The sequence below is a fragment of the Artibeus jamaicensis genome, unplaced genomic scaffold (genome assembly GCF_021234435.1).
Source record: "Artibeus jamaicensis isolate MK-2021 breed Jamaican fruit bat unplaced genomic scaffold, CSHL_Jam_final contig_399, whole genome shotgun sequence".
NCBI lineage: Eukaryota > Metazoa > Chordata > Mammalia > Chiroptera > Phyllostomidae > Artibeus > Artibeus jamaicensis.
In genome coordinates, this window is record NW_026521816.1 from 1,412,991 (window position 1) to 1,476,747 (window position 63,757).

Genomic DNA, 63,757 nt, shown 5'->3' on the forward strand with positions numbered 1-63,757 from the left:
GGCCATTGACTGATCCCATGGCTAATGGAAGTCCGTATCTGGGGATAATTTCTCTCAGTAAGAGTTTGCACACAGTGGAGGCGGTTTCCCCTTTTGTGGGGAAAGCCTCCACCCATCCTGAATAGGTGTCTACTAGTACTAAGAGATACTTATACCCAGATTTTCCTCTTACCATTTCTGTAAAATCTATTTCCCATAGCTCACCTGGGCTTTTTCCTCTATATCTAACTAAGGGGGGAATTTCTTGTTCTGTGCATTGACCTTAGCACAGATCTGACACCTAGTAGTAACTGAATGAACGATTTCTCTTATCTTTGATCCTGAGTAATATTTTCTTATCAATTGTTCTAATCGAGTCTGACCTAAATGGGTGCTAGAATGGAGATCTTGTACTACGGCCCGTAGTACCCCTAGAGGTAGATGGATCTTGGAGTCAGGTAATATTATCCATCCAGCAGAGTCCTTAACCCCTCCAGCTTGAAGGCCTGCTTGCTCCTCGTCAGGGGTGTATCTGGGTTTGGATGGTAGCTCTGGCTTGGGCACTATTGGAAGTACCTTCTCTGTCTGGACGGCAGCTTCCCGAGCTGCCACATCAGCTAGGTTGTTTCCCCGAATGATGGAGGACTTACCTTTCTGATGCCCTTTGCAGTGGATAATTGCTACCTTGCTAGGTAGCCAAATGGAGTCTAGCAAGTCCAGGATCTCTTGTTTATTCTTAATTTCTTTACCTCCAGAAGTGAGGAGGCCCCTCTCCTTGTAGATGGCTCCGTGGACGTGTGCGGTGGCGAAGGCATACCGGCTGTCTGTATAGATGTTGACCGTTTTCCCTTTTGCCAGTCTGAGGGCCTCAGTGAGGCCAATTAGCTCTGCTCGCTGAGCTGATGTCCCTGCCGGCAAAGCCTTTTGCCAGACTATTTCTCCCTTGGTGGTTACTACGGCCCCTGCTAACCTCTCACCATTTAGGACATAGCTGCTTCCATCGGTAAAGAGGACTAAGTCAGGCTTTTCATAGGCCTGGTCACGCAGGTCGGGGCGAGCCAGTTATAGTCTCTAATACCTGAGAACAGTTATGGACAATCGAGGAGTCGGGTACAGGTAGCAGGGTTGCCGGGTTTAAGGCAGTCGTCTTTAGGAACTGGACAGCTGGAGGATTCAGCAGTTGGGCCTGATATTGAGTTAGCCTCGCATTAGAGAGCCACCTATCTGGGGGAGCCCGCAAAATTTGTTCTAAATAATACTCTCCAATAACTTGGATATCTTGCCCTAAAGTCAATTTGGTAGCTTCCTTGACTAGCAAGGAGGTGGCTGCTAGTGCCCGCAGGCATGCCGGCCAGCCGGAGGCTACAGGGTCTAATTTCCTGGAGAGGTAGGCCACGGGTCTTCTCCAGGGGCCTAATTCTTGACTTAGTACTCCTAGGGCTACCCCCTTCTTCTCAGCTATAAAGAGCTGGAATGGCTTAGTGGCGTCTGGGAGAGCAAGAGCGGGGGCAGTAGTTAAGGCCTCCTTTAAGGCCTGGAAGGCCTGTCTTTCCTTGTTAGTCCAAGTAACCGTCTCCTCGCTCCCTCTCGTTATTTCGTGGAGGGGTCTGGCTAGTTCTGCGAATCCTAGGATCCAGAGCCAACAGTATCCTACTGCCCCTAGGAATTCCCGTACTTGCCTTTTCGATGTGGGCTCGGGGATCTGGAGGACTGTTTGGATGCGTTGATCAGAGAGAGCCCTCTGACCTTTATGCAAGTTATACCCTAGGTAACTTATGGTTTGTTGAACAATTTGGGCCTTTTTGGCAGAGACGCAATACCCCATTCCTTCTAGTTCCTGTAGTAGCTCCTTGGTAGCGGCACGGCATTCCTGGTGGTCTGTTGTGGCAATCAGGAGGTCATCTACACTGCAGGAGTACGATGGTAGGATGGCTGGCATGGAAGGGCTGCAAGTCTCGGCCTAGGGCTTCACTAAAAAGGGTAGGTGAGTTTTTGAACCCTTGTGGTAGACGCGTCCAGGTATACTGGCCTAATAGGCCGTTTTCCGGGTCTTTCCACTCAAAGGCAAACATATCCTGACTCTGCGGGGCTAAGGGAATGCAGAAAAAGGCATCCTTTAAGTCTAGTACGGAGTAAAAAGTGTACGTTGGAGGCAACGAACTGAGTAAGGTGTAAGGGTTAGGCACAGTCGGGTGGATAGTTTCTACCCGCGAGTTTACTTCCCTCAGGTCCTGGACAGGGCGGTAATCCTGGGTCCCCGGCTTCTGGACGGGCAGCAAGGGAGTGTTCCACGTAGACTGGCATTCTTGCAGGATGCCCGCCGACAGGAGGCGCTTCAGGTGCTGAACAATACCCTGCTTAGCGCGCGCTGGCACCGGGTATTGTCGGACCCGAATGGGGGGTAGCTGTGGCCTTCAGCTGGACTACTACTGGTGGCTGATGAACAGCTAGTCCCCGGGGGATTAGTCTCCGCCCAGACCCCCGGAACCTCAGCTAGTAAGTCCTCAGGGACCCCGCCCTCTGCCTTACCTTCCTGGAGGGCGGCAAGTAGGTATTCTTCCGACAAGGGCACAGTGACTTCTAGCCTCATTCCTTCTTGAGAGGCCTCATTACTCTCCTGCTCCGAATCTCGCCTAAAGGTGATGGTGGCCTGTAGCTTCTGCAACAAGTCTCTCCCGAGCAGCGGATACGGACAGTCTGGAATTACTAGGAATGACTGTGTGATGGTGCCCAACCCTAAATCGGTTACTCGAGCTGTGGTCCAGGGTATGCCTCCTCCTTGCCTGTTGCCCCTACAATTTTTGTAGTTGCCTTCTGGAGTTGTCCTTTGGGTTGCTTTAAAACTGAAAATGTGGCTCCCGTGTCTATTAGGAAATTGACAGGTTTCCCTTCGACCTGTAGGGTGACCATGGGCTCCTGGGAGCCAACTGGGATGGAGCCCCGGCCCCGTCAGTCTAGAGTCTAGAGAAGGACAGGAGCCCCCGTCCTTTGCTGAGCTACCTTGGCTTGCAACTCTGGGCACTCACGCTTCCAACGTCCATTCTTGCAGAAAGTGCACTGGTTCTTGCCTATTGGCGCCCGTCGCTGTCCTAGTCCTGACTCCGTTTTCCCTCCACCCTTCGGGGCTGGGTTCTGGGCAGCAATTAAGATCTTGGCTACTTCCTTTGCCCTACCAATCTCAGGATCATCCCTATTGATGAAAACCTTTTGTGCTATCTCTAATAATTTGCTAATATTCTCCCCTTCGAATCCTTCTATTTTCTGTGACTTCTTCCTAATATCTGAAGCTGCCTGAGTTACAAAGGCTATATTGAGTAGTCTCCTGTTCTCGGGTGCCTGAGGGTCTAGTGGGGTATAAACCCTGTAGGCTTCAATAAGCCTCTCTAGGAAGGCGGCTGGCGATTCCTCCCTACCTTGGATTACTTCACTAACTTTACTAAAATTAGTAGGCTTCTTAGCTGCTGCCTTGAGCCCCTGTAGTAGAGCCCGGCGATACTGGAGTAGCGCCCCCCTTCCCCCGCTCGAATTAGGATCCCAATCTGGGGGTTGACCGGGAAGGACATCCTCTACCTCCCTCCTCCCTTCTGCGGTACCCCTCTCTTCTCCCGTCACAGCCTTGGCTGCTTCTCTCATAATTCGGTCCCTTTCCTCAGAGGTGAAAAGGGTCTGGAGTATCTGCTGGCAGTCATCCCAGGTTGGCTGGTGGGTCCTGAAAATGGTTTCTAAAAGGGAAATGAGGCCTTGGGGTTTTTCAGAAAAAGGAGGATTCTGGAGTTTCCAATTATACAGGTCACTGGTTGAAAAAGGAACATAGACTAGTCGAGGTGGTGCCTGTGCTGGTGCATCTGGGCCAGGCGGCACCTCACGGAGAGGCAGGATGGCGGCGCCTCCCTGCTGAGGCAACCCATGTGGTGTCCCGCCCCTGGTATGGGGCGGGCTCCTGAGGTCACCTCCCGTGGTGGAATCTGGTTGCGGAGGATTGTAGGGTGGCGCCGCAGTAGGCTCGATCAGGGGGTCCTCCGGGGCTTCAGAGGGAACTGGGTATAAACGAGGCTTTTCCTTAGCTGAACCCGGGACCGGGGCTCCCTGTGAACCCGGGACCGGGGTTCCTGTCCCCTCGGGCGGCAGGCTCTACTACCCCCCCTCGCTGCAACACAGACACTGCGCTGCATCCTCCTCCGGTCAGGCTGGCATGGCCGGATGTAACCTGGACACTCGGTGGCTATGTCCACCCAAACGTCGATGTATACCATCTGGTCCGGATGAGGTACCTGGTATACTACTCTCTGTACTGCATATAAGATGGGAAGATCGAAGGTCCCCTCAGTGGGCCACCCTACGTTGAAGGTGGGCCACTCTAGTTCACTGAAGGTTCGCAGTACCTCAGGGTCGGGCGGCGGGCCCCCATAACCCCGGGCGCGCTTCTGAAAATCAGAAAAATTATTTAGGAGGCATTCAAGCGCGGTCTTGGGCGTAGATTCTCCCTGTCCCATCTTGGAATTGCGGCGGGAGACCTCGGTGATCTCCCAGAGTCCTAGGGCTACTAAAAGAGTTGTTAAGCCTAGAGGGAACACATATAATTTTAGACACAATTTCTGGACAAACAACAAAAGGCGCCCACACAGACACAAATCCTTTCACGCAACCACAATATCGCTGCGCAACGCGGCGCGAAAACCGAAACCAATTGCGACCCAGTCGCGGGAGCCCAGCTCCGATTCCCGAGAGCATCCTCTCCTTGGGAATCCCCGGGGGGCTGCCGGTAGCGTCCACCTACCCCCTCGGGGCTCAAGAGGTCTAGACCGTTTCCAAGATCGGGGTACCCCAGTTCTGCCGAAACTTACCGGGCCTGGCGGTTGATGGTCTTCCAAGTGTATGTAGATCCCGGACGAGCCCCCAAATGTTGTAGACGATGGGCGGGTAAATACACACTCTCGGAGTCTGGAACCGAATTGATAAAAATTTTAATGGCCAAAGATTTTCCTGCGCAGGGGCGAACTTCCCCAACTGTGACCAGAGTCACGTAGCTACTCAGAGCTACAAAATGGAAGTCGTGCCTGGCTTACAGACTACTGGGTATTTATATGTTCTAGCAAGCAAGCAAAGGCATACAGAAGCAGAGGTGGCGCTTTGCTATTGGCTTATTTAAAAACGGCCAGGGTCCCTGATTGGTGGGTGCTGCTGCTGGCGGGCACTTTCTGGCGGCTGGGTTAGTTACCTTATTTGGCTGGAATTTTAAACCCAATTGTTCCTGGATGTTTGTTCATTACCCTGTTCCAGGAACTGCAGATTTAGGGTTGGGTAATGCCCTAGCTGTAATTTTCCTAGCTGGGTATAACACATAGAATTCCATTGTGTTACTGTACGGTAGTTTAAAGATCCAGTCATTTACCAATGGGCACCTAGGCTGCTTTCAACACTTGGCTATTGCAAATTGTACTGCTATGGACATTGGGGTGCACAGGTTCCTTTGAATTAGTGTTTCAGGATTCTTAGTGTATAATCCCAGGAGTGGAATACTGGGTCAAAAGGCAGTTCCATTTTTAGCTTTTTGAGGAAATTCCATACTGTTTTCCACAGTGGCTGTACCAGTCTGCAGATTCACAAACAGTGTACTAAAGTTCCCTTTTCTCCACAACCTCACCAGCAATTGTTGTTTGTTGATTTGTTTATGGTGGCCATTCCAACTGGTGTGAAGTGATATCTCACTGTGGTTTTAATTTGCAACTCTCTGATAGCTGGTGATGCTGAGCATCCTTTCATATGTCTCTGGCCCTCTGTATGTCCTTGCAGAAGTGTCAGTTTAGGTTCTTTGCCCATTTTTTAATTGGATTGTTTGTCTTCCTGGTGTGGAGTCCTGTGAGTTCTTTGTATATACTGGAGATCAAACCCTTGTCCAAGATATCTTTGGCAAATATATTTTCTCATACTGTTGGTTCCTTTTTCATTTTGCTAATGTTTCCTTTAGCCATGCAGAAGCTATTTATTTTGATGAAGTCCCATTTGTTTATTCTTTCCTTCATGTCCCTTGCTCTAGGGGACATATTGGTGAAAATATTGCTTAGCGGATTATCTGAAATTTTCCTGCCTATGTTCTCCTCTAGGACTTGTATGGTATCATGACTTTTATATAAGTCTTTTATCCTACTTGAGTTTATTTTGGTGTATGGTGTAAGTTGTTGGTCTAGTTTCATATTTTTGATGTATCTGCCCAGATGTTCCAACACCATTTGTTGAAGAGGCTATTTTGATTCCATTTTATGTTTCTTCCCCTTTTGTCAAATATTAATTTACCATAGAGTCTTGGGTTTATTTCTGGGCTCTCTATTCTGTTCCATTGATCTATGTGTCTGTTCTTATGCCAGTACCAGACTATTTTGATTACTGTGCCCTTGTAAAACAGTTTGATGTCAGGTATGGTAACACCACCTACTTTATTCTTCTTTCTCCAAATTGCTGTACCTATTCCAGGTCATTTATGGTTCCATATAAAGTTTTCGAAGTCTTCTATATCTGTAAAATATGTCATTGTTTTTTTTTTAAAATAAGGATTGAACCTACAAATTGCTTTGGGTAGTATAGGCATTTTGGTGATGTTAATTCTTTTAATCCGTGAACATGGTATATGCTTCTATTTATTTGTGTCTTCCTTAATTTCTTTCTGCAGTGTTGTGTAGTTTTCTGCATACAGGTCTTTTACCTCATTGGTTAGGTTTATTCCTAGGTATTTTATTTTTCTTGTTGCTACAGCAAATGGGATCCCCCCCCCAATTTCTGTTTCTGATATTTCATTGTTGGTGTACAAAATGTCTTCAATTTCTGAATATTGACTTTGTATCCCAGTCTTTTGCCAAATTCACTTATTAGATCAAGTAGTTTTCTTGTGGAGTCTGTAGGGTTTTCTGTGTACACTATCATGTCATCTGCAAACAATGACAGTTTTGTTTCCTCCTTTCCAATTTGGATGGCTTTTATTTCTTATTCTTGTCTGATTGATGTATCTAGGACTTCCAATATTACGTTGAATAGAAGTGGTGAAAGCAGACGTCCTTGTATCATTCCTGATCTTAGTGGGAAAGCTTTTAGTTTTTTCCCATTGAGTATGATATTGGCTGTAGGTCTCTCATATATGGACTTTATTATGTTGAGGTATCCTCCCTCTATTCCCATTTGGCTGAGTGTTTTTATTAAAAATGGGTGCTGTACCTTATCAAATGCTTTTTCTGCATCTATTCATATGATCATGTGATTTTTGTCTTTGCTTTTGTTTATGTGATGTATTATGTTTATTGACTTATGAATATTGTACCTCCCTTGCATCCCTAGGATGAATCCCACTTGATCATGGTGGATTATCTTTTTAATGTATTGCTGGATGTGGTTTTCCAAGATTTTGTTGAGGATTTTAGCATCTATGTTCATCAGTGATATTCGCTAGTAATATTCTTTCTTTGTTATGTCTTTATCTGGTTTTGGGATTAGGATGATACTGGCTTCATAGAAAAAGTTTGAGAGTCTTTCACTCTTTGATATTTTGGTAAAGTCTGTGAAGGATGGGGCTTAGCTCTTCCTTAAATGCCTTGTAAAATTGTTTGGTGAAACTCCAGTCCAAGGCTTTTCTGTGTCAGGAGGTTTTTTGGTTGTTGTTATTTTAATTGTTGTTCAAGTATAGTTTTCTGTTTTTTAATTCTATTACAGCCCACCTCCTAGCCCTCCCTACCTCCCTCCCATTTCCACTCACCCCCTACTTTTTGTTCATGTGTCCTTTATACTTGTTCCTGTAAACCCTTCCCCTGTTCCCCTGAAATTGCCTCCCTTCTCCCCTCTGGTCACTGTCAGCTTGTTCTCTATTTTGGTGTCTTTGCTTATATTTTGCTAGTTTGTTTGTTTTGTTGTTTAGATTCCTGTTAAAGGTGAGATAATATGGTATTTGTCTTTTACCACCTGACTTATTTCGCTTAGCATAATGATTTCCAGTTCCATCCATGCTGTTGCAAAGAGTAGGAGCTCCTTCATTCTTTCTGCTGCATAGAATTCCATTGTGTAAATGTACCATAGTTTTTTGATACATTCATATACTGATGGGTATCTAGGTTGCTTTCAACACTTGGCTATTGTAAATTGTGCTGCTATGAACATGGGGGTGCATAGGTTCTTTTGGATTGGTGTTTCAGTGTTCTTAGGATATAATCCTAGCAGTGGAATTGCTGGATCAAAAGGCAGATCCATTTTTAGTTTTCTGAGGAAATTCCATACTGTTTTCCATAGTGGTTGTACCAGTCTGCATTCCCACCAACAGTGCCGTAGGGTTCCCTTTTCTCTACTACCTCTCCTACACTTGTTGTTTTGTTTATGATGGCCATTCTGACCAGTGTGAAGTGGTATTTCATTGTGCATAGTAATTTCTGAACAATCTTTTGTATTTCTGTGGTGTCAGTTGTAATTTCTTCTTTTTTTCTGAATGTGTTTATCTGGGTCTTCTTTCTATTTTTCTTGATGACTCTGCTTAAAGTTTTGTCAATTTTGTTTATCTTTTCCAAGAATCAACTCCTGGATTTATTGACCCTTAGAATTGTTTCTTTGGTTTCTATGTTGTTTAATTCTGCTCTGATCTTGGTTATTTCCTTCCTTCTACTTGCTCTGGGCTGTCTTTGTTGTTGTTCCTCAGCAACAGGTGTATGGTTAGGTGTATGGTTAGGTGTATGGCTAGGAAGTTTATTTGAAATGTTTCTATCTTTTTTTAGGTAGGCCTGTATCAATATGAAATTCCCTCTCAGGACTGCCTTCACTGCATTCCGTAAGTTTTGGATTGTTGTAAGCTCATTTTCATTTATTTCCAAAAAGTTTTAGATTTCCTCCTTCATTTCACTCTTAACCCATTCATTGTTTAATAGCCTGCTATTCAATCTCCTTGAGTTTGAGTGTTTTGGAATCTTTTCTTTGAGGTTGGTTTCTAGTTTTAGTCCCTTGTAGTCAGAGAAAATGCTTGATATGATTTCAATTTTCTTGAATTTGTCGAGGCTTGTTTTGTGACCTATCATGTGGTCTATGTTTGAAAATGTTCCAGGTGCATTTGAAAAGTATGTGTGTTTTGCTTCTTTGGGATGAAAGGCTCTATGTATATCAGTTAAATCTATTTGATCTAGGGCATTGGTCAATGCCCCAATACCTTTGTTTAAATTTTGTTTGGAAGATCTGTCTATTTTTGACAGAGTGTTGTTAAAATCCCCCAGTATAATTGTCTTGCTTTCAATATCTTTCTGGAAGTCCTCTAAGATTTTCTTTATGTATTTGGGTGATCCTATGTTGGGATCCTATATATTTATAATGTTTATATCTTCTTAATGCATTTCTCCCTTGAATATTATGAAGTGACTTTCTGGGTTTCTTTTTATGGCCCTTTTTTTGAAGTTCATTTTATCTGATAATAGTATTGCTACCCTGGCTTTTCTTTCCTGTCCATTTGCTTGGAATATTTTTCCCCCAGCCCTTCACTTTCAGTGTGTGTAGGTCTTTTGTTCTCAGGTGGGTCTCTTGTAGGCAGCATATATGTGGGTCATGTTTTCTTATCCATTCAGCTATTCTGTGACTTTTGATTGGAGCATTTAATCCATTTATATTTAAGGCTATTATTGTTAGGTGTTATTGATTGCCATTTTTTCATACTTGTGTTTCTCTCTCTCTTACTGTTTTCCTTCCTGTTTTTAAAGCAGAGCCTTTAGCATCTCTTGCAGAGCTGGTTTGGAGGAGGTATATTCTGTGAGGATTCTTTTGTCCAGGAAGCTCTTCATTTTAATTGAGAGCCTTGCTGGATAGAGTATTCTCAGTTGCTGACCCTTGGTTTTCATTACTTGGAATATTTCTTGCCCTTCCCTTCTGGCTTGGAGCATTTCCATTGAGAAGTCAGCTACTAGTGTTATCAGGGCTCCTTTGTATGTTACGTCTTGTTTTCCCTTGCTGCTTTTAAGATTCTCTGTTTGTCAGAATTTTGCCATTTTAATTATGATGTGTCTTGAGGTGGGCCTCTTTCAGTTCCTCTTGATTGGGACTCTTTGTGTTTCCTGGGTCTGTGTGACTTTTTCTCTCATCAAATTAGGGAAGTTTTCCACTACTACTTTTTTAAACCGTTTTTCTATCCCTTGCTCTTCTTCTCCTTCTGGTATCCCTATTACACAGATATTATTCTGTTTCATGTTGTCCTGCATTTTCCTTGGCCCCTCTTCATTCTTTTTCAGTGTTTTTTTCTTTTTCTTCCTCTTTTTGGAAGTTTTTTTGTGGTTTGTCTTCCAATCCACTGATGTCATCCTTTGCTTCATAGAACCTGCTTCTGATTCCTTCCACTGTGTTCTTTAATTCAGAAATTGTATTCTTCATATTTTATGATCCTTTTTAATTGTTTCTATGTCCTTTTTATGCTGATATAATTTGCTGTAAGTTCCTTGTAATTTCCCTGTAGTTCGTGCTGAATTCATTGAGCTTCCTTATAACCATTGTTTTGAAATAATGTCTAATAGTTGACTTGCCTCTATTTCATTTAGCATTCTTTTTGAAGATTCATCCTTTCCTTTAGATTGTTTTTTTTCCTTTGTCTTACCATTGTTTGTGAGACTCCTCTTGTATGCTTCTATTTCTTAAATTCATCTGTTTTGACTTTCTGACTTTGTGGTGTGAACTTTTATGTTGAGAGGTCTGTGAGATGCAGTGGTGCAATCTCCTTCATCACCTGAACTTGATGTTCTTGGAATGTCATTTATGCCTTTATTGCTGCTTTTCTGGATGTAATTGAGTTTTGATTGTTGTTGGGTCATTCTTTCATGGGTTCTTCCCTGCCACTGGTTGACTGAAGGTCACTCCACCCACAACTTTTTGTGTGCCGTTTGTTGTTCAGGTGCTGCCTGAACAAAACCATGGAGCCCATGAAACAAACCCACACCCATAAATATAACTTCTCCCCACAATCCCACTATCAATAACTGATGAACCAGTATTAATCGAGATTTAATGAGAGTAAGGCTATTATAAGAGAAGAGAGTGAATATGAAATGACCTACTAAAGGAGAAATGGTTTGAAAGGGTAGAGGGAGGAACACTGATAAGAGTTGGGAATTGGAGCAATGGAAAGACAAAAGGTAAAGTTTCCTTCATGAATAAAGAGAGGTAATGAAGAGTGTGGAATGGAGTATGAGAAGGGAAGCATATATTAGGTTTAAACAGAAATTAAAATGGTATAAAATAAAATAAAGTGAGAGAGAGAAAGAAAAATATTAATTAATTAAATAATAATTAAAATATAGGATCCAAATTGGAGGAAAAGATCCACCAGAGTACTATCAACAACAAATGAGTTAAAATTAATATAGGTGGTATGGAAATGAGAGGGAAAAAAGAAACAAAGAAAATCCTAAGAGATGTTTAGAGGATTAGGAAGTGATTTTGTAATGATAGAGGGAGAGGAAATACTAAGAATGAGGGACAAAAACTAGACTAAGTGAGGGAAAAAGTAAATATTGTGATGTAAAGGAAAAGAAAAAAGGGAATAAAGAAAAATAAAAGGGCAGGATGAAAGAGAAATAGAAGAAAGACAAAAAAACGAAAAGAAAAAAAAGGCTAAGACAACATAACTAAAATTTGAGTAAAAAAAAAGAGTAGAAGAAGAGTCTAGTAAAATTTGTTATCTGATATACAGATTAGTGAAGCTCTAGAGATTCCCTTGAAAAAACAATGCAACAACAACTACTCTGCCCACAACCAACTAGCAATGTTTGTTACGGGTGTAGAGAGAACACAAATATTTTAATAGCTGGGCAAAAAATGTGAAATGACCCTTGACAAGAGAATTCATTTTGAGTGTCTAGGCAGGGAAGAAATAGTAAGAGCGTGGAATGGAAACAAGTTGTAGCTAGAGATAAAACCAAATTTGAAATGAGAATATTGTGAGGAAAGAGGAGGTAAGATGAACTAAGAGAAGGTAGGTGGAAAATATGTGAATTAAAATACACTGTAGTATAAAATCTAGTGACATTATATACAAATTCACTGAAGAAGAAATTGTTATAAAGCTGTGCAGGAAAAAAAGTATCTCAAATCACGAAGGAGACCACAATGGCTTTCATATTGGTAGTCTCTTGTATTTTCCACTGTTTTTTTTTTCCTTCCTGAATCTGCCTCTGGTGATGTCAGATGTTGACCCCATCTGACCTTAGGCAGCCAGTTGGATACTTCCCATCATCTACTACTATCACTGGTTGTCTCCTTCAATTGTTAATATGGACCCTCTGCACTCAGCAGTCAGGTTTAAGCACTGTAGGATGGGGCCAAACCCTCCTGAGGTGGGGGCTATTGTTTTCCCTCAGGTAGCTGCTGCTCAGAGGGGAGTGGTCTGCCTGAACAGGATGATTGCTGTGTATGGGTGTTGACTCAGCACCAGATCCTGGTGGCTACTTTCTCAGTTTTCTCCCCAAAGCATCCATCCCCAGTTACTCTTCCAGTCTCTCTAGTCCACTCCACCCCGCCTTCGCCAGTGATGTACTGTCTCTGGCTGTCTCCTTTCATTGTTTATATGGTCTCTGGGACTCAGCAGTCAGGCTTAAGCACCAAAAGGCCAGGGCAGAGGTCCTCCTGGGGTTGAGGCTATTGTTTCCCCTCAAGAGGGGAGTGGTCTGCCTGAGCACAAAAGCTGCTGCTGTCTGGGGGATGACTCAGCACCTGGATCCCAGTGGCTACTCTCTCAGTTCTCTCCTCAAAGCCTCTGTACCAGTCTGTCCTCAAGCTTCTGTAGTCCATGCTGTCCCTGCCTTTGCCTGAGCCCCAGGTGAGTGGCTGCAAACGAAAATTTGTGTGTTGGCCCTTTAAATGCCCTTGCATCTCCAATCATTTGTCTTTGGCAGAAAGCAACCCTGCTGCTTTTTCCACTGGTTGTTATCTCTGTACATTTTGGGCTCTGGTGTTGTAGGCTGGGAATCTTAGCTTAGGGTTTAGACCCCAATCTTCTTTGGGGGTTCAACCAGTTACTTAATTATCCTGCTAGTGCTGCCTCCTGTGGGCACCCAGCCAGCCCTCTCAATCTCCACTGCACTCCTTACCAGACCAGTTGGGCCAAAGCTGGTTCTGTATGTCTGAAGTTACATGCTTCTCTCTGGCTATTGCTTAGTTGTTTGTTACAGGTAGTTTCTCCACAACTGAGCTGTAATTCCAGATTGGTCCTGGGAAGAGGTCAGTGTGACTGCCATTCACTCCTCTGCCATTTTTTTCTCTTTAGCCACTGAGTTTTGGCTGGTTTGTTATGCAGCTATGGATAACCATGACATTTAATTTTTTTCTCTAACCTCTGTACAGCCACTCTGGGATTATAACCCTCTCATAGGGAGTGAGAAAAAGGGACACATGTCAGACAGGTATGTCAAGTACGAGATTCACAATCATCTCCAGGAAAATTTGAGTTCAGGGTAATTATCTCCTACTGGGAACTTTTGCTTTACTGACCTGCTAGAGAAGATTTTAAAAGAGGGCCAGTGTAGGTGGTAGAGAAGTTCTGAGGGATATGGTAGAGGTGCCTTTGGCACAGGGGCTTCAGGGAGGCCCAGCATTGAAAGGGATATTCTCAGTGTGGACTAAGTTGTTCCTAGCCACAACAGCTTTCCACGGCATAAGTGTCCCAAAGCAACCCCTAAATGTTCCAAGGTATACGAAGCCTTTATGTGGGCACTGTCAGAATTCTCAGTATGCGAGCCTAGGGTTCTGTGTTTACTTAGCCACCTCTTCTCTTTGCTGACCATCCTCAGGATGAGCACCTGGGGCCTTAGAGACTAATGTATGCAAACGCCTAAGAGGACACAGCAGTTCTGTCTTTCTCCCTCTGTGCTCTGGTCTGTTTGGCATTGTAGTTGTGTAGCTGAAGCTTGATGGTCTGATATTACGACCTATTTCTAGGCTGTACAAAAACCGAATGGTTATCAAATCAGAAGTTTCCTCGTGCCAGGTCACAGGAAGGTTACTTCAGCAACTGTGACCAACTTTCTTGGCTTTGATGATATGGTTGCAAATGCTTAGCAGTAGTTTCTCTGGAAAAAGAAAAAAAGCCCTGACTGATAGCAAATGCCAATTTCTGATGTGTAAATACTTCCATCATGGCTGATTTCAGGTTGCCATGGTGATGTCATTGAGTTGGGAAGAAATGTGCATGTGGCTCTCCTGAGCTGGTAGGTGATAGTAGGTGGCTGCGGCCTGGGACAAAACAATGGCAAATGAGAACAGTGTGGAGTACATGTGTGTTTCTGTGCTATGTATTATCTGAGTAAAGGCACCAGCACTCAAAGGGAAGATTCTTCCTCCTTGGAAATCCACTCCCCTTTTTGGGTGTAAAAGAGCCTTTCTTTTATGCATTGGTAGTAAGAGTAGATGATTTGTTTAACTTTTGTGCTTATGTGATAGTATGACAGATTGGACATACCAATATTTAAAGATTAAAAAAAAACAATTTTTATTGTATTAAAATATACTTAAGCTAAAACTTGTCATTTTAGCCATTTTAAGTGTACATTTCAGTGGCACTAACATTTCCAGTGCTGTGCATCACCATTTCCAGAACATTTTTATCACCCCAAACTTAAATCCTGTACCCATTTAGAAGTTTTGTTCATTCTCTTCTTCACCTAGCCCTTGCTAAACTTTATTTTACTGGTGTTGTGGACTATTCTGCCTGGTTCTAGGAATTGTAACTCTCTACCTGCTGTGGCTAAGGATGAGTGAGCAATGACCTCTGGAATGCAAGTTTCAGGAGACAAAGCTTGTCTCTGGTAGCAAATGCTGCCTCAGTTTCCTCCCTGCCCCAAAGCATGGTCTGTGTTGTTGATGGGTAAGTCTCCTCATAGCGGGGAGCAACCTAAGCCAGACATGATCACTTGGGAGGCCTTCATGGAAGGACTCAGAGGGCTGCAACAAAGAGCAAGCAATAGACCCATGCCCCTCAGCTATGTGACATAGCCCGAGTCCCCATGTCCTCTGGGAGAAGCACTTCCTGGCTCTAATCCTCTTAAGCCTGAATACCTGTTGGGGAGGGATGCAGCTCCTTGCCTTGCTAGAGCATGTCCTGGGGAAAAATCTGGCATCACAATGACTTCCTGAAAAACCTGTGAAATCTGCTCTGCTAAGAGTGCTTTCATTCATATGTTAAGGGTTCAAGCAGGAAACTCTAAAATTCTGTTCCTGACAGACTCTCACTTGGACTAAGCCCTCATATTTCTTTGAAATGTTGTCTTCTGTTTGATCTTTGCCACCCTGTATTCCTGTGTATTACAACCCAATAAAAGCCTTTGAAGGAAGGTGCTCAACGCCTTTTTCCCCTGAGAAATTGTCCACTCATCAAGGCTTGTTTCCTCTGGGAAACTGGCCACTTATCCTCCCCAAGCAGATCACATCATGTCTCTGTCATGTTTACTCTCATCTGTAGCACATAGGGGGACTTTTGAGGAAAGTCGCCCCCACATACTGTATCTATGAATTTAACTACATGTCATAAGTAATATCATATGCTACATATTACATGTAGCATATGTTGGAATTTTCTTCCTTTTTAAAGCTGAATGATATTCCATTGTCTGTATATATCACATCTTGCATATCCATTCATCCATTGATGGACACATGGGTTCCCCCCTTTTGGCTACTATGAATAAAGCTGCTGTGAACACTGGGTGTGTAAATATCTGTTTTAGTTCCTGCTTTTAGTTCTTCCCTTACCTAGAAGTAGTATTTCAATATTTTTAATTTACCTGATCCAGTAAATACAAAGTGGGAAACTACTGGTCTTATCTAAGTTCTTCATTTTGTTTATGGGAGTTGAGACTAGAGAGGCTACATGCTATTTTCCAAGTTTCCCAGCTGGTGAGTGGCATGGTAGGTTCTAGAATGCCATCTCAGGGATCAGGGTTGTCTGGAGTAATTGAATAATTGGAACAGGACATGTGAGGCTATCTAGAGCTCAGAACAAATGGTCTGAACAGGCAGTGGCAGGCTTTATTTCCTTGACACCTGCAGGCATGGGCAGGTGTAGACTATGGGCTATGTCCCAGCTCAGAGCAGGACCAGGGCTGGGCCTGCACACCATGGGAGCTGAGGTCTGGTGGGCTTCTTGGTGGTGGGGTTATTGGAAGAAATTGGGTTTCTTATAGTACTTCTCTTAATTCAGGCAGGGAGAAATGCTGTGGAGCCTTTGATTACTCCTTTGGCAATGGTCCCTATTTTTAAAGACAAATCACTGCAAAACATAATGTTTTACATTTAAAAATCAATTTAGAAGCCCTAGGTGAGAATTTTTGTTTTTTAATTGGAAAAGAAGAAAATGCCACTTTACATGTGGCAAAGATCTGCTATAATTATGTATCAGGGGCATCCTTTGGGGCTCAGTTAAATTGGCAGGAACAGGTGTGGGCACTCTCAGCTCAACTCTCTCCTCTGACAGGTTTTGGGGATTGCCCACAGCTCAGAGTTGATCTGTTTGTTTGGGCATTATGTAAAGAGCACATCTACTTGGGTTAATACAGCCATTTATGCATGTCTGTGGGGCAGAGAGGTGACCCTGCCTGTGTCCTGTAGGCTGGCGGGGACACCTCAGTGGCAAAGGGGAAGCAAGTAGACAGCTAGGATGATGGCAGTGAGGGAAGTGGGGTGGAGATACCTCATTAAGACAGTAGGCTTGGTTACCAGCCTAGTTTTTTTGTTTAACATTTTCATTAATGATGCTGTAAGCAATGGTAAATAGCAGTTTAATGAAATTCACAGACGCTAAATCAGAAGGTGTTAAAACATCAGTGAAGACAGAACACAGCCCTGGAGAGGTTAGCAATACGAAGAGGAAGTAAAATGGGCTTTGTCTGAGAAAAACAGAAGAGGGCACACCTGCAGTACAGGGAGAAACTGTCTGTGCAGGTGTTCATCAGGAGAGCCAAAGCCCATCACGGACAAAAGTGAGCAGTCCTTAGTACATATTGCCTTCCACACCTTTGTTACCTCTTGCTCAAAACCTGAGTGTGACTATTAGAGTTAGGAGATAATTTAATGAGCACTTGCTTTGGTACACCTGGGCTTTAGAATTCCTGTGAGAGATTGTAACCTCACTGGCACAGGAGCCAGCTCCTTTGTTGACTAGATTAATTGGGTGTCTTGCCTGATGATGGCTCAAAGTCACGCGCCCAGAGGGGTGGGACTTTTGTTTGGGCTTCTAGCTGATTTGTCAGGGTCCCAGGCTACCAGTGCCTCCCCTGAAATTTTCTTTCCCTTTCTTTATTCCTCACCTCCATCCAATCCCATGAAGTAAGGCTCCCTAGATAAGGGTGAGGAAAGTAAAGTGGTTTACTCTGGGTTGTGGTGGGGGTCAGTTTTCAGTTAGATTGCAATATAGGTTCCCTAAGTAGAGGGCTGCTTTGGCTGGTTATAGTTGATTACAGCTCCTCACTTGGACAGAATTTCCCTGAGGACCCTGATTAGGAAAACATTATGAAAGTCTCAAAACGAACCCATTCTTATCATTGTGGCTGCTTTTGTGGGGCTTAATTACAGCATGAAGGAAGGCCCAGCATTGTTCACAGCTGGTTGGAGAAGTGAAATGCAGCTGATGAGTTTGTATGGTGTGACCTCTATACCAGGCTGGGCAATGCATAAACAAGTGTGGGTAGATGCAGTCTCTGACTTGAAGGAGCTTCCGTCTGGTGGTGCAGAGAGATGATTGAAATATAATGTGATGAATGATGATACAGACATCTGCCAGGTGTTCTGGAGGAGGCTCTACCCTGAGAGGATATATGAATGGTATTTGAGCAAGCAGAGGACACAGCCTGAGAAGGCTCAGAGAATGCAGTAACACAGTTGAGTAGACATGTCATTTGGATGCTTTTGGATGCAAGTAACAAAAACCTAACTGAAAGTGGTTTAAATCTTAGGAAACTCATGATATAATTTGGCAAGAACTCTAGGAATAAGTGGTCTCTAGGATGGTCCTGGGATCAGAGATATCATCAAGGAGTCAGGCTCTTCCTACCAGCTACAGTGTGATCTCTACAACAGGAGACTGCCGATGTAGCCCAAGTACCATGTCCCCCAATTACAGCATTTGAAGGAAGCTCTCCTTTCATTAGTGAAGAAAATCTTCCCCAAATGGCCAGCATGTTTCCCCTGTGCCTGACTGGGGAAAATGTGGGCATAGTATTTGCAGAGTCTGGGAAAGTAATTATCTGTAATTTTCAGCCTCTGTCATGGGCATTGGGCTTTTAAAACAAGGCAAACAGGCAGGGGAGGGAAGGGTGTTGGGTAAAGCAGTGTCAGGACTGCAAACTGTGAGTCTAAACAGGTAGGTTGGGGTCAGAGCAATTGTGGCCTCATCTACCATGTTTTGGAGACTAGCTTTATCCTTTTGTTTTAGTGGGAAACCATGGGACAGTTTTAAATAGGAACAGGATATGATCATCATGGTGATAGTGTAGTAGATCACTTGAAGAGGTTATGGTTAGAAACCATGAATCTGGTTAGGAGGCTATTTTAGTAACTCTGGTGGGAGAGAATGAAGGCCAGCATGTGGTAGGCAATGCAGTTCAGAAGAGGGCTGCCTGAATGACTCCTCTAGGAGGCTTGAAGCCACTCCCTGAGGCAAGATTTGATGATTGGGTTAAATGTGGGGACCAGGGGAGGGAGGAGGTCTGAGATGAGCCCCATGTTTGTGGTTTGAGTAAATGAGGTAGGGAAAACAGGAAGGTGATCAAGTTTGGAGAGGGAAGGAAATGGCATTTTTCATGAACTGTCTTAAAGTAGTTTTGTATGTGTACTATGTCTAAGTACATAATGTCTGCAGGTGTTGGACATAAAAGGTTAACGTGTAGACTGGAAATAGTTTTCATCACATGGTTCATAGTTAAAACCACAGGAGGAGACAGGGTCACTTAATGGATGATAGAGAAACAGGGAGGAGGACTCTGTGATCTTCCAGGGAGCATCTGCTATGATGCTGCTAGGGCTGGAAGAGGAGCCCTAGACTTGCCCAAGAACGAGGAGGGTACCCACGGATGGGACGCCAGGGCTATGAGGACCAAGAAGTGGAGATATCAAGAAAGGAGTGAGGCCCAGGGCCAGATATTATGGGAGGAAATAAGACAAGGCCTGGGCATCTGTTGATATGAAATAAAAGGATAGCCTGAGGTTCTTTTTTTTAAAATTTTTTTATTGATTATGCTGTTGCAGTTGTTCTATTCCCCCTTTCATTCCCCTCCACCCTATCCACCCATCCCCACCATTACCCCCCCTTTAGTTTATGACCATGTGTCTCAAGTCCTTTAGATTCTATATTTCCCATGCTATTCTTGCCCCCCCCCATCTATTTTCTATCTACAGAGACCTTACAGGCAAGAAGGGGCTGGAAAGAGGTATTCCAAGTCATGAAATGCAAAGACCTACAACCAAGATTGCTCTATCCAGCAAAACTTTCATTTAGAATGGAAGGACAGATAAAGTGCTTCTCAGATAAGATCAAATTCAAGGAGTTCATCATCACCAAGCCTGAGGTTCTTGACACTTTGGTTGCTTCTGTGAGCTCATCAGAAATTGGGTTTGGCTGTAGCTCTGTTACTAATTAGCTAGTGAGCTTGAGCCAGTCACTTCACTGCCTTGTCTTACTTCCTCCCCCTGCCACTGGACAAAACTCTGTGCACTTCAGAGGGCTGAGTTCACAGGGCTGCTGGGGACTCTAGGGAGTGTAGGGGTAAGGAGGGTAGACATGCAGACTCAAGGGCATAGTCATCTCAGAGCTCTGGAGCCCCACTTGGTAAGAACAACAGGTCACGCCCAGTCACACATGTCTTTAGTGGTAGAGTGAGACATCAAATAATTTGGGCAAACAGCTTTTCTACTTCTGAATCTGGTAATACTGTTCTTTTTTTAAAAAAATGAGCAGTATTAAAATTTGAGCTGAGTTTAATAGGTTCCATATGTGTCATAATTTATTGTGCTATTAAACATTCCATATCTCTCTCCTCTCTCTCTCTCCCTCCCTCCTTCCATTTTTCCTCCCCTCTGTCTCTCCCTCTCTCCTAGTGCATGTCTTGCCTTTGTAATAAATAAGTCTGTAGTTCACCCTCTCCTGGTACTTGCCCCTAATGCCAGACAAGGAGCCGATGGGAGGGGAGAGGCCACTTGGGTCATGGGAGAAGGGGGAATGGAGAATGCATCTTCTTTATATAGTTGCTTTCAAGGTTAAAATTAGGACAGTCTGTTTAACAAGGGGGACCAGAGGTTGCTCCATCAAGAAGAAATATTTTGACAAAGATCAATAAACCTAGGGAGGAGAGAAGATGGTGGCCAATTAGGTAGAAGCTGAGTCCACTTGCTCTTGCCCTCAACTCAGCTACTTGACTGATCTGCTGACAGATAAATTAAACATCAATGGAATCTTAGCTGACATAAAGTTTGGAAGGCAAGGAGAACAGAAGATGCTTCATAGTGGGCAGAAAGGAGATTTTATAGGTTGAAGGGGAACTACTCCATCCATGGTGCCTGCAGCTGTGGAGGTGGACAGTTTAGTCAGAAATCACAGCTTTGCAGCTCCCCCCACCCTCCCAGTGCAGAGAGCCCCCAGATCCGGGCCAGGAGTGACTTGGATACACAAAGTTGGGGAGATCCAGGCAACACATACACAGGGAACAGCAAACCATAAATTCACTGGCAAATGCCAACTGGGAGAGTGCTAGAGAGAGAGGGACTTTCTTATGTGGGTTGGGCGGAGGAGACAGGCTACAGACAGCTGGGATTGTGAGAGACTTTTGGCTTTTTGGAGAGGTGGTATGTGTGGAAAACTGGACAGTGACTTAGTACTGCAGTGTGTGTGTGTCCAGAAAGACTTTTTTAAAGGAGAGCTGAAGCACAGTGGGCTGAAGCACCTGGTGTGTAGCTGCCCTGCCAGCAAAGGGAAAAGATTGAAAGTGTGGTTTGCTCTCACTGAATATAGCTGAACAGAGAGACCAAAAAGGCACATAGCAAGGGAATTTCTTTGCCCCAGCCTGTTACAGTCAGCAGGCCAGAGGCTGCACAGAGTGGAGAGTTCAGTACTGTGTTTGCTGTGAAGGCAGTGGGCTGGGAACGGGATGGACAAGAGTTAAGCACCTGAGATTATTTACAGCCAGGCAGAGCCCCCTTCCTCTGCTGGCAGAGATCAAACCTCTGGGAAGAGAAGGACTCACACAGCCCCTACCTCCTGCAGAATTAAAAGCACCACCACATCCAGCAGGAAACCTCTGCAAAACAGGCAGGACAGGCTCAAGAACCCCCTGCAAGAGGCATTCCTCATGAGAAAGACAGAAAGAGAAATGCCTAGAGGGCCTATTTTGAACTTCTCTCAGGGAGAAAAAAATACACTGGTTCCTAGGGCCCTATTCCACCAAGGCCAGCAAAGCAGGGAGATCTGAAATCAGTGCAATAAGAGGGGATCAGGACTCTTATATACATTGGCCCCGCCCTTGAAACAAACAGCTATTTAATCAGAAACTATACATTAATGGAAATAAGCCGGTGCAGACCAAGATGGGTAATACAGGGGCAGGGGGAACACAACAACACTTTCTAGAATACTGAACAGTGCCTCCCAGGGGAAACTCAGGGGTCCCACCCTCCTGATCACAATAGAAGACAGGTGAAGGTGATACAGGTGGTGCTGCCAGAAGTTGGACAACCCACCCTGGGACCTTGAGCTGGTAAAAAGCCAGGGGCAGATCCAGAAAGAAAAGACAGAAGGCAGACACTAATCTCTGTTGAGAAGAATTCTACCTTGTTCTTCAGAATTTATGTTATTTTTTCTTTCTTTTGCATAGCCTTTTAATATTTCTTCTTTTACTTCAATTGCATTCCAAGTAAGTTGCCATTCATTGTCTTTTATTTTTATTCTTTTTATTTATATTTTATTTTTATTTCAAATCTCAGATTGTACTCTTCCCTTGTCTTATTTCATTTTACCTTTTTCATGCCCTTTCTTACTTTCATTGTAAATTTTATTTTCCCCCATGTTACGCCTTGTTACTATTCCTTACTCTTACTACTTCTCCTCACTCTCTCCCCTCAAAATCATTCTTCCTTCCTTTAGTCAACTCAAATTCTTTTTCCCCTTCTTATAACATTCTTATTTTCTTTCTCCCTTTATAAAATATGGCTTGTTTGGAATGAATATTAAAGTTATTGATGTTCTTCTTCAATTGTATTCCTATTTGTTCATTTAAAAAAATTTCAACTCTCACAGCTTACTCTCCCTCTATCTTACTCCATTTTGTCTTCCTCCTGCCCTTACTTGTGTGTGGAATTTTATATTTTCCTGTTGTCATCCTGGATTCTGTTCCTTACTCTTATCATTTCTCCTCCATCCTCTGAAAATCATTTTTCTTTACTGTAGACATCTCATACTCTCTCTTTTTTCATATAGTATTCTTATTCTCTTTCCACTTTATTAATCTTTGCTCAACTATTATTGTTATTGACTCTGTTATGGTTTCTGCAATTTTGTTCCTTCTGGTTCACTTTTAAAAGTTTTATTTCAAACCTCATATTATACTCTTCCCTTTTCTTACTCTATTCTGCCATTGACCTTCTCTGTTTTACTTCTGTTTTAAATTTCATCTTCTCTCTTTCTTCATTTTGTTTCTATCCCCTACTCTTATTGTAGGGAATAGAATACTCCTCCATTTTTCTTCTCAAAATAATTTTTTTCTCCTTTAGTCATCTTATATTCCCTTTTTCCTATCTTGTAATATTCTTAATCTCTTTCCACCTTTATTAATCTTTGCTCAATTGCTGTTGACATTGTTGGTGTGGTAGCAGGCATTTTTGTTGGCATGGGTTTTGTTTTGGGTAGTATTGCTTTGTTAACCATCACCTGTACAACAGCATATAAGATGTGGCAGGGTCTGTGACTCCCAGTTAGCCAGCCAGAAGGGAGAACCCAGCAACACATGAGCATCAAAAATCATTTCCAAAGTATAACAAGAAAGCCCACATAAACTGAATAAAGGGCAACCCTAGAGCACCCAGTAAGGGAATCAAAAGGAATGCACCACTGAGTCCCACAGAACTCTTACCATAGAAGAATACCCCACAAAGACATGCAGGCAAAGTAGAGCAACCTGAGATGCAGAAAAAAAAAGATTCACCTAAAATGGGAACACAGAGAAATAACCTCATCAAAAGGAAAGGAGGAATACCTAGAAAAAGAGCTAAAAGAAATTGGGGAAAACAATATATCAGATGTAAAATTAAAAAGTGTGGTTGTAAGAATGCTCAGGAAATTCAGTGAGAACTACAAGGAATGTTATGGGAGCCATTAGGAACTTAATGGGAACTACAGCAGCATGAAAAAGGACATAGAAACTATGAATAAGAACCAGGAAGAAATGAATAACACAGTATCAGAAATGAAAAATAAACTAGAAGGAATTAAAAGAAGCTCAGAGGATTCCAATGAAGATGAACCTAAAGAGGCCTGCTCCAAGGCACATTGCAATAAAAATGGCAAATTTTAAAGACAAATAGAGAATCTTAAAGGAAGTAAGGGAGAAACAGCTAGTAACATGCAAGGGAGTTCCAATAAGGCTATCAATAGATTTCTCAACAGAAACACGACAAGCTAGAAGGGAATGACATGAAATAATTCAGGTAATGAAAGGCAAAGACTTAAGAAAAAAGACTACTCTATTTAACAAGGCTCTCATTTAAAATGGAAGGTGAAATAAAGAGTTTCTCAGAAAAAAAGAAGGCTAAAAGAGTACATCTCCACCAAACCAGCACTGTAAGAAATGCTAAAGGGACTGCTATAAAAAGTAAATGAGAGAGAGGAACTCAGGTATGGAAAATAGGGCAATGGATAAGTACATATCAATTAAGTATATATCAACCTTAAACATAAATAGATTAAATGTTCCAATCAAAAGACATAGGGTAACTGAATGGATAAGAAAGCATGGCCCACATAATCTGCTGCCTACAAGGGGCCTGGCTACATATGAGTCATCACTGGTCTTGACCTTGTGTGCTCAGCCCAAGGTTTATAGCCAAAATTGAGAAGCAGGTGGAAGTCGGTTTGTTCTTCCCCAAACCTTGGGTATCTTTAAAATGTCAAGCCTCGAGGCAAGTTCTTTTATGCTCTCATCTACTCAGAAGCACAGGAAGACAAGGCCTGGGATAGGGACAAAATTTACCAACAGCAAGAGGAAGCTAGTCACTAATAAGCCGGCTGGATAGTCCAAGGCCTTTCATGTGGAGAGGGCTGGTATTTAACACCAAATAACTATGTCATGGCAAAAAGCACAGATTCTTCTCCCTGCTGTGTTTGATTAATGCCATCTTGGCTGTGGTGGTGAGGCAGGCTGGCCTCACTTATTGGCAGTACTTGTGGAGGGCCCTGAGCCCATAGTGCACCTTCTGCAGCTCTGGGCCATGGATTGGGCTTTGCATGGGGAACATGTCACAACAGGGCCACTTATGTCACTTCTGATGGTTCTGGGCTACAAATATAGCCTGTAGCTTTCATAAAAAAAGCCTTCATTTTTGGAATAAAGGCAGCAGTGGCATTATCAGTAAACATTTTTATCCCCTCATTGGCACCCTGTGTCCCAGTCTCCCATGAAGCAAGCCCATATAGTCTGAGGAATTAAGGTGTGATGTCTTCATCATCCTGGGGGAATTCCAATAGGTGCACCCTTCAGCAAACAGGCTACAAATGCTCCTAAACTTGGACTGCTTTCTGCTGGAGCCAGCATCTCAGACTGTCTAGGTCATCCTAGGGCTACTTTGGTGCTTTTCACTCTGCCCTAACCCATCAGAAAATTCTAAAAAGCTATATCTGTGAGCTAAAGGACTTCAAAGAGCTGAAAAACAACTGGTAAGCTACATAGAATCAATTTTAAATACCTGACATGGGATCATTGGAATAGAAGGGAGGCTTCTCAGGTCCCCTGCTTCTTTTCTCCTCACCCCAGACTACACCTCATCCCTACACATACTTTTCCTCCCCTTTCCTGCCTGTCCTAGTAAAGGATAGATGTTGTCTTTTGTCGTGTCTTGCTTTGCACAAGCTTGGATCCTGGCCCTGTGTGCCATGTCTGCGGGTTCTTGGCCAGCTAGTGCATGTTCACTTCCATTCAGCCTTTGGTAGCCAGCTGCAGATGAGTGGAGTGCCCTGCCTGTCATGTGGGTGATGAGTGGGTCAGAGGTTAGGTAAGGGCTGGCACAGTGTGCTAGGGACTAGAGCCCTTGGACACTTGTCCTTGGGGCCCACCTTCCCTTTGGCCTGTTGTGACTTTCTCAAGGGTGTGGCTCAGACAGACTGAGCTCTTGAACACATGACTGTTTGAAGTTCCTTCTCTGGTTTGTTGTTTATAGCTTACCCATTTTCCCATTTGAAGCATCTTACAAGAGGGGGAAAGACAATATAAAAGGAAACAGGAAATTCAGTTTCCACTGAAAGTAGGAGCCTCAGGATGCCCTTCAGCAGGCATTTTGTTTGGATAGAGCTGGCTCAATGCACACAATTAATACAGTGGAGGCCCAATCACTCCAGAATGATCCACCTGTTGTCTCAGTGAGGGAATGGACAACCCTTCTTTCTGGGGACCACTCCCTCCCACTGAGGGGGATCTTAGTCATGGCCTGGCAGAAAGGGAGTACCTGGAAACTTCCTAGGGCAGCTCAGACAGGAACAAAAGCTCAGGGCCTTTCCCTCTGGTGTTATTCCTGACACCTTCCTTCTCTTGTGCCTGTGGACTATGCAAAGGATTAGGTATGCATTTACTGTGACCAGGAACTGGGCTAGAGGTTTTTGGAAACTGGGTTGAGACAGAAAATTGCTTTAATCTCCTTTTCTGCTCTAAGAGGAAAAAAATCTGGCCTTATCAGCTTTCTGAGAATCAGGGATCTCAGGGATAATTAATCCCTCAGGGATCAGGGATCATTTAATCAGGGATCATTCATAGGACATGGCACAAAAAAGGGCATTTCCGTATTTTAAATTTCTTGGCTCTCTTGCACTGGTTTTTGTGGCTTAAAGGAAGGTATAGATTTCTACTACCTCAGCAGAGGTTGTCCTTTTGATTTAAAGTATGAGCTTCTGAGTTGCTGGATGAAATGTTCTAGAAATAGCATTTGAGTGAAAAACTAGACTTCATTTTCCACCTCATTTCTGCCATATAAACCTACATGGTACCACTAATTAGGCAGAAGCATAGGAACAGATGGAAGAGTGTAGGTTACTGAGGCCTTCTGACTACAAAATCAGACAATAGACCTTTATATCTCCTAGTCAAAACTCAGCCTTATCACCTCCCCTCTTAGTCAGAAAGCAACAGAAAACTACAATTTGGGTGCAGGCATGATAGTGCCAGCCAGTGGGAGTGACTGGGTGTTGTTTTCTTACCCTCATGGTAGCAATCTGTAAAAGAAAAAACAAAAAGAGCTACTTAATCTGCTGTTTATTCAGTGCTTCTTGGCCTGGTAAAAATAAATTAGGTGATTTAATAAAGAAAGAAAACCATGAGTAATGCAATTATGAAAATATAAATATGATTAGATCACAGGGAAAAATGAGGTCAGGAGAGCCCCATGTACTAGTGAAGAGATTAGTTAAGATTCAAGACATTTTCTAAATTCCAAGCTTAGAACTTCTTAGTGTCCAAAGGAAAGGAAGGGAATAGTCCCAAGGAATTGTATGTCTGTCAAGCCGAGGTGTCCAGCAACTACAAGACTTGTGGTAGCCTTAGGGCAGGACAGTTTTGATGCTATCAGAGCTCATGGAGTTGGCCACATGGAGGTGTGATCCCCAGTTATATAGAAGAGATGGACACAGGAGCAAGGGAGAATAGTGCCCATGAGGCATGGTTCTCCAGGCCAGCTCTGCTGAGTCACTCATGGGCATGGATGGTCTCTTCTCAACTATCTTCAGATGTAGGGGATGCTTTGTCCCTGTTTTACACATAAGAAAATTAGGGTTCAGTGAGGTTAAGCAAACAGCCCATGAAGTCACAGCTTGAAATATCAAAGAGATTTGATCCCAGAAATAACATCCTTTACCTGAGGCTGTAAAACTTGTCTTCACATCTGTAAGCCAGAGTGAAAACCTTTTTGTGTACACATGTATGCCTGTGTGTGTGTTCCAAGTAAGGCTTCTCAGATTTGTAAATGCATCAGCGTCACTAGGCTTATTAAAAGTACAGATTGTTGCCCTCTCTCCTTGTACCCCAAAGTTTCTGAGGCAGCAGGTCTGGGGTGGGGCCTTACTAAAACCTGCATTTCAAACAAGTTCCAAGTTGCTGGCCCGGGGACCCTACTCCTAGAGTCACCCATGTGGTGTGCCTTCTTTCCTTTGTACCCATCACTCCCCTCCCCTCTCTGTTGGCATTGTCATGTGTTTTGTATGTTCTCTTAGATGGGAGTAACTGATATGGACTGATCCCTCCCTTATATATGGTGGGACTGAGCATCAAAGCAGCAGATGCTCTACCCGAAGTGACAGGCTGAATCCACATAGAGCTGGGACCAGAGCCCCAGACCTCTGACTGCAGGCCAGGATTCTCTCACTGAACCACAGTGATCAAGATGCCTTTATGGTCAGGTAAAAGAACTCCCAGCATTCTCTGGGTGCTGCTGGAGCAGGGCATGGTGCATCCAAGGAGATAAACATGCATTGGATGGGGTCCCACTCATCATAAGCTTTAATTCAGGTCTTGTGTTCCACAGTGGTCCATAGTGCCTTTGTATTGTGGTATGCCTCAGAGTTCTCAAGCCTGTCACATGTATCACCTTACTTATCCTTGGAACACTCCTGTGGGTCATCTTTGTGGGCCAGACATTAGCCCAACTGTGGACATGAGAAGGGAGAGATCAGGAAGCTGAATGTGAATGGCTGGGAGTTGGGCTCATGGTTCAGAGCTGTTTTTACTCTAGCTCCTCTTTCTCTGTGCATCCTAGGACTTCCATACTGGCCTCAGTCTTCCAACTAACCACTGACCTCCTGAACTTGGCTCTTTTCTTTTCACATTGCCACATTCTTGCCCTTTAAGTCTCTCTTGCTTTCCAAGTGCTGCCAGTCATGGTCATGTTTCTCTTGAGTGTGACACAGATGAGGGGTAGAGGATGGAGAACAAGGGGTACGCTGGGCCTGGGGTGAGAAAGGGAAGGAGGGGGATGGCATGGTCAGAATGTTCATTCTTCTGTTGGGAAGGGGACCACATGCCTGCCTCTTTAGAGCTCCCATGTGCTTCCATTTTGTTTACTCCACCAGTCTCTCATTTCTGCCTTCTGGTTGGCTGGTCCAGTTAAAGTGTGTAGAGACTATGGAAGGAGCAAACTTTGCTTGTATAGCTAATTAAAATGTACCACACTTGCATTTTGACATAGCAAACCAGACTTGTTCCTTAATAGTAGTAATGCTCAAACTATATGTCATATGTTGGGTATGATTTGTAGACACGCAGCTGTCTTTTTGATTTCTCATTATGTAAAGGGGAGGTAAAGCACCTTTTGGAAGCCTGTGCAGACCAGCGATGTCTGCCATGTTCTGTATCACTCTGTCCCAAGTGGTACCATGAGTCAAATGTGGCATTTTGTCTGAGAAATTCGGCTACCAACACTTAGGAACTGGATTTTAATTATGTTTACTTTCAATGAATTAAAATTGAAATTGGAAAAGCCACATGCAGATCACACCTATTTTAATGGAATTAAGGAATTGTAAAATAATCTTGTCCCTTGTTTGTTTGTTTGTTTGTTTAATTTACAAAGGAATTTTGTGGATTTGATGGAAAGATTAGGTCTAAAAGAAGGGAGTGACTGACCTGGGACTTTTTGACACCTCGTCTGGAGCCTCCTCATTTGTAGCACCTATTTCAACAACTGACCAACCTGGGCAATATTTGAACAGCCAGTTAACTTCTGACCTCAGTTTCCTCATGTGTGAAGTGAGGTTCTGAGACTTGTGAGATTCCGTTTCGTCCTAATCTTAGCTGCTTGGGATTCAAAGATATCTATTTTAATAATGAAAAAAAAGGTTTATTAAATGCCTGGGGGCCAGGCTGGTGTTCCTTAATTCACTGCACTCTCAGCTGGGTGTAGGGACTGGAAGTGAGGATTGTTTTGAAACTGCAGGCCTTTGGCTCCACCCAGATGCAACTCAGAGGCAAGAAATTGGCATTTTAACAAGTTTCCCAGCAGTTCTTACACAAACCACTGCCTTTAAACATGCACACCAGGCTGACCTCCCATTAGGGATCTTGAGAACTTCCCAGTCTGGTGATCAGTGCAGAATCCCACAGTATGGAGTCTAACCTGAAAGTTGGGGCTAGAGAATAGTTTTTCATGTAGTGTGCTCTGAGTCCTTCTCCAGGACCAACCAGCATGATGCCCAAGTACCTGCCTGCTTGAATTCCAAACATCAAAGTTTACTTCTTTCTTTCCTATAAATATTACAGATGGGGAGGGAATAAGAGTAGGTCTGTACATTTTTGAACTTCAGTATTTAAGGGCAAGCTTCAAGTGTGCTTTTGAAGAGACCCTATTCTAATCCCCTGCTGTTGGGGCTAGCCACAATAAATCACCAAATGACTTTAATATTAGAATATTGCTTTGTCATAAGAAACAGACCTGAACCTCTGCCTAATTCTAATGTTATAATTTTTCATTTAGGCCCAAACCCTTTCTCATTTTTAGGAGGAAGGAGATGAAGGAGGCAGTTGTTCCCAAATAGAAGCTGTATCTGCCTCCTAGTTTCATTAACCCTACTCCATATTCTCCTTGTCAGCATCTGCAGAAAGAACTTAAAGTGGGATCAGCTCCTTTGAAATTTTTAACTTTAATAGTTCATGTAAAAGCAGGTGTGTAAGCAGATCATTGAGCTCAGTTCAGTCATGATCCTATAGGCTCTTTCAAAGCTAAGGTCATACTTAGTTACAAATCAGCTCTTCCCCGGATACGCCTTGGGCCCTGAGTGTGGGAGTTGCATAGGGCCACTGTAGAACATGGCAATTGCAGTCCCTGTGGGTAAGTACACCTTGTCACTTGTGAAGACTTACATCAAAATTTAGCTGTAGCAGTGGCCTCTTTTAAGCCCTTTTAAGGTTTATCTCTCTCTGTTATTCAGTATGCCTTGGTGTCTCAGTCTCATAGTTTTTCCTCATTTCTTCTTGAATCAGTGCTCCTCCCTGAGTCTCCTCCATCTCCCACTTTGCTTCTCCTCACTTAGAGGCTTGGTGCCATCCTAGTTATTGTAGGATTTGCCACATGGAAGACATTATGCTGGTTCTTTGGAGACACTCAGATGTATATGACATTATATAATGTATTATGGCCTAGTAAGAGAAGTAGTTGATTATAGAAATGAACCAGGATTTTTATAGTTGCAAGAGACAGAAAATCTAACTTGGACCAGCCCAAATAAAGAAAGAAAGGTGATATAGTCCTGAGGTAGGTGGCATTGGTTGGGACTGGATTTGTGGCCCAGATGATGCCATGAGGCCTTGGTTTCTTGACCACACTGGGCCTCCCCCATATTGGCTCCAGGGTCATCGCTGGGAGTAGGGTGGTACAGCATCTTCATCCCTTTTCTGGAAGCCTTTCTGGAATCTCTTCTGGCAGCACCTACAGAACACATGAAGAGTCCCTAGGCTGGCTCTGCAAACTGGTGATGTGGTGGCAGGTGGTTTGGACTCAGGACTTGTGCTCTCTCTGGCCATTAAGGGGATCCCATCCAGGTCTCAGGAATGACAGTTGGAGTGGAGTTGTTGCATAACAGGAAATTGGTGTCTGTTGTCAGAAGAAGGTGAACCATGCATGTCCACACCAGGAAATTACTATAGTAAGAACTTGAAAAGAGTTATAAGTCAAGTAGAAAAACATAAGTAGTGGAAGTGCTGAGGTTGGAGATATGGGGAGAAATCAGGGACTATTAAATATGGAGGTTCCTGTTCTGAATGCATCCCTAACTTTCATTCATATCATCGTTGTTTGGAAGAGTACTCTCAAGCTAGCATGGCTGTGCCCTCCAGCCCCATGGCCTTCTGCATGGCATTTTCTAGCAGTTCCTCCTCTCATCCCATACTGCCCTCCCTGTGGTGGTGACTTTTCCCTCAAGTCCTCCCATCTGCCATGGATGAAAGGAACACTACCAAGACATGATCTGCTTGGGAAGGAGAGGTGGCCAGTTTCTCAAGGGAAAAAGGCATTGAGCCCCTTCCTCCAGGGCATTTTATTGGGTTGTAATACACAGGAATACAGGTGGCAAGGATCAAACAGTAGATAGCATTTCAAAGAAATCTGAGGTCCTAGTCTGAGTCAGTGTCAGGAAAGGGGTTTGCGGAAACTTTGGGAGACATACTCATTTCCTGCTCAGACCCTTAACATATGAATGAAAGTACTCTGAGCAAAGCAGGTTTCATAGGATTTTTAGGAATTCTTTCTTATGCCTGATTACCCCAGATACTGCTCAAGCAAGGCAAGGAGCTGCACCGCCTCCCCATCACAGGTTTTCGGGCTTAAGTGCATTAGAGCCAGGAAGCTCTTCTCCCTGAGGACATGGGGACTTGGGCTTTGTCAGAATAGCTGGGGAGGGGGTTGGGGGGGCAGGCGAGGGTCCATCACTCCCTCTTTGTCGCCCCTGAGTCCTTCCATGATGGCCTCCCAAGTGATCATGTCTGGCTTAGGTTGCTCCTCTCTGTGAGGAGTCTTACCCATCACTGACTAGCTGACCATGCTTTGGGGGCAGGGGAGTAAGTTGAGGCAGTGTTTGCTACCAGAGACAAGCTTTGTCTCCTGTAGCTCTCATTCTGGAGGTTGCTCATTCAGTCTTAGCCATGGGAGGTAGTTACAACTCCTGAAACCAGGTAGAGTGATTCCCAACATCTCCCCCTTTTTAGTTTGTTAAATCAATTGAAGCTGTTAGGCCTGCGAAACCCACTATTTGCTGTTCTTGAATGTGACCATAGGAAAATAACTTCCATATACATCATAAAGCACAAATAAGAATTAAAACAAGGAGGCATCCAAGGGCTTCCATAACCCAAACTTGTAAATTCAGTCCATCAAACCAGTTCTTAGGGTTTATCCATTGTAGATTGTGGTTCAGAGTCTGAAACACCTCCTGTTCAGTTAGGCATTTGATGTCACTGAGCTGCTGGTGGAGTTCAAGATGGAGTTGATCAATTTGTCCTTTAAAATTGGTAGAAAATGCTTCCTGCAGACAATGATGAATATCTGCTCAGGAATGCTGACTGGAATTCCACCTTAATGGAGTAACACAGTTCAGAAAAACCAGGATCACAAGTAAACTGTTGCCTTAAGGCTAGAGCATCCTGTTGCTCTCTAAGCCAGACAATGGCAGATTCTGTGGCAGAGAGCCAAGTAAGAATCTCCTGATCAATTTGTCTTTGTTGAATCCTTTGCTGAGTAGTATCAGTGAGAAGAACATCAACTGCCTGCGTGGTTTGAATAGATTCAGTAAGGGCTACAGATACAGTAGCCACTGCCCCAATTATTAGGATAGCAGAAACTATGGAGGCAATAATCATGCCTATAAATTGGCGGGTTCTGACACGGGCAAGAGCCTTATTGAGAGCACTTATTCCTCCTGGATCAGCTCACTCTCAGGTAAGGTTAACAGGAACCCAGGCCTGGGCCTGTCGGTGAATGATGAATATGGTAGTGAGATTTAATTGAGTAACATTCGCACGAGATAAACAACTGGTGTATATAGTGCCAGGAGTAATGGTAAAAGTATATACAGTGGAGGTTTCATTATATATAAGTTGAGGTATACCAGCGATGGCTGAAAATAGATAAGGATGAGAAGTACATACAGTAACCCAGGTACGCTCCGTATTCCAAATGTTAAACTAACCAAAGGCATTGTCTTTCTTTTGGATGAGTTGAAATTGTCCTGACAATCAATAAAAGGGAGCCCCATCTTCCAAGTAGAAGTATGCCAAGGGCTAGTATGATTAAGACCCTTTATTCTGAGAACAGGGGCTCCTGCCCCTCTGCTATGCCAACTAAGTTTATTATACATTGTGAAGGGCATAGGGTTTATAATTGCTGAGTCTGGCATGGCATAAATCTTCCATTTTGCACCCCAGTTTTCTGATACTAGAGAGGTGCTAGTGATATTAATTAATGATGGTGTTTGATCACGGCATAGTTTCCAAATGACTGGCTTGGTTGATCCACCATCTATTTGACATAAAGGAAGATTGGGTGGTTTGGTACTATTTCCTTGCCTTTTTCCTATAAATCCTATTGCTCCAACTAAGGAAAGATTTACTGCAGGCAGAGACTGCTGAGTGGTATAATTAGTTATTGCATAAGCATACCACTTAGACGTAATAGGCAAGCAGAGGGTATTGGTTAACACAGAAAAGCAAGCAGGCAAATGATCAGAGACATATACGGTGCCTTCTGGAGCAGACAGCTGATGATGCTTTTCTTCTAGGGGTCTGTCTGGAGGGAGCCAGGTGCCTCCAGTCCACTCAGTATCATTACTAGATAGAGGAGGCTCAGGATTCCACCAAGTATGGAGTTTAAACATAGGTGTGTCTATAACGTGGCTCCAATATATATGTTCAGTTTTAGAAGCTAAACCTAGCTCTCCAAGGAAGATGAGCAGGCCCAAGATTAGGGCTACCTTGGTGAAGTTTGAAAAAGCAACTGAAAAATAAACTAGGAACCTGTTCTTTAGAGCATTCCTGACTCTCACTTGTTGAATAATCTGCCGTGCTCTTGTATTGAGGGTTTTTAGGTCACCCCAAATTACTCCCTGAAGTTGATCTGCGGCATTGCTTCTGTGAATCTGCATTTTCTGGTGGTGGAATTCTTCTGCCATGGTCCTTGGGGACATCTGCTTTTTGTTTGAGCCGTCAAATCCTGATGAGCTGCCACATCTGTTGTTGGGGTGGGTCTGGTTATGGTACAGTTTCACTCTTTTTGCTGGGAGCCACAGTGGTGGACCTGAGGGAATTGAAACACAAGCATATCCCCTTCCCCATGTTAAAAGTTCTACAGGACCCTGCCAAGTGTCATCTTATAGCAGATCTCCATATAAAATTTGAAGGTAAGGTGGTTTTGACTCTTGCGTCTGAAAATGTTTCTCAATTGGAGTATAAAGCAATCCATTGTAATTGAGAAAACTGTAGGTAAACATGGTCAATAAAATCAAATTTTAGGGGGGAGGACTCATGACTCCCCTTTTTTGTTTTTTAAAAATATTTTTGAAATACAGAAGATGGTAGTGGAATAGGACAAAGGATTTCGCTTCCCCTCACACACCGAAGAAAAACTAGGCTGATCTGCAGAGGAGCACAGTGGATAGCCAACAGGGACCCAGCATATAGGAAGGCAGGACTCCAGAAATTGTAGTGGATACTGAATGACCAGACGGTGAAGAGAGGAGATGACTGCAGGTCAACAAGGTCTGAGGGGACAGCGCAGAGGCCGCAGGCCCTCCACTGGGCAGCGCCAGGGCCTGGGCGGTCCGCCTTGGTTTCTGGGAGCCGAGGGGTGGCAGCAAGGACCTTGGGAGAGAGCCAGTCATCAGCTCCCTCCCTGCCCGGCCCTGCGCAGACTGAAAAAAACACCAGGAGAGATTGGTTTGCTTGGAGTGTCAGAGAGAGGAGTGGTCATTAGGAAGCAAACCAGAGAGCTCTGATCACCTGTGGAATCAGTCCGTGGTCACCAGCTTGGGAGAATTGAGAGTCGTCCGTGCGTTCCACCATAGCACTGGGAAAGGTTCATACCAAAGCCTTCCAGACCAGGGTAGCCTGGCCGGAGCATGCGCCCACACCCCAGACCAGGACTGTAAATCCTGGGGAAAATCTGCTCTCAGTGGGGCGCTGGGGAGAGGCGCCAGTCTGGATCTTGGGAGGGCACTGGTGAGACTGGCTGAGTTCACTGAGAAGGGAGGAAGGCCACACCGATATCCCTTCAGACTGCTGCAGCTAGTGTGACCAGAAGAAAAGGTTTGACCAGCTGGAAACCAACAAGAGGTTTTGTTTTGTTTTTTTGTTGTTGTTTGTTTGTTTTTTTGCTTTTCTTTTTAAATAATCTTTTATTTCTTTAACTTTATTATTGTTTTATCTTTCAATACTTTTACCCTCTTCTTCTTTCTTGTTTTATTCTTTCTTCCTTTCTTTCCAAACCTACTGCTTTTTCCTCCCATCTGCTGCTTTTTTTTTTCTTTTCTTCTTACCCCCCTCCCTCCCAAGTGAGACAAAAGACTTGGAATGTCAAAAAGACCAGAGTTGGACTCAAAGAAGAGGCATCCCAACAGTAGAGAGAGACAAAATTTACTTCACTATAACAGAAAAACTACAAGTTACTGCATATTTGTATTTTTTCATTATTCTTACATTTTTTATTTTAATAGAATCTCTGTATTCCTCCTCTTTCAGCGTAGTCTTCTTTACCTTAGCTGGATATATTGTATCACTTGACAGGTTTTCCCTGTCCCCTCAATCATAGTGTATTGCTAATTTACTATCCTTCACTTCCCCTTGCCTAGTTAGCACACTGTTGAAGGACCAATACTTCTGAATCTTGGTATATTATAGATTCTGTCATACGATTGGTGCTCTAATATTATTGTGAATAATAGTTGTTACATACTATTGTAAATAATACACAACACCCCTTCCCCAGATCTTAGCCCACTTCACAGTTTTCTGAACTATAATACTGTAGTGGTTAACTCTATTCTCTCTCACACTACACCTATTTACCATCCTTTATTCTCACCTTACCTCAGAAACTGACCTCCCTCAACCTCACTCCTTTCTAGATCCAAATCACAAACCTTCCCTCCCTAACAAGAGCCTTATCTTCCTTCCATCCTTTCCAAAAGGTGGCTAGTTGTGTTGAAGATTACGGTTATCACTGTACATAGTCAGGGGATCACCTATCTCTTCTCTACCAGCTGCTGCTGTAAATATCACAAAATACTCTCCTGCTGTCATAAACCAGTCTGCCTTCCCCTCCAACTGATCACAAAACAAATGAAAAAAGAATAGGTGAAAGCTGTGAACACCAGGATACCCAAAGGAAGAAGAAACCCAACAACAAAAAAACCACCAACAAATAACAAAAGAAGGTGAAGGAGGGAGTAGAAACCCCACAAACTTCAAGACAAGACCTATCTGGAAATACAACTAAACAGCAGAGAAACTACCCAGGGCAAACAACTGAACAACAGCAAAACAGAATCCTAAAAACCCCGTACACACAGAAGAACTAGCTTCAATGCAGCCTGCCCTCACCACCACAGCAAATTAAAATGGCGAGGGGACAGAGGGACCATCAGTTCAGCAGCTGGTGGGAAGGACCCACACACACAAAAAAAGACCCAGAAACAACAAAAACCCCAAGACAAATTCACAGCCAACATAAAGGGCAGCCAAAGACCAGCAAGCTAGGGAGATCAAGGAGACTACACCACTCAATCTCACAGGTGTTATACCACAGAAGTTCACACCATAAATCCAGGAAGCCAAAATAAATCAATTTAAGAAGCTGAAGCTAACAAGAAGAGTCTCACAAACAATGGGAAGACAAAGAAACAACCCCCCAATGAAATGAAAGGAGGAAGCCTCAGAAAGAATGCTAGATGAAATAGAAGCAACTCAGCTACCACATATTGAATTCAAACCACTGGTTATCAGGAAATTCAAAGAGTTCACAATGAGCTACCAGAAACTACAGGAGAGCTACAATGATATCTCTGCAAACTATATCAACATGAAAAAGGAAATAGAAACTATCAGCAAGGGACAAGAGGAAATGAAGAATACAGTTTCGAAGCTGAAGAATACAGTGGAAGGAATAAAAAGCAGGATTGGTGAGGTAGAAGATCAGATCAGCAAGTTGGAGGACAAAGTAGAAAAAAACTCACAGAAAGAGCAACAAAAGGAAAAGAGGCTCAGAAAGAATGAAGAGGGATTAAGAGAAATGCAAGACAATATGAAATGTAATATTATTTGAACAATAGGGATACCAGAAAGAAAAGAAGAAGAGCAAGGGATAGAAAATCTATTTGAAAAAGTAATGATGGAAAATTTCCCTAATTTGATATGAGAAAAAGTCACACAAATCCAGGAATCACAGAGAGTCCCAATCAAGAGGAACCTAAAGAGGCCTACTTCAAGACACATCATCATTAAAATGGCAAAATTCCAAGACAAAGAGAGAATCTTAAAGGCAGCAAGGGAGAAAAAGAAAGTAACATACAAGGGAGCTCCAATAAGGTTAGCTGCTGACTTCTCAATGGAAACACTCCAAGCAAGAAGAGAATGGCAAGAAATATTCCAAGTAATGAGAACCAGAGGCCTTCAACCAATGTTACTTTATCCAGCAAGGCTCTCAATCAAGATAGAAGGCCAAATAAACAGTTTCCAAGACAAAAGAAGTCTTATAACAATACACCTCCACCAAACCAGGTCTGCAAGAAATACTAAAAGGACTGCTTTAAGGAAAGGAAGGAAAAGAGAGACAATGAGAAGCACAGATATAAAAATGGCAATGAATAAGTACCTATCAATAATAATCTTAAACGTAAATGGATTAAATGCTCCAATCAAAAGACATAGAATAGCTGAATGGATAAGAAAGCATGACCCACACATGTGCTGCCTACAAGAGACCCACCTCAGGACAAAAGACCTACACAGACTAAAAGTGAAGGGCTGGAAACAAATTTTCCAAGCAAATGGCCAGGAAGAAGAAGCTGGGGTAGCACCCAATATATAAAGAAAATCTTAGAGGATTTCAAGAAAGATATTGACAGCAACACAATTATAGTTGGGGATTTTAACACCCCATTGACAAAAATGGACAGATCTTCCAAACAAAATATCAACAAAGATATTGTGGAATTGAATAACGTCCTAGATGAAATGGACCTAACCGATATATATATAGAGAGCCCTTCATCTCAAGGAAGCTAAATACATATTCTTTTCAAATGTGCATGGGACATTTTCAAAGATAGACCACATGACAGGACACAAAAAAAGCCTTAACAAATTTAAGAAAATTGAAATCATCCCAAGCATTTTCTCTGAACACAAGGGAGTGAAACTGGAAACCAATTCCAAGAGAAAAGACCCAAAACATTCAAAATCATGGAGATTGAATAATGCTGCAGCCTGCTGCAGCAAGGGTGGTCGTGAGGCTGAGCGAGGGACGAAACAAAGGAGAGGACCAAATGCTCTGCTGGCATAAGGCAAGTTTATTGCACAGTCTTCAGGCTTAAATACAATCTTGAGTACATAGAGCACAAAGGAGAAGCCTTCTGGCACGTAGCTCACTTCCTTGACCTACAAAGTTTATCTCTTCCCTTAGAGTCAGGATGTTCTCAGGCTAACATACCTTCCGGGTACATGACGCACAGGCCAAAGATATGAGTTGATGGGAAAGGAGAGGCAGCTAGTTTCTCAAGGGGTCAGAGAACAGTCACAAGATAGCCCCGAGGCCAGAAACCAGGTCCAGACAACACACCTGCAGGTGCAGGACCCTATCCTCCACCCCTCTCCGGCCTCCCGGGTTTCCAACAGAATAACATGCTATTAAACAATGAAGGGGTCAAGAATGAAATTAGAGAAGAAATCAAAAAGTTTCTGGAAACAAATGAAAACGAACTCACAACAACCCAAAACTTATGGGACACAGCGAAGGCAGTCCTGAGAGGGAAGTTCATAGCAATACAGGCTTACCTGAAAAAGACAGAAACATTTCAAACAAACAACCTAACCCTACACCTACAAGAGCTTGAGGAAGAAAAACAAAAACAGGCCAGAGCAAATAGAAGAAAGAAAATAACCAAGATCAGAGCAGAATTAAATGACTTAGAGACTAAAAGCACAATTCTAAGGATCAATGAATCCAGGAGCTGATTCTTTGAAAAGATAAACAAAATAGACAAGCCTTTAAACACGCTCATCAAGAAAAGAAGAGAGAGAACCCAAATGAACACAATCAGAAATGAAAGAGGGGAGATTACAACTGATATCACAGAAATACAAAGGATTGTAAGAAATTACTATGAAGAACTGTATGTCAAGAAGTTTGAAAACTTAGGTGAAATGGACAAATTTCTAGAAAAATATACTCCTCCAAAACTCAACAAAGAAGAAGCAGAAAGCTGGAATAGACCAATAACAGCAAATGAAATTGAAGCAGTAATCAAAAATCTCCCGAAGCACAAAAGCCATGGACCAGATGGTTTTGCAGGAGAATTCTACAAAGCATTTAAGGAAGAGCTAACTTTTATTCTTCACAGGCTATTCCAAAAAATCCAAAATGATGGAAGGATCCCAAACTTTTTATGAAGCCAGCCTCATCCTAACCCTAAAACCAGATAAAGATACAACAAAGAAAGATAACTTCAGGCCAATATCGCTGATGAACATAGATGCTAAAATCCTCAACAAAATATTGGCAAACCGCATCCAACAATACATTAAAAAGATCATACACCACCCTGGCTGGTGTAGCTCAGTGGATTGAATGCGGGCTTGTGAACTAGAGGATTGCAGTTTGATTCTGAGTCAGGGCACATGCCTGGGTTGCAGGCCCGTTCCCAGCAGGAGACGCAGGAGAGGCAACCATAAATTGATATTTCTCTCCCTATTTCCTTACCTTCCCCTCTAAAAATAAATAAATTAAGCCCTGGCTGGCATAGCTCAGTGTATTGAGCGTGGGCCTGGGAACCAAGCAACCACAGTTCGATTCCCAGTCAGGGCACATGCCTGGGTTGCAGGCTAGTTCCCAGCAGGGGACACATGGGAGGCAACCATACATTGATATTTCTCTCCCTATCTCCTTCCTTTCCCCTCTAAAGATAAATAAAATATTTTTTAAAAGATAAATAAATTAAAAAATTAAAAAAGAATTATACACCATGACCAGGTGGGATTCATCCCATGGATGCAAGGATGGTTCAATATTCACAAATCAGTAAATGTAATACATCATATAAACAAAAGCAAAGACAAAAATCACACAATCATATCAACAGATGTGGAAAAAGCTTTTGATAAGATACAACACGCATTTATGATAAAAACACTCAGCAAAGTGGTAATAGAGGGAGCATTGCTCAATATAATAAAAGCCGTATATGAGAGACCTACAGCCAACATCATACTAAATGGGCGAAAACTAAAAGCTTTTCCACTAAGATCAGGAACAAGACAAGGTTGTCCACTTTCACCCCTTCTATTCAATATAGTATTGGAAGTTTTAGGCACAGTGATAAGAAAAGGAAATAAAAGGCATCCAAATAGGAAAGGAGGAAACAAAACTGTCACTGTTTGCAGATGACAAGATAGTGTACATGGAAGATCCTATAGACTACCCCAAAACTCCTCAACCTAATAAATGAATTGGGCAGAACAGCAGGTTACAAAGTTGATATCCAGAAATCAAAGGCATTTTTGTATAACAACAATGAAACAGCAGAAGCAGAATCAAGAAAAAAACCACCTCATTTAATACAGCAAAAAAAGAATAAAATACCTAGGAATAAAGTTAATCAAGGATGTAAAAGACCTGTATGCAGAAAACTAGATAACATTGAAGAAAGAAATCAAGGAAGACACAAATGGAAACATATACCTAGTTCATGGATTGGAAGAATTAACATCATCAAAATGTCCATACTACCCAAAGCAATTTACAGATTCAATGCAATACTTATTAAAATACCAATGACATACTTCACAGATATAGAACAAAAATTCTATATCTTCACTTCAAAAATTTATATGGAACCATAAATGATCCTGAATAGCAGCTGAAATTTTGAGAAAGAAGAACAAAGTCAGAGGGATCACAATACCTGATACCAAACTGTATTACAAGGCCACTGTAATCAAAACAGCTTGGTACTGGCATAAAAACAGGCACATAGACCAATGGAACAGAACAGAGAGCCCAGAAATCAACCCAAATCTCTACGGCCAATTAACATTTGACAAAGGGAACAGCAACATAAAATGAAGTAATAATAGCCTCCTCAACAAATGGTGTTGGGAGAACTGGACAGCATGTGCAAAAAAATGAAACTCGAGCACCAACTTACACCATACACCAAAATAAATTCAAGGTGGATAAAAGACTTGAATATAAGCCGTGACACCATTAAATTCCTAGAGGAGAATATTGGCAAGAAAATATCAGATATTTTACGCAACTATTTTATTTTATTTTATTTTTTTAAAGACTTTATTTATTTATTTATAGAGGGGAAGGAGAGAGGGAGAGAAACATCAATGTATGGTTGCCTTTCGTGCATCCCCTGCTAGAAACTGGCCTGCAGGAAACCAGTCTGCAACCCAGGCATGTGCCCTGACTGGGAATCGAACCGCGATCCTCTGGTTCGCAGGCCCGCGCTCTCTCCTCTGAGCTACACCAGCCAGGGCCTACGCAGCAACTATTTTAATGATATGTCTCCTAGAGCAAGGGACATAAAGGAAAGAATAAACAAATGGGATCTCATCAAAATTAAAAGTTTTTGTACGGCTAAAAAACAGTATTAAAATAAAAAGAGAACCAACTGTGTGGGGAAACATATTTGCCAATGATACCTCAGACAAAGGTTTAATCTCCAAAATATACAAAGAACTTACACAACTCCTCTCTAGGAAGACAAGCAACCCAATTAAAAAGTGGGCAAAGAACTTGAACAGACATTTCTTTAAGGGGGACATACAGAAGATCCAGAGACACATGAAAAGATGCTCAATATCACTAGGTATCAGAGAGATGCAAATGAAACCACAATGAGATACCACCTTACACTGGTTAGAATGGCTATCATAAACAAAGCAACAAACAAGTGTTGGAGAGGGTGTGGAGAGAGGGGACCCTAATCCATTGTTGGTGGGATTGCAGACTGGTACAACCACTGTGGAAAACAGTATGGAATTTTCTTAGAAAACTAAAAATGGACCTGCCTTTTGACCCTGCAATTGCACTGCTGGGATTATATCCTAAGAACCCTGAAACACCAATCCAAAAGAACCTATCCACCCCAATGTTCATAGCAGCACGATTTACAGTAGCCAAGAGCTGGAAGCAGCCTAGGTGCCTGTCAGTAAATGAATGGATCAAAAAATTATGGTATATATACACAATGGAATTCTATGCAGCAGAAAGGTAGAAGGTGCTACTAACGTTTGCAAAAGCATGGCTGAAACTGGAAAGCATTATGCTGAGTGAAATAAGCCAGGCAGTGAAAGACAAATACCATATGATCTCACCTTCAACAGGAACCTACAAAACAAAACAAGCAAGCAAAATAAAAACAAAGATACTGAAATAGAGAACAGGGGGACAGCGACGAGAGGAGAGAGGGGAGCGAATTTCAGGGGAAAAAGGGGAGGGATTTAGAGGAACTAGTATAAAAGGCACATGGACAACAACTAAGGGGGGTGGAAATGGGAGGGAAGAGGGGAGCACTGGGAGGGTGGGCTGGGATGGGAGTAAAAGACAGAAAACTGTACTTGAACAATAATTAAATTAAAAAATAAATAAAAAAATATTTTTGAAAGTATGATGAGCCTGTTCCACAATTGCCTGACCAGTTTGATTGTAAGGTACTCCTGTTAAAGCAGATGCATGTAGGGCATCAGAGTAAGTATCAATAGAAATACAATTGTATTTAAATTTTCCAAGGAGAGCATAATGAGTGACATCTGTTTGCCAAATTATTTGAGAACTTAGTCTTTGAGGATTAACTCATGTTCAATAAGGACATTCTTTAATAATTTATAAAATGGATACATGTCATGGGCCTTTTGTGACTGGACTGACTAATCATTTCCTCTGGGGGAATAGCTGGTTCTTCCCCAAGGAAATGATCAGTGTTTTATAGGTACTGAATTATTCTCAAAGACAGACCACATGTTAGGACACAAAACAAGTTAAATTCAAGAAGATTGAAATCATGTCAAGAATTTTCTCTGATCATAACGGCATGAAATTAGAAACCCACCTTGATAAAAACACTAAAAAATATTCAAATATTTGGAGCGTTAATAGCATGTTATTAAATAATGAATGGGTTATCAAGGAGGAGGTCAATAAATACCTGGAAACAATTGAAACTGAACATACAGCGACCCCAAATCTATGGAATACAAAAAAAGCAGTCCTAAGAGGCAAAGTCATAGCACTACAAGGTCTTCCTCAAGAGACAAGAAAAATTTCAATCAGCAGTCTAACCCTATACCTAAAAGGACTAGAAAAACAACAAAAAAGCCCAGAGCAAGCAGAATGAAGGAAATAATTAAGATTACAGTGGCAATTAATGACATAGAGACTAAAAAACAGTACAGATGATCAATGAAACCATGAGCTGATTCTTTGAAAAGAAAAAGAAGATTGATGAGCCTTTAAATAGACTTATCAAAAAAAGAGAGGACCCAGATAAATAAAATCGGAAAAGAAAGAGATGAAATAACAACCGATATGACAGGAATGCAATCAATTATAAGAAATTACTATGAACAATTATATGATAAGAAATTGGAAAACCTGGGTGAAACGGGTAAACTTCTAGAAACATACAATCTTCCAAAAGTGAGTCGGGAAGAATTAAAAAACTTGAATAGATGAATATTGATCAACTGACAAAATTGAAGAAGTAATTAAAAAACTCCCAGTACACAAAAGTCCTGGACGATATGGCTTCACAGGTGAATTTTACCAGTCATTCAAAGAAGAATTAACACCTGTATTTCTTAAACTATTCCAAAAAATTCAAGAGGAAGGAAGACTTCCAAGATCTTTTTATGAGGGTAGTATTAGCCAGTATTATCATAATTCCAAAACCAGATAAAGATACAAGGAAATAAGAAAATTATAGGCCAATATCTCTAACAAACATAGATGCTAAAATCCTCAAAAAATATTAGTAAACTGGATCCAGCAATACATTTAAAAGATCATACGGGGAGGGTTTAAGATGGCCTCGGAGAAAGAGGGAGCGGATTCTAGCTCCCGTACTCGTGGGTGAAAATCCCGGCAGATCTATAGAAAAGCAGCACACTAATCCATCAGTTATCCAGCATTTGTGAAATTAAAAGAACAGAGACTCTGTTGGACACTGAAACACCAGAAAGCGGCAGGTCAGTGGGGTTTTGGGGACCAGAGTAAAGACAAAGCAGTGGTGGAGGCTGGCGCCCCAGGCCAGGTGGCCCCAGTGCTGCATCTATGGCCGGGGTCCAGAACCATCGGTCTGAGACCAACACCAGAGAGGTCTACCACAGGAGCTTGGGCACCCAGCGGCTCCAGTGGCCACCAGCGCGGGCCAGCAGCTCCCCCGCTTCCTGTATAAGCAAAACTGGACAACATCGGGCAGAGACCTGTCTGCTTGCCAGCTTGCATTTTTGGGGAGGGGTACAAAGACACAGGGCCCAGTTCAACTGCAGACTCTGTGATCACAAGCCTGGGAGAATCCAGAGACGCACTGGCTGCACGGGTCTGGTTGGGGACTGAGCGGGAAAGAGAGACAGGCTGTCCGGAGAGTTTTGTTTTGTTTTGTTTTTTTATTGAAAGTGGACTGAGGTGTTCTCCTGCCAGGGCAGCTTGGCTTGCTTCCTATCCGGCCTTGCAGCGAGCCAGGGGGAAAGTGGAGGCATTTGGGGACTAGCCACACGAATGGGAAGCGCCCTGCCGGTTACTCCGGGTCCCAGAAGGTCTGGTGGAAGCGGAGGCCTCTGAGCCACCACCAGGGGACTGGGAAGCCCGCTGCGGGTTACGCCAGTCCCAGAAGGACGAGCTCGTAGGCGCAGAGAGTTCGGTGAGGCGCTGCAGGAGAAAGACGCTCCCTGCCAGACCCTTGCGCGGACCGGCCCAGAGATCTTTGAGCCCGGGCTACAGGACCTAGAAGCGCCAGACTGTTTCTCGGTTTCTTGCGTGAGCGGGGGCGCAGAGAACTCTAGGCTGACGCCACTAGGATCAGGAAGTGCATTGGGGCCTGCGCGGACCGGGAAGCGCACGTTGTGCAGTCCCGTACTGCCCCGGGAGTGTGCCCGGCAAGTGTGCAGGCGCCCACACCCCAATCTGGTAGCCTGGCTGGTGCTCCCAGCAAGTGTGCAGGCGCGCACACCCCAATCTGGTAGCCTGGCTGGTGCACACACTTGCGCCGGCATATCAGCGCACAGAGAGATCCTGCTACAACTAGAAAAACCAGTCTGGACAGTCTGAAACCAACAAGGGAAGGGTTTCTCTGTTGTTGTTGTTATTGTTTATTTGGTTTTTTTGCTGTTTACTTGTTTGTTTTTTTGGGGTTTTTAAAATTTTTTATGTTTTTTTCCTTTTTTTCAGTAACTTTTTTGTGCATTAGTTTAGTAACCTTATATATTTTTTAAATTTTATCACTGCTTTATCTTTCTATACTTTGTTCCTCTCCTTTCTTTTTCCCTGTTTTAGTCCTTCTCCCTTTCCTCTTAAACTCATTGCTTTCGCCTCCCCTCTCCTGCCTTTTCGTTTGATTGCATGTTGCTTCGTTTCCTTTTACCTGCAAGAGACACAAACAACTAGGAACTGTGAAAGGACCAGAATGGGACCCGAAGAGGGGGCATCTCAACAGTAGAGACAGAGAAACAAACTTCACCTTCCTATAGCAGAGAAGCCACGAGTAGATGCATATTTTTTTTCATTATTTTCACCTCTTTTATATTTTAATAATCTCTGTATTCCTCCTTTTTCTGTAGAGGCTTCTTAGTCTTGAGTAGGTACATTGTATTATTAGACAGGTTCCCCCTGTCCTTTCCTTCACAGTGCTTTGCTAACCCTCTGAACTACACGCCACTTGTTTTCCTTTAGCACACTACCTAAAGCACTATACCCCCTACTCAGAGAGATCACATAGAGATTGTTATACGAGTGCTGCTCTAATATTAGTGTAAATAATAGCTGATATATACAACAGTAAATAGTTCACAACACATCTCCCAGATCTTAGCCCATTGTACAGGTCCCTGAACTTTATCACTGTAGTGGTTACCTCTATTTGCTCACACACCACGCCTATTTACCGTTCCTTATACTCGCCTTACCTCAAAATCTGACCATCTAAAACCTCACTGCTTTCTAGTTACAACTAACAAGACTTCCCTCCCCAACAAGAGGCTTATCTTTTGTCCATCCTCTCGTAAAAGTGTCAAGTTGGGCTGAAGAATACGGTTAATACAATATACAGTCTAAAGATCGCCTATCTCCTCTCTACCAGCTGTGACTGTAAATATCATAAAAAAACTCATGCTGTCATAAACCATTTTGCCTCCTCCTACAACTGATTACACATACACAATAAAAGGAGTAGGTAGAAATGGAGAACATCAAGATACCTGAAGGAGCCTGCACCACTGAAATTCACAGGCAGTATACCACAGAAGTTCACAGCATAAACCCAGGGAGTCAAAACAGATCAATTTTAGAAGCTGAGGCCAACAAGAAGAGTTGCACAAACAATGGGAAGACAAAGAAACAATCCCCAAATAAAAGAAAAAGCGGAGGCTTCAGAAAGAATGTTAGATGAAATAGAAGCTAATCAACTAACAGATAGTGAATTCAAAGCACTGGGAGTCACCAAATTCAAAGAGCTCACGATGAGCTACCAAAAACTACAGGGGAGCTACAATGACCTCACCACAAACTATATCAACATGAAAAAGGAAATAGAAACTATCAGCAGGGGACAAGAGGAAATGAAGAATACAATCTCTGAATTGAAGAACACAGTAGATAGTTTCAAAAGTAGGATAGAAGAAGCGGAGGACAGGATTAGCGAGCTGGGGGACAAAGTTGAAAGCATCTCACAGAAAAAGCAGGAAAATGAAAAGAAACTTAGAAAGAATTAAGAGGGATTAAGAGAAATACAAGACAATATGAAACGCAATAATATCCAAATAATAGGGATACCAGAAGGAGAAGAAGAACAACAAGGAATAGAAAACATATTTGAAAGAGTAATGAGAGAAAATTTTCCTAATTTGATGACAGAAATCCAGGAAACACAAATCCAGGAATCACAGAGAGTCCCAATCAAGAGGAACCCAAGGAAGCCCACTTCAAGACACATCATCATCAAAATGGCAAAATTCCAAGACAAAGAGAGAATCTTAAAGGCAGCAAGGGAGAAAAAAGAAATAACATACAAGGGAGCCCCAATAAGGTTAGCTACTGACTTCTCAATGGAAACACTCCAAGCAAGAAGAGAATGGCAAGAAATATTCCAAGTAATGAGAACCAGAGGCCTACAACCAAGGCTTCTTTACCCAGCAAGGCTATCAATCAAGATAGAAGGCCAAATAAAGAGCTTCCAAGACAAAAGAAGTCTAAAAGAATATGTCTCCACCAAACCAGTCCTACAAGAAATACTAAAAGGACTACTTTAAGGAAAGGAAGGAAAAGTGAGAGACAGAGAAGAACACAGGTACAAAAATGGAAATGAATAAGTACCTATCAATAATAACCTTAAATGTAAATGGATTAAATGCTCCAATCAAAAGAATAGCTGAATGGATAAGAAAGCATGACCCTCACATATGTTGCCTACAAGAGACCCACCTCAGGACAAAGGACCATCACAGACTAAAAGTGAAAGGCTGGAAACAAATTTACCAAGCAAACGGACAAGAAAAAAAAGCTGGGGTAGCAATTCTCATATCAGACAAAATAGACTTCAAAAAGAGGACCATAAAGAGAGACCCAGAAGGTCACTTCATAATACTCAAGGGAAGAATCCACCAAGAAGACATTAACATCGTAAATATATATGCACCCAACATAGGAGCTCCAAAATATATCAAGAAAATCTTAGAGGACTTCAAGAATGAGATTGACAGCAACACAATTATAGTAGGGGATTTTAACACCCCACTATCAAAAATGGACAGATCTTCCAAACAAAATATCAATAAAGATATTGTGTCATTAAATAACACCCTAGATGAAATGGACTTAACTGATATATATAGAGCCCTTCATCCCAAAGAAGCTAAATACACATTCTTTTCAAATGCACATGGAACATTTTCAAAAATCGACCATATGATAGGTCACAAAACGAACCTCAACAAAGTCAAGAAAATTGAAATCATACCAAGCATTTTCTCTGACCACAGGGACTGATACTGGAAACCAACCCCAGAGGAAAAAACCCAAAGCACCCAAAATCATGGAGACTGAATGGTATGCTACTAAACAATGAATGGGTCAAGGATGAAATTAGGGAAGAAATAAAAAAGTTTCTGGAAACAAATGAAAACGATCTCACAACAACCCAAAACTTACAGGACACAGTGAAGGCAGTCCTGAGAGGGAAGTTTATAGCAATACAGGCCTACCTAAAGAAGACAGAAACATTTCAAACAAACAACCTTACTCTACGCCTGCAAGAACTCGAGGAACGACAACAAAAACAGCCCAAAGCAAGCAGAAGGAAGGAAATAACCAAGATCAGAGCAGAACTAAATGACATAGAAACTAAAAGCACAATCCTAAGGATCAATGAATCCAGGAGCTGGTTCTTTGAAAAGATAAACAAAATAGACAAGCCTTTAAGTAGGCTCATCAAGAAAAGAAGGGAACAGACACAAATAAACACAATCAGAAATGAAAGAGGAGAGATTACAACTGATACCATAGAAATAGAAAGGATTGTAAGAAATTACTATGAAGAACTATATGCCAAGAAATTTGAGAACCTAGGGGAAAGGGACACATTTCTAGAAAAATACAATCTCCCAAAACTCAATGAAAAAGAAGTAGAAAATCTAAATACACCAATAACAGCAAAAGAAATTGAAGCAGTAATCAAAACACTCCCATCACACAAAAGCCCCGGACCAGATGGGTTCACAGGAGAATTCTACAAAGCATTTAAAGAAGAGCTAACCCCCATTCTTCACAGACTATTCCAAAAAATCCAAAAGGATGGAAAACTCCCAAACTCCTTTTATGAAGCCAGCATCATCCTAATTCCAAAACCAGATAGAGATACAACAAAGAAAGAAAACTTCAGGCCAATATCACCGATGAACATAGATGCTAAAACCCTCAACAAAATATTGGCAAATCGCATCCAACTATATATCCAAAAGATTATACACCACAACCAAATGGGATTTATCCCAGGGATGCAAGGATGGTTCAACATTGGCAAATCAGTAAATGTAATTCATCACATAAACAAAAGCAAAGACAAAAACCACATGATCATATCAATAGATGCGGAAAAAGCTTTTGATAAGGTACAACACCCATTTATGATAAAAACACTCAGCAAAGTGGGAATACAGGGAGCATTCCTCAATATAATAAAGGCCATATATGAGAGACCTACAGCCAATATCATACTCAATGGGCAAAAACTAAAAGCTTTTTCACTAAGATCAGGAACAAGACAAGGATGTCCACTTTCACCACTTCTATTCAATATAGTATTGGAAGTTTTGGCCACAGCAATCAGGCAATAAAAGGAAATAAAAGGCATCCAAATAGGAAAGGAGGAAGCAAAACTGTCACTGTTTGCAGATGACATGATAGTGTACATGGAAAATCCTACAGACTCTACCCCAAAACTGCTTGAACTAATTAATGAATTTGGGAAAACAGTAGGATACAAAGTCAATATCCAGAAATCAAAGGCATTTTTATATTCAAACAATGAATCAGCAGAAGCAGAAATCAAGGAAAAAATCCCATTTGATATAGCAAAAAGAAAAATAAAATGCCTAGGAATAAACCTAACCAAGGAGGTGAAAGATCTGTATGCAGAAAACTACACAACACTGAAAAAAAGAAATCAAGGAAGACACCAACAAATGGAAACACATACTGTGTTCATGGATTGGAAGAATTAACATCATTAAAATGTCCATACTACCCAAAGCAATTTACAGATTCAATGCTACTATTAAAGTACTATAATACTATTAAAGTACCAATGGCATATTTCACAGACATAAATAAAACCATAAAGAACAGAGAGAAATCATATACCTATATCAAACTTATTACAAGCCACTGTAATCAAAACAGCCTGGTACTGGCATAAAAACAGGTACATAGACCAATGGAACAGAACAGAGAGCTCAGAAATCAACCCAACTCTCTATAGTCAATTAATATTTGACAAAGGGGGCAGTAACATAATATAGAGTAAAGATAGCCTCTTCAGCAAATGGTGTTGGGAGAACTGGACAGCTATGTGCAAAACAATGAAACTTGAGCACCAACTTACACCATACACCAAAATAAATTCAAGGTGGATAAAAGACTTAAATATAAGCCTGGACACCATTAAAGTCCTAGAGGAGAACATTGGCAAGAAAATCTCAGATATTCCACGCAGCAACATTTTTACTGATATGTCCCCTAGAGCAAGGAATATACAGGAAAGAATAAACAAATGGGATCTCATCAAAATAAAAAGCTTCTGCATGGCCAAAGAAAGCAGTATTAAATTAAAAAGACAACCAACTGTATGGGAAAACATATTTGCCAATGATACCTCAGACAAAGGTTTAATCTCCAAAATATACAAAGAACTTACACAACTCCACTCCAGGAAGACATCGAACCCAATTAAAAAATGGGAAAAGGACTTGAACAGACACTTCTCCAAAGAGGACATACAGAATATCCAGAGACACATGAAGAGGTGCTCAATATCGTTAGCTATCAGAGAGATGCAAATTAAAACCACAATGAGATACCACTTTACACCAGTCAGGATGGCTATCATAAACAAAGCAACAAATAACAAATAACAAATAACAAATAACAAATAACAAATGTTGGAGATGGTGTGGGGAAAAGGGGTCCTTATTTCACTGTTGGTGGGATTGCAGACTGGTACAACCATTATGGAAAACAGTATGGAATTTTCTCAGAAAAATAAAAATCGACCTGCCTTTTGACCCAGCAATTCTGCTGCTAGGATTATATCCCAAGAATCCTAAAACATCAATTTCAAAGAACCTATGCACCACAATGTTCATAGCAGCACAATTTACAATAGCCAAGAGTTGGAAGCAACCTAGGTGCCCATCAGTATATGAATGGATCAAAAAATTGTGGTACATATACACAATGGAATTCTATGCAGCAGAAAGAAAGAAGGAGCTACTACTCTTTGCAACAACATGGATGGAACTGGAAAGCATTATGCTGAGTGAAATAGGCCAGGCATTGAAGGACAAATACCATATGATCTCACCTTTAACAGGAAGCTAAATAACAAAATAAACAAGCAAATAGAATAAAAACAAAGACACTAAAATAGAGAACAAGTGGGCAGCAACCAGAGGGGAGAGGGAAGGGAATTTAAGGGGAAAAACGGGGAGGGATTTTGAAGAACAAGTATGAAAGACAGAGGGATGAGGACTGTGGGGGGGGGTGGGAGGGAGGTGGGGAGACGGGGCAGAGCGGGGGCTGGGATGGGAGAAATTGACAAAAAAACCTGTACTTGAAAAATAACTAAATAAATTAAAAATAAAAATAAAAATAAAAGATCATACACCATGATCAAATAGGATTTACCCCATGGATGCAAGGTTGCTACAATATATGCAAGTCAATGTGATACATCGCATTGACATTTGTAAATGTGATACATCACATAAAAAATTGAAAGACAAAAAACACATGATCATATCAATAGATGCAGAAAAATCATTTGATAAAATTCAGCACCACTTTATCATAAAGCCTCTCATCAAAATGGGAATAAAGGTATCATATCTCAACAAAATGAAGGCCATACTTGAAAAACCTACAACTAGCCCTGGCTCGTGTGACTCAGTGGATAGAGTGGCCTGTCTGCAAACCAAATGGTTGCTGGTTTGATTCCCAGTCAGGGCACATACCTGGGTTGTGGGCCAGGTCCCCAGTAAGGGGTGTGTTAGAGGCACCCACACACTGAAGTTTCTCTCCCTCTCTTTCACCTTCCCTTTTCCTCCCTCTAAAAATAAATAAATAAAATCTTAAAAAATACCCTACAACTAACATCAGTCTCAATGGACAGAAACTAAAAGTATTCCCCCTAAGATCAGGAACAAGACAGTGATGTACACTTTCACCACTTTTATTATAGTCTGAAAGTCCTAGCCATGGTGCTCAGGCAAGAAGAAGAGATAAAGACATCCAAATTGTAAAGGAGGAATTAAAAAATTATTATATGCAGATGACATGATATTGTACATAGAAAACCCTACAGATTCCATCAAAAAACTACTAGACCTAATAAATGAATTTGGCCAAGTGACTGGATACACAATCAATACCCAGAAATTGATGGCATTTTTATACACTAATAATGAACTGTCAGGAAGAGAACTAAGAAGCAGGCAGAAGTAGGGTGAGGAACATCTGCAGCATTGAGAGAAAGAGGTGGGAAACCCGGCGGGAAACCCAGCAGGAGCAGGAGCTGGGTGGGCACTGTGGCTGGGATTACCACCATCAAAGCAGTGGAATGCATGATCCAAGTCCTGCAGCAACAAGCCGAAGATGCAGAGGAGAAGGCTGAATACTTCCAGTGGGAAGTGGAGGGGAAAAGGCGGTCCAGGTACAGGCTGAGGCTGAGGTGGCCTTCTTGAACTGTAGGATCCAGCTGTTCGAAGAGGAGCTGGACTGTTTTCAGGAGTGCCTGGCCACTGCCCTGCAAAAGCTGGAGGAAGCTGAGAAAGCTGCTGATGAAAATGAGAGGTTATTGAAAGGTTATGAAGGTTATTGAAAACTGAGCTTTAAAAGATGAAGGAAAGATGGAACTCTAGGAAATCAAGCTAAAAAAAGCTAAGCTCATTGCAGAAGAGGCAGATAGAAAGTATGAAGAGGTGGCAAGTGCCCTGGCTGATGTTGCTCAGTGGATTGAGCACCAGCCTGTGAACCAAAGGGCTGTTGATTCGGTTCCCAGTCGGGGCACATGCCTAGGTTGCAGGCCAGGTCCCCAGTAGGGTATGCACAAGAGATGCAACCACATATTGATGTTTCTCTGTCTCTCTTTGTCCCTCCCTCTTTCTCTAAAAGTAAATAAAATCTTTAAAAAAGAGAGGTGGCTAGTAAGTTGGTGATTGTGAAGGTAGATTTGGAATGCACAGAGGAACGAGCTGAGCTGGCAGAGCTCCCATTCCTGAGAGATGGATGAACAGATCAAACTGATGCACCAAACCTTGAAGTGCCTGAGTGCTGCCGAAGAAAAATACTCTCAAAAAGAAGACAAATATAAGGGAGAGATAAAGTTTCTTAATGATAGAGACACCATGCTGAGTTTGCTGAGACATCGGTAGCCCAGCTGGAAAAGACAATCGATGACTTGAAAGATATACTAAAATGCACCAAAGAGGAACACCTCCATACACAAAGAATGCTGAACCAGACTCTGCTTGACCAGAATGAGATGTAGAGCACCTCACTCCAGCCCTACTGCTGCTTCTCCCTCTGACCCTGACTCCACCTGAGGCCAGCCTGCCAGAAGGTGACCTTTAAACTGAGGACTGATCTTTAACTGGAAGGCTGCTTTCTCCTTTCGCTTCTCCCCACACCCACCCACACCCAATGTCTTTGTCATCAAACTGTCTGCCTCTCCAAGAGATTCTGGTTTGGCTAGAAGCTGAGTACCTTTGGGAACAACATTTAAGGGAATGAGAGCACAATGCAGTGTTTTTAAAAGTATGTTGTGATGTGCACATTTTATAATTACCTCTTTTGTTGTTGTAGCAACCATTTGTAAAACATTCCAAATAATTCCACAGTTCTCAAGCAGCAGTTTAATCCCTTTCTCATTTTTAGAAGGTAATTTTTCAGCTTAATCCATACCGCCTTGTACATAGGGAAGGGAAAGATGTATGGGTCAGCCTTATTGAGAGCCAAGCAGAGCCCAGAGAAAGATTCCACTATGGGGAGTCATTGCTTTGTGTGGTGTACCAGTCAAACCAGAAAGGTGATTACAGGAGGAGTTAGCCAAAGAGAAAAAACAATGATGTTTAGGTTTCAGCTTTAAGATACTGTGGGGTAATTTTTTAAAAATCAGAATTGACCAAAGTAAAATGGTGATACCTCTCTGAGACCAAATCCTTGTCCCATCTCTACCCACTTCTCAGTGTTTCACAAAATTGATCATATGCCACTTAGGTTAAAGTGACCAATTAGTTGCCTCCTTGAAAGAAAGAAAATTATATTTTGCCACTGTTTTAGCCATATTAAGTCATCTCATCACCGTTTTTTTGGGTCTGAAGTTGCTGTGTCTAAAAGTGCCATTTCATTTTGCTTTGTATCCGTTCGTGCTGGAGAAATCTTGAATAGTTTATGTACAAAATCGTTTTTAAGTTTTACATTATTTTGAAACTTTGCTTCTTTGGGATTAGGGCACACTAGCCACCCAATCTGGCTGTGAAAACTGTCCAAAGTCTGTGCTGGCAGTGTGCTGATCTTCAAGTTTTTTTCCTAACCCAGTACCCCTTTATTGGTGAAGTTTCTGTGAGGTCTGTTAGGTTCATATCCCACAGCTTACTTGCTTAAAATGTCCTCTCCTTTGGTATGGTCTCTTTGGGAGATGATTCAGTGAAAGAGAAACCAATAGTGCAACTATTTTGTCAAATTGACAAATATATATTTAGAATAAAGAACCAGTCCCTCAAGAAAAAGAGAGAGAGAGAGAGGAAGAAAACTAAAAAAACAATCCCATTTGCTATTACAATAACCAAAAAACGGGTTACCTAGGAATAAATTTTAACCATGTAGGTGAAAGATCTGTACTCACAAAACAATAGGACACTGAAGAAAGAAGTTGAGGAAGATACAAATAAGTGGCAGCATATACCATGTCCATGGTTTAGAAGAATTAACATCATTAAAATGTCCATACTACCCAAAGCAATCTATAGAATCAATGTAATTCCTATTAAAACACCAGTGGCATATTTCACAGAACTAGGGCAAATATTCCAAACATTTGTATGTAGCCAAAAAAAAAGGATCCCAAATAGCCTCAGCAATCTTGTAAAAGAGGAACAAAGGTAGAGGTATACAATATTTGCTATCAAACTATACTACAAGGCCACTGTAATCAAAACAGCCTGGTAGTAGCATAAGAACAGACATATAGATCAATGGAACAAAACAGGGAGCCCATGCCTTAATAGTCAATTGATATTTGACAAAGATGGCAAAAGCATACAATGGAACAAAGATAGTCTCTTCAATAAATGGTCTTGGGAAAACTGGACTGGTACATACAGAAAAAATGAAACTAGCCCACCATACACAAGAATAAACTCAAAATGGAAAAGAGACTTAAATGTAAGTCATTAAACCATAAAAATCCTGGAAGAAAACATGCAGTAAAATCTCAGCTATTTCATGAATCAATATTTTGGCCAATGTATCTACCAGGGCATTAGAAACAAAGGAAAAAAATAGCAAATGGGGCTATATCAAACTAAAAAGTTTCTGCACAGCTGAAGAAAATATCAGCAAGATAAAAAATGCAAGATGAAAAGGAAACCCACTCCATGGGAAAACATTTTCTCAAATGAAGCATCTGATAAAGGTTTAATTTCCCAAATACACAAGGAGCTAATACAGCTTAACTCCAGGAAGAAAAACAATCCAATGAAAAAATGATCTGAATAGACACTTATTCAGTCTGTGCTAAATAAAGTCTCCACAGTCCGGAAAAATGCTGTCCACAGCATATGTCCACAGACATGGAAAATGCTGAACATTACTAATCATCAGAGAGATACAAATTAAAACCACAATGAGTTATCACCTCACATCTGTCAGAATGGCTACCAACAATAAGTCAGCAAAAAGCAAGTGTTGGCAAGAATGTGAAGAAAAGGAAACTGTTATGCACCGTTGGTCGGCATGTAGACTGGTACCGCCACTGTGGAAAGCAGTATCGAGTTACCTCAAAAAATTAAAAATGGAACTGCCTTATGACCATGGATACCACTTCTGCAGATATATCCTATGAATACTGAAACACCAATACAAAAAATACATGCACCCCTATTTTCATGGCAGTGCTATTTACAATAGCCAAGATCTGGAAACATCATAAGTGCCCATCAATAGATGAGTGGATTTAAAAACTATGATACATTTACACAATGGCATACTATGTAGTGGGGAAAAAGAAGAAACTCTTACATTACATTTTGCAACAGCATGATGGACCTGGATAATATGTACTAAGTGAAATAGGCCAGTCAGTGAAAGAAAATACTATACAGTTTCACTTATATTTGGATTCCAATGAACACAATAAACTAACAAACAAAATGGAAATGGAAGCATAGATACATGGAGATGAACAAACTGACAGCTACCAAGGGAGTGGGGTAATGAATGAAAAATGGTGAAAGGATTAACCAGAGAACATTTATGCATAACCCATAGACATGGACAATGTTATGGGGATTGACTGAGGGAGGGGAAAGGGTGTAGCTGGGTGGTGGTGGTAAAGGGGGAAAAAAGGCAGGAAGAGGTGTAACAGCATAATCAATCAAAGTAATCTAAAAAAAATTGTAATAGTAATGAAAGACAGACACATGCACATACAGATGCCAACATGCACAAATGTGTCTCTGGAACTTTTTGTGTTCTTTGAATGCTTTGAGGTGTGTGGTAATGGGACTGTAATCTTAATGTCCTCACATTCATTTTGAATTAGACTGTCTTCTTCAAAATGCAATTCCTTTTAATGCTTTGGCAATTAATTTAGTAAATTGGCATAGTAAAAGGAGCATGCAAATTGCCTCTTCCTCACTTCAAAACATCCTTCATTGACAAAGCTAGCATGGATTAAAAGCATTTGAAGTGAAAATTAGTTGAGCCAGGGTAGGCAATTGAAGAATTTTGATTTTCTCCTTATAGTATTTTACAAATTTTATTGTGTTTTGCTTGCATTTAACAAAGGAAGGTAAATGGTGGTGGTGTTTTTATTCAGATAGAAATTTTCATTTTTCAATGACTGAATGGATTATAGGAAATGAAACTAATTGCTGGGGGATTAAATTTTGCCAAAGCCATTTTGGAGTCTCGTCTACATAAAACCCTCTTTGTGGCAAAATACATATGGTAAATATGAGTAAACATGTAGTTGATGTCAACCCTAGTTGCTTGCTATGCAACTCAAGGAAAGACAGACTTCTAGAGAGGAGAGGGTCTGCTTCCAGCTACCATTGTGAATGTTGGAAGTTGACATCAAAGACTGGCCATGAAAATCCCCAAGTTCTGACCAAATTTTAAAGAATTACCCTTGCTTGCCTAAAGTCCTTCTGTGGTTAGGATTTCAGGACTTCTGTAAAGTGGAGATGGGACAGTTTTCAAAAGGCAGGTCTGAGCTCTAAAGATTATCAGTCCTGATGATTCAGTACCAAAGCAAAACCACGTTTCAAAAAGTAGATGGCTTAAAATAATCACCTTGACAACTGGAAGACACAGCAAGGAAAGAGAAAAGAGAAAACATAAGGGGCACAGGACAGAGGAGAAAAAGAGATGGAAAATGGGAAAGGGAGAGAAAGACACACAGAGACAATATTTGGCATGGCTTTTAACAGCCTGAAATCCCCAAGTAATCTCCACCCCTTCTCTTTTTTTTAGTAGAACTTTGTATAATTTGCATTTCCTCTTAAGGTCCTAAATTCAAACTCTCCTCTGTAAACTCGCAGAGTCTGAGGGCAGTCAGGCCAGGAAGAGGAAAAGCTAAACCTGTGAAGTGGATCCCATGGGCAACCTTTACAGTTGAGAGACAAGGCAGCAGCCCAGGATAATGAACTAAGAAGTATAAGTTTTCCTTGCCTTAGAGGTGAGCTGAAGTCAGCCAATAAAATTGTCAGTCTTAAGGAAGCTTTGATTTTTAAATTAGGTTGTAAATAATTCTACAAATGGGGCCTCTGCTATATAATAGTATGCTGATTTTTTTTAACATTTTGGTATGTTTCTTTTTTTAAAATATATATTTTATCAATTATGGCATTATAGCTGTTCTATTCCCCCCTCCATTCCCCTCCACCCTGCACACCCCCTCCCCCACCATTACCCCCCTTTAGTTTATGACCACCTGTCTCAAGTTCTTTAGATTCCGTATTTCCCCTACTATTCTTACCCTCCCCCCATCTATTTTCTACCTACTGTCTATTCTACTTATTTTCTGTACCTTCTCCCCCTTCTCCTTCTCCTACTCCCCTGTTGCTAACCCTCCATGTGATCTTCATTTCCATGGTTGTGCTCCTGATCTAGCTATCCTCTTAGTTTGCTTTTGGTTTAGGTGTGGTTGTTAATAACTGTGAGTTTGCTGTCCTTTCACTGTTCATGTTTTTTATCTTCTTTTTCTTAGGTAAGTCCCTTTAACATTTTATATAATAAGGGTTTTCATTTAGAATGGAAGAGCAGATAAAGAGCTTCTCAGATAACATCAGATTCAAGGAATTCACCATCACCAAGCCCTTAGTATGCTGATTTTTTAAGAGCTACTCAAAAATAAACTGGCTAAATGACTAAATCTGCGGAAGTTGCCAGTCAAATGTGAGAGAATGATCCAATGAAGGGGAAAAAACTTTTTAAAAGGATGCATTAACTGAGCATTAAGAGTGTTCATGTAAGTGATTTTCAATTCATTAAGTTCATCCTTTGGTTTTTCAGCAATGAGAATTCAAATGAGGCCCCCTCTCCAACGTGGAAATCAGGCTTCTGGTGTCTGTTTATCTCACCATGTTAGGATATGGGTAGACAGCTTTACTGGCTGTCAATTAAAGTTCCATGCACAATCTTATAATGTCAAGATGAGGCCAAGGTGTGGCTTTTCCATGGGTAGATTAGAATTGAATGAGAATAGGCAGAAATCATTTTTTTAAAAAAGGGACTTCTGCCAAGATGGAGGCATAGGTGGAGACGCTGTGCCTTCTCTCACAACCAAGTTTAGAGACAACTAAATATTAGCAACAGAAAACACAGCCAGAACACAGAAAATTGAACTTTTCAGAAGTCTGATAACAACAAATTCTTCAGCCTGACCAGTAAGAGGTGCGAAACCAGCAGCTCGAGGAGCGGGGATCCATAGTCAGAAGGACTCAGGCATGCGGAATCCAGGCACAGGGTTGGACCTAGTGAGCAACACAGCGAGCGACCTTGGGGAAACAGTGAGGGAGCAGGGCTGCGGGTTGACTGTGGTCGCGCAATCATGCGCAGATAGACAAGCGAGGGAGTGGGTGATTAGATGGAACCCAGCAGGCCACCAGCAGCAGCACAGGGCGCTGCCGTTTCCCCGCTCTGACCCCACCTCCACATACAGCGTCATAACCCAGCGACCTGGGAGTCCAAGGCTCCACTCCTCAGACTTAACGGGCACAAACAGACCAAAAATGGCTCAAGAAGATCTCAAAGCCCCAGAGCCTATAAATCTAAGCGATGAAGAAATAGCAAAACTCTCAGACGCACAGTTTAAAACACTGGTGATCAGGATCCTCATAGAACTGGTTGATTATAGCCACAAATTAGACAAACATATGAAGGGGAAACTAATTGAAATGAATGGAATTGCACAGGAAACTAATAGCGATGAAAAGGAAACTGGGACTCAAATCAATGGAGTGGACCAGAAGAAAGCAAATAATGGCCAAACAGAAAAGAGTCAAGAAGCAAGAATTCAAAAAAATGAGGAGAGTCTTAGGATCCTCCAGGACATCTTTAAACGCTCCAACATCCAAATTATAGGAGTACCAGAAAGGGGAAAGGAACAGCCACCAGTGGAAAACTTATTTGAAGAAATAATAAAGGAGAATTTCCCCAATCTGGCAAAGGAAATAGACTTCCAGGAAACCCAGGAAGCTCAGAGAGTCCCAAAGAAGTTGGACCCAAAGAGGAACACACCAAGGCACATCATAATTACATCAGCCAAGATTAAAATGAAGGAGAGAATCCTAGAAGCAGCAAGAGCTAAGGGGACAGTCACCTACAAAGGAGTTCCTATCAGACTGTCAGCAGATTTCTCAAAAGAAACCTTACAGGCAAGAAGGGGCTGGAAAGAGGTATTCCAAGTCATGAAATCCAAAGACCTACAACCAAGATTGCTCTATCCAGCAAAACTTTCATTTAGAATGGAAGGACAGATAAAGTGCTTCTCAGATAAGATCAAATTCAAGGAGTTCATCATCACCACTTATTCACTTATTATATGAAATGTTAAAGGGACTTATCTAAGAAAAAGAAGATAAAAAAGATGAACAGTGAAAGGACAGCAAACTCACAGTTATTAAGAACCACACCTAAAACAAAAGCAAACTAAAAGGACAGCTAGATCAGGAGCAGAAACATAGAAATGAAAATCTCAAGGAGGGTTAGCAGTAGGGGAGTGGGAGGAGGAGAAGGGGGGAGAAGGTACAGAAAATAAGTAGCATAGACAGTAGATAGAAAATTGATGGGGGGCAAGAATAGTATGGGAAATATAGAATCTAAAGAACTTGAGACACGTGGTCATAAACTAAAGGGGGGGTAATGGTGGGGATGGAGGGGTAGGGTGGAGGGGAATGAAGGGGAGAATAGAACAATCGTAATGGCATAATCAATAAAAAAATAAATTAAAAAAATTCTTAAAAGAAAGCTACATATGGGGACTTCCGCCAAGATGGAGGCATAGGTGGATGTGCCGTGCCTTCTCACACAACCAAGATTAGAGAAAACTAAATATTAGCAATAGAAAACACAGCCAGAACACGGAAAATTGAACTTTTCGGAAGTCCGTTAACAACAAATTCTTCAGCCCGACCGGTAAGGGGTAAAACCAGCGGCTGGCGGAGCAGGGTTGCACAGGAAAATTCGGTCAGACGGACTCAGGCGTGGAATCCAGGCGCAGGGTCGGACCGAGTGAGCGACTGAGCGAGCAACCAGGTGAGCGACCTCGGGGGAGGCAGCGGGGCTGCGTGTTGACTGAGGTCCCGCATTTGTGCGCGGGTGGACAGGCGAGGGAGTGGGCGGTTGTACCGGGCCGGCAGGTCCCCGACAAGCGGCAGTGAAGGGCGCCGCCATTTCCCTGCTCTGACCCCACCGCCACATACAGCGTCATAACCCAGCGACTCTGAGTGGCCCGCCCAGGTGAACCACCTAAGGCGCTGCTACTCAGCACCCAGCTGTGAGAAACAGCAGATGGGGCTGCCATTTCCCCGCTCTGACCACGCCTCCACATATAGCGTCACAACCCAGGGACCTGGGAATCCAAGGCGCCTTTTCTCACACTTAAAGGGCCAGAACAGACCAAGAATGGCGCAGGAGGATCTCAGAGCCCCAGAGCCAATAGATCTAAGCGATGAAGAAATAGCAAAACTCACAGACGCACAGTTTAAAACATTGGTGATCAGGATCCTCACAGAACTGGTTGATTATACCGACAAATTAGACAAATATATGAAGGCGAAACTAATTGAAATGAATGGAATTGCACAGGACACCAATAGCAATGAAAAGGAAACTGGGACTCAAATCAATGGAGTGGACCAGAAGAAAGCAAATAATGGCCAAACAGAAAAGAGTGAAGAAGCAAGAATTCAAAGAAATGAGGAGAGTCTTAGGAACCTCCAGGACATCTTTAAACGCTCCAACATCCGAATTATAGGGGTACCAGAAGGGGGAAAGGCACAGCCACCAGTGGAAAACTTATTAGAACAAATAATAAAGGAGAATTTCCCCAATCTGGCAAAGGAAATAGACTTCCAGGAAATCCAGGAAGCTCAGAGAGTCCCAAAAGAAGTTGGACCCAAGAAGAAACACACCAAGGCACATCATAATTACATTAGCCAAAATTAAAATGAAGGAGAGAATCCTAGAAGCAGCAAGAGCTAAGGGGACAGTCACCTATAAAGGAGTCCGCATCAGACTGTCAGCAGATTTCTCAAAAGAAACCTTACAGGCAAGAAGGGGCTGGAAAGAGGTATTCCAAGTCATGAAATCTAAAGACCTACATCCAAGATTGCTCTATCCAGCAAAACTTTCATTTAGAATGGAAGGACAGATAAAGTGCTTCTCAGATAAGATCAAATTCAAGGAGTTCATCATCACCAAGCCCTTATTATATGAAATGTTAAAGGGACTTATCGAAGAAAAAGAAGTTAAAGAAACATGAACAGTGAAAGGACAGCAAACTCACAGTTATTAACAACCACACCTAAAACGAAAGCAAACTAAAAGGACAGCTAGATCAGGAGTGGAAACATAGAAATGAAGATCTCAAGGAGGGTTAGCAACAGGGGGAGTGGGAGGAGGAGAAGGGGGGAGAAGGTACAGAAAATAAGTAGCATAGACAGTAGATAGAAAATAGATGGGGGGCAAGAATAGCATGGGAAATATAGAATCTAAAGGACTTGAGACACATGGTCATAAACTAAAGGGGGGGTAATGGGGATGGGGGGTAGGATGGAGGGGACTAAAGGGGGAATAGAACAACTGTAACAGCATAATCAATAAAAAAAAAGAAAGCTACATATGGCATATGAGCTGTTGAACTGTGATACAGAGGGATTCCATTGTATCTAAGTAGTGTCCTTATCATCCTGCTCCTGAGGTTATTGCATTAAAACATTATAGCAAAGATAGGGAGAAACTGCAGATGTTTTGCTGCTTTGGCTTTTGCTAGCTGTGATTGGGTTCCCAGCATGTATTCCAGGTGACAATGCAAAGGAGGGAAAGGGTAAATATGTACTTGTGAAGTGGAGAGAAGTGCCAGGGGTCCATTAGAACCCTCTGATTCATCAGGTTTGGGTCTGGAAGTCGTCAGGTATTCCACAAGGGCTAGCACAGGGTCAAGGACCTATAAAGCAGGGTTCATAGAGAAGGATGCAAGGAAGAGGCCTCGAGACTCTGGCTATAGGCTCTACATTTTCTTCATGAATGGGGGCATGTGTGAATAATCACAAATACACACAAAGAAACACAAATATATATACCATCTCAAAGAATATTCAGTGATATTTAAAATAAATAACCCAAGTGCATTCTATGCTAGTCATTTGGAGCTCCCACCCTACCCAGTTCTCTCTCCAGGAAGAATATTATAAGTGGCAGTGGGTGGGATATACAATTTAGGTTCCAGCATATCTGACTCTGCTTCTGCACAAGGCTGGCAGCCCCATGGGTTCCACAGAGGTCTGGCTCTGTGCCCTTCAGCAGCATCCAGAGAAAATGAAGGAAATGACAATGTTCATGCTGCCACACTCCTGTACATCACTGTAGAGTTCTCAGGTATGGTGGGCATGAAGACATTGTTCTAAGCTGCAAACCTTTCATAGGTACTAATAACTATTGTTATTTTAGGGCCTCAGATATCTCAGAGTGCTAATCTTTTAGTTTTTTAAATTTTATATTTGGTTTTTAGTCTAGTCACAAAGTTGTGCAGGCATCGCCATCTAAGTTCCAGAACATCACCATCATTCCAAAAAGAAACCCCATACCCAGTAACAGCCACTCCCTCTTCTCCTGGCTCCAGCCCCTGTTCTCAACAATTCATATAATTAGAATCAGATAATGTGTGGCCATTTTTGTGTGATTTCTTTCATTTAGCACAATATTTTCAAAGTTCACTTTTGTAGTCACAGGTATCAGCACTCTTTTTATGGCTGATTAGCAATGCATTGTGTGAATGGACCACATTTGTTCATCCATTCATCTGGTGATGAACACTTGAGTTCTTCTCACTTTTTGATGACTGTGAAGAGTAGTGCCATGAATATTT

At 42.1% G+C, this 63,757-nt stretch overlaps 1 pseudogene; it reads left to right on the forward strand.

Annotated features, from left to right (window-relative positions):
* The first annotated feature begins 30,002 nt into the window (after positions 1–30,002).
* Positions 30,003–53,434, forward strand: LOC128627439 (tropomyosin alpha-3 chain-like; annotated as a pseudogene).
* Positions 53,435–63,757: the final 10,323 nt, after the last annotated feature.